The 72,089-nt window shown below is 35.6% G+C and overlaps 5 protein-coding genes and 2 long non-coding RNA genes across 10 annotated transcripts; 2 read left to right on the top strand and 5 right to left on the bottom strand.

Moving 5' to 3' along the window:
* Positions 1–3,271: 3,271 nt before the first annotated feature.
* LOC130054656 (uncharacterized) lies at positions 3,272–5,469 on the top strand. Its single transcript, XM_056165081.1, has 3 exons — positions 3,272–3,604; positions 4,742–4,829; positions 5,056–5,469. Exons 1-3 carry the CDS (start codon positions 3,506–3,508, stop codon positions 5,223–5,225), a joined length of 357 nt encoding a protein of 118 aa, XP_056021056.1. The 5' UTR covers positions 3,272–3,505; the 3' UTR covers positions 5,226–5,469.
* LOC130054657 (uncharacterized) lies at positions 4,811–5,456 on the bottom strand. The gene is made up of 2 exons (XR_008802984.1): positions 5,322–5,456; positions 4,811–5,202 (listed from the first exon to the last, which is right to left on the bottom strand). It is a non-coding gene; the product is annotated as an uncharacterized LOC130054657 (long non-coding RNA).
* Positions 5,470–18,394: 12,925 nt separating the features above from the next.
* On the bottom strand, positions 18,395–21,998 carry LOC130054652 (uncharacterized). 2 transcript variants are annotated; one of them, XM_056165058.1, is made up of 2 exons: positions 21,716–21,998; positions 18,395–18,653 (listed from the first exon to the last, which is right to left on the bottom strand). In XM_056165058.1, the coding sequence occupies exons 1-2, from the start codon at positions 21,945–21,947 to the stop codon at positions 18,412–18,414; spliced, it is 474 nt and encodes a 157-aa protein (XP_056021033.1). In that variant the 5' UTR covers positions 21,948–21,998; the 3' UTR covers positions 18,395–18,411. The 2 variants fall into 2 exon arrangements, with proteins under 2 accessions (XP_056021033.1, XP_056021036.1); XM_056165061.1 differs by having other exon boundaries at positions 18,395–18,566.
* Positions 21,999–28,381: 6,383 nt separating this feature from the next.
* LOC130054654 (uncharacterized) lies at positions 28,382–33,471 on the bottom strand. 2 transcript variants are annotated; one of them, XR_008802979.1, is made up of 4 exons: positions 33,061–33,462; positions 29,736–29,828; positions 28,927–29,029; positions 28,382–28,643 (listed from the first exon to the last, which is right to left on the bottom strand). XR_008802979.1 is itself a non-coding variant. In XM_056165073.1 (3 exons), exons 1-3 carry the CDS (start codon positions 33,293–33,295, stop codon positions 29,022–29,024), a joined length of 336 nt encoding a protein of 111 aa, XP_056021048.1. In that variant the 5' UTR covers positions 33,296–33,471; the 3' UTR covers positions 28,687–29,021. The 2 variants fall into 2 exon arrangements, 1 of the variants encoding a protein (XP_056021048.1); XM_056165073.1 differs by lacking the exon at positions 28,382–28,643 and having other exon boundaries at positions 28,687–29,029; positions 33,061–33,471.
* A 4,822-nt stretch (positions 33,472–38,293) lies between these two features.
* LOC130054648 (uncharacterized) lies at positions 38,294–44,374 on the top strand. Its single transcript, XR_008802975.1, has 3 exons — positions 38,294–38,717; positions 42,911–43,208; positions 44,033–44,374. It is a non-coding gene; the product is annotated as an uncharacterized LOC130054648 (long non-coding RNA).
* Positions 44,375–52,356: 7,982 nt separating this feature from the next.
* On the bottom strand, positions 52,357–54,531 carry LOC130054635 (uncharacterized). Of its 2 annotated transcripts, none has more exons than XR_008802974.1 (3): positions 53,988–54,531; positions 53,518–53,752; positions 52,357–53,319 (listed from the first exon to the last, which is right to left on the bottom strand). XR_008802974.1 is itself a non-coding variant. In XM_056165052.1 (3 exons), the coding sequence occupies exons 2-3, from the start codon at positions 53,682–53,684 to the stop codon at positions 52,797–52,799; spliced, it is 600 nt and encodes a 199-aa protein (XP_056021027.1). In that variant the 5' UTR covers positions 53,685–53,752; positions 53,988–54,497; the 3' UTR covers positions 52,357–52,796. The 2 variants fall into 2 exon arrangements, 1 of the variants encoding a protein (XP_056021027.1); XM_056165052.1 differs by having other exon boundaries at positions 52,357–53,229; positions 53,988–54,497.
* A 5,583-nt stretch (positions 54,532–60,114) lies between these two features.
* LOC130054628 (uncharacterized) lies at positions 60,115–63,454 on the bottom strand. Its single transcript, XM_056165044.1, has 6 exons — positions 63,106–63,454; positions 61,922–62,937; positions 61,640–61,713; positions 61,323–61,514; positions 60,939–61,145; positions 60,115–60,838 (listed from the first exon to the last, which is right to left on the bottom strand). Exons 4-6 carry the CDS (start codon positions 61,422–61,424, stop codon positions 60,128–60,130), a joined length of 1,020 nt encoding a protein of 339 aa, XP_056021019.1. The 5' UTR covers positions 61,425–61,514; positions 61,640–61,713; positions 61,922–62,937; positions 63,106–63,454; the 3' UTR covers positions 60,115–60,127.
* Positions 63,455–72,089: the final 8,635 nt, after the last annotated feature.

Raw genomic sequence — 72,089 nt, 5'->3', positions numbered from 1 at the left:
CACCAGGTACATGTATTCTGTTGGGAAACTTTTAAAGTTTAACAAGTCTGAAATATAATTGATTAATTGTATTCGTTGAATGGGATACAAGTAAAAATAACATATCATTTCCATATTACTATCAATTACTCTTGATCATTTTGCACTCTAAATCTTCAGAAACAACCAACTGGTGTGATGAAAATATTTTGTCTCATATTTATCAATGTGGACATTATAACCTCCTTTTGCCATTATTACTTAAATTCGCTCTTTACTATGTTATTTTGTTTTCAATGAAACCCAGGCGGTTTTATGTTCATGTCTTTTCCACACATACGCATTTAATGATTTTAGGAATGGGTTGTAGTATGATGGATTTTAATCGTAAAACCCAATGAAAAGAATGATGGATTAGATGCCTCAGGCGATTTAATTGTATATGGTAAAGGAGTCAGCAAGATTCCATTTCCACGAGAGCAAGCCTATTTCCCGAGGTGAAGTAGAAGAAAATGGGCTGCTCTATGGGAACTATATAAGACTGCAAACGACCATTGATGATTCTTCATCTGACGTATATTTTCCAGATGAGTCACAACGTTTTAGTTTTTTATCAGCAGGTCAATTCCAAGTGTTTCAGACGTACATTGATGGTTCTCCAAAACAAATTAATCTAAAGTGTATGATTCTAATCCCTAGTCAATCACATCTACCTAATCCTCAATTTTGATGTACATTAATTTTATCAATTCAATCTGACCATATTTAATCCTCCAGGCGACCCATGCTGTGTTTTGAAAACTCTTGATCATGATATCAACTTTTAGGCGAAATGCAGACACCGACTTCTATTTCAAAGCCTTAGTTCTCAATCTAAAAGAACTTGGAAAAGCTTTTATACTCATATCTTATCTCTACGAAATTGTATATTCTCTAGAAACTAGGAAACCTGTTCATATTAACAATCTGACATCAAATCGTCAATATAATTAAAGTTAATTTTCTAAAAATGAAAAAAGGACACAAAATGAAAGAACTATATTCTAAACGTTGCCACTACCATCGCCATTAAAGTGGAATGTGATGTTTCCTTTACAGCATGGTGAAAAGAAAACGACCAGTGATCAATCTCATGATTCCTACAAAGAATACAAAATTAAGAGAAGGGCAAACACGGACACCTGGACATACCAAAATTGTACAAAAATTAGGATTAATCTTCCCCTGCCGACCGCCGTGAGCCCTATATCTTGATTAGGGAAACGGAATAATCCGTAGTTAATTTCAGTATGTAAAGAACGGCCTAACAATTGGTGTGAAACGCGTCAGACAGCATTTGACCCAATGGCAGGTTGTATTGGTAAATTAAACTTGTTATAACAACCATAGAATTTGCAAAATGCAGACTTTAAACAAGACTGTTGATACCCCTGTAACATCAACGTATTTGTCAATAGCCTGCCTCGATTTTAAAACTGATCATACACAGAACAAGCTTTTGCGTATTGAATTAGTTGAAAGACATAATCACCATGTGCAGGTAACAATAGAATATTGCTACATAGAAATGGGAAATTGACGATGAAGAAGCTGAAGTCATCCTGTTTTATCCTATAGTTGAGTTGTTAGTTTGTTAGTTTGCCGGTAACATCTATGTAGTATCTGTGACACAATGCTTTGATACAGCACACTGCTGGCGGCCTCGGTGAGGATTGTACTTCTCTGTAGTACAAGTCATAAAGATACATATTGCAGTACTTTCGCATATCTAAATGGTTTCTGGAAAGGGGTGTAAAGTGTGTCATACCCCTTTATTATTATGTTGGTGTGTGTTGACATGAATATCTGTGGCACTTGCTACATGTACATGTACCTGGTATATTGATATGTGTATTTTTTGGTTCAGTTGTTTGTTTAATTATTCTCTTCTTTTTTGCTTGACAAATGGATCGAACTATAGATTAGTTTCATTTTAGTTGTATTCTAAAAATGTGTCATGCACTATCAAACTAGATCACAGTAGTAAGTTAATTATTAGATATGTAGTTGTTGTGAATGATAGGCTTGAAAGTTTCCATTCACTTCTATTGCATTTGGTCAGCGTAAATCACGTGTTAACAATTGAACACTTTTCACTCTCGATAACTTCATCAATTGTCTTCTCTTATAATCTGTAAGAAAAATTAATTGCATAGCTGTGTAGAACAGGAAGGCCTTTTCCAAAATTGTAAATTTGATCTTTGGGATAGAGGTTCTGACTCTAGAATGGGACCAAACTAATATATAATGTTTATGTGTAATGCATTTCGATAGCATCCTCTTTAATACTATTGACACTAAATATTCAGACTAATTAGATATTTACAAGGAACAGGTAGTCCTTTACAAAAATTGTAAATTCCTTGATCCCAGGGGTAGGGTTTTCGTTCCCGGGTGGGGCCAAAATTATTATAATGACATATACATGATTAACAGTTTCAGGACATTATTTCCCATTCATAGCTGCATTCCTTACAGAAAATGTATTAATAGTTATTAATCTAGCTGCGATATAATGAACAGTGATCAATCTCATAACTCCTATAAGCAATACAAAATACATAGTTGGGCAAGCACGGACCCCTGGACACATCAGAGGTGGGATCAGGTGCCTAGGAGGGGTAAGCATCCCCTGTTGACCGGTCCCACCCGCCGTGAGCCCTATATCCTGATCAGGTAAACAGAGTTATCCATAATCAAAATCAGTGTGTCAAGAACGGCCTAACAATCGGTATGAAACACGTCAGACAGCATTTGACCCAATGATAGGTTGTATTGACGAACTTGATCGTTATAACGACCATAAAATTTGCGAAATGCTGACTTCAATCGAGACTGTTGAAACCCCTGTATCATCGACTTGTTTGTCAGTAGCTTGTCTCGATTTAAAAACTGGCTATACACAGAACAAGCTCTTGTGTATCGAATCAGTTGAGACATATAAACACCATATGCAGATGATAATGGAATATTGCTGCATAAATATGGAAAGTTGACGATGGAGAAGCTGAAATCATCCCGTTTGTCATACATTTGAGTTGTCAGTTTGCCGTTAATGTCTACTTTCAATAGAATATCTAAGTATGAAGCAGAAGTGGACGAACTTATCCTGTTGTTCCTCATTAACATTTCAAACAGAATTTATGAAGCCAGCTTAGTCGTTTTCAGTACTTTGATTTTCATCAATAGCCGTGTTTCGAGTTCCTCCGGAACACAGTGTTTATTCTGTGTTTAGCCAGGCCACTTCAAAAATGTTCCACAGGGTTACTTCCGGTTTATTGTTGTTTACCTTTGTCTACCAACAGTCGACACTTCGTGTATTAGACCTAATAGGGTACATATAGCCTTAATTTTATCGATCATCATGAAATTGAAATACGCATGTAATAGTTTGGGGTGTATGCAGTACATAAATGTTTATGAGCGTTTGATAAGCTACTATTGATCTACGAAATACAACGAAAGACTTCGTCAAGAACAGAAGACGATGCAATGTTGTCGTGTAACTCGCACAAGGCCCAGCTATCTAGTAACCGAAGGGGGAAAGGAAAAGAACGTATTAGACTCAGTGAAACCTGTCAAACAGGTAAAATGAAAATTATGACGACATTTTATATATGATTAAACAAAACACAATGTGCACTGCTTCATAAAGCAGACATTACTCATTAGGTCCAGTACAGTACTCATGTAATTGGAAGATTTTTTAGTATGACTATTGATTATTGTAGTCATTTTATTGACTTTTCACAATCCAGTAGGTATTTGTGATTACTGCTCATATTTATACAAAATATATATCTGATCATGATTAAGGTAATATTATTCCTTTCAGCAACATCATTTCAATTATGTGCTCATAGACTGGACCAGCACAATCTCTAGTATAATTAGCCATGTATATATGCTTAATCAAGCTATAGGGTTTTTTTTTTAAATCTAATTGAATTAGCTATATAAAGCTAATTGAAATAGTTTGATACATGTATAACTATTTCAAATCTTCTATCAAATATATTTCTAAAGCATAAGAATTGAATTTCTAAGTGAAAATATTTCATCCTTGTACTCAAAACAACACACTGTAAACAATAAATGCTTATTAAACTATGTACCTTAGGAAGAATTTTGATTCAAAATTGTCAAATGTTTAGGATTATTAAGTTGTTAAGCAACATTTAACCAATCTTCACCGTTGAGGATCAATAGAATGATATATTGGCAATTAGATTCCATATTGTAAAGTCATCATATACTTATCTAAGCTTCGACACACACAAGGTAGTGGACAGTTATCAATACAAAATACATTCTCTTTTCATGAAAATTCTTAAAATGGCATATGATCTATAACTAGAATAGTGTTGTTGTTAGTTCAAAGTACATGTATATTGTCATGTGCCATTCCACTTAAGATATTTAATCGAAAATATCTTAATGAAGCTATTTGAAATAGCTTTATAAAATATATAGCTAAATATAGAGATTGTGCTGGCCCTGATAGATATAGCAATACAGAGGAAATCCATCATATGCATCAAAATTTGGAAAAGGTGAATTGACTTTAATATCTATGAACTAAATTGAAACAAGGAAAAAAAAAGAACCTTTTGTGTTCGTTTAAAACATGTTGGGTAGATTTTAAAGTTGTTTAACTATGTTTATACATGATATATGTTAAGTGCTCAAATGACTCTTGTGATGAAATATGCATATTTTTTAGATTGATGTCAGAACTCTAAATGCAAGCAAGCTCCCATATGACTACAATGAATGTATAAGGGAAATTAGATATATGTACAATAAATATGGTAAGCTTTATTGATAAAAGTCATGATAACTCATACATTCACAGTTTTAATATGAATTACTTCATATATTTCTAGATAAGTTTAAAAAAATATACATGTATGTGCAGTTAACAGTATTTTTAACAAATACATAAATTATAATTTCTGCATTTTTTTAAAAACATCTTTGCTTCTCAAATTGACAAAAATCTATTATAAATATTGTGGCATCCCTCCTCTTTTTCAGGTATATGGGAACTGGATAATTTTCCATGCCTTTCACTTGAGGTCTTTAGTTTCATCATTAATCATGTGAATGTCTGTATGCCACACTCTCATGATGTCATGCCATTACTGGACATTCCTGAACACTGGTTTATTTCAGCCATACTACCTATAACATTGCCAAAATATTAGACTGAAAATTTTCACATACACAAGATTTGAAGCAGCAAAAGAAAAGAATTAGATACAGTATGTATAACACACAAAAAAGAAGAAATGAATTCCCACCTGGCTGAAATTAACTTTTTACTCCTTTTTAGCTCCCTTTCACTGCATACCAGCCAATAACTAGCAGTCATTATATGCAGATCAGCCATTGTTATTAACATGTATATATACATGTATATATGTTGAATAAAATATGAATGAAAATTGTTGTTCTTTGTTATTTCCTTTTTTAAATATATACTCAATAGCATATTTCCTTAAACAGTACTCAATCAAAGGGGTAGGAGAGCAAATACATAATATATAACCTGGCCCATGTTCAGCTGGTTCCATTCTTGTACACAAGTGGTTTGAGTGGAAATGTACATTTCTGATGTACATGCTAAGTACTTTGATTGCACAGGCAATAAGCATCACTTGTGTTCGAATTTACTATTAAGGAGTAATCTTTAGTAGTAAATTCGACCCCAAGCGATGCAATTGCCTGTGCTTGATTGGTATTAAAAGTTGGAGCAAAGATAAATAAAAGTTCGTTGATATAATTTAAAATTTTGCAGTGAATGAACCATCGGTATGGAGGTTGGATAAATGATTATGCAAATTCTAGTATAGATCCGTTGGGATAGATTATCTGGTGTTCTCGTATTCTATTTAATTGGCAGATATTATATATTTCATAATTTTTATGAGCCTGAACCATGAGTTCATAATTGAAATTCTCTAATATATGATGCTTTATCATGTATTTAATGTCGCATGAACACCGTTGTAAAATACACTGCTCAGATGTGGATGAGGGTACAGGTATACCTATTCTTAAGATTGACAAGATGTTGCAGAGTCTATATTATATTTTCAAGAGTCAGTACAAACCTCTTGGTTTTCCTAAAAGTTGATATAAGCAAACTGGCTAATACAATGTTGTTTTTTTGTTGGTTCAACTTTCACGGAATGTAATAATCGCACTGGATTTCGGCTGCTCGTAGTTTTCTACACAAATGACGCCAACGTTTCCTCTGCGTGAACGCTTTTCCCGGGTTTGGGAAAAGGTAAACTTTGACATCTTCCCAAGTAAATATGTATCCCTTGCTTTCCTTTATCTGATTTGCGACAATTTGTGCCGCAAAATCTATATTTGGTCAAAGACAAATTTTGTTACCAGTGTAAACAAAATTAACCGGAAGTACCCCTGAGGAACAATTTGTTCAAATCACGAGACCGGCGTGGCTAAATACGAAAATTACCGGGTGTTCCGGAGGAACTCGAAACACGGCCCTTGGAAGCTTTGGACCAAATTAGAGATTCTTACCCATACACACACTGCAATTGAAACGTAAATTAAGAGCAATCCATGTTTTCTTCTGCAGTTTGATGAACAGGTTGACCATACTGACGCATAACTTCAATCGCATGACGTGTAATTAAATTTTTAAATGGTTTAGTAGATGAAAATTTCATAAACCCTTTCATTTAGTTTTATGATACTGAATTCACATAACATCATCAACATATGAACTAGTATATAGAGTGATCAGCATTGTCGCTCTGATATCGCCCTTACTGGATTCTGTTTAAGAGGATAGAATGAATGTACCATCTAGCTACGGTACCTATGGAGAGCCAAAGAGTTCAATATTCTATCTTTGTAATTATGTATTTGTTGTTCCTAAATGCGCCATTGGTTCAATGTAAAATAGAAAAATGTTAATCGTTATCTTGACATTTGTAGTACATAACGGTATATTCGTTATTTGAATGGCGTAAGATGTAAAGGAATGTAATGTCTGTGTAGATGCGTAACAAGTGAATGCATTATTTATTCAATGTAAATTTGAAATTAGATCTTCGCCATCCGTATTTGAGCATTTGCACATTGCAGTTGCGAGTTACAGTAAAAAATGTTGGTAATCCGTCCGATGATAGTTCGACATTCGAATTTGCTCATTCGTTTACTGCATTTCAACATTTGTTCGTTGTTTTACCATTATGACGACAGAGGGCGCGCACTACATCGAATCTTTTGGGAAACAGACTATAGAATCATATTGGAGGACCAGTTTATGTGACATTCCCTCGGAGCTATTATTTTCCCGGCCTTTCGAAGTCCGAGGTAAATTATTATATTTTGTGCAAGGAAGATATTTTGATTTATTTTCTGTGAATGTAACTAATTCATAAGTATTAATTTGATAAATGAATCCAATGATAAAAAATACATCAAAAATGCATTTCAGAAATCACCCCAAATTCTTTACCAATTCATTCTTCATTCAATAACAAATTTAATACTTGAAATTAATCGATTATTAATCAATTATAGTGCGTCCGATTATACTGATAATCAATCATGAAAAAATATTCCGATGGTTGATCACTACGACTGTTTAAAAGGTTGGACACAATCCCTAACAGGGCAATTGTTACACTAAAAATGGAATTGTTACTCTTTTTTAGTGTAATTAACTGTATCATGGGATTTTCAGTTGTTTCCCCTCTATTTGAGAAAAAAATGAAGTGCAAGAATACTTCTACAGCCTCTAAAAATTTAGAGTCTAGGAAGCGTATATTTACATATATGTACAAGGAATCTATATGTGACCAACAAGGTTTATAAATAACCTCTAACAGCTAGACTATGAAATAAAAAGATAGTGTTTCTTTCTCTGCTTTAAACAGACAAAATGAGTGGTTATATTGTAATAAAGAGGCTCGACAGAGGACAACTGGAACAAATTTTTTGACAAAAGAAAAGTATCTCAAATTAAACTATATCAAAATATCCCCGGTAATGTTGATTAATGATACATTTTTAACAAAAATATAGGAGTTTTGAAATTGAGTTAGCTATCTTGTGGAGAGAAAAAGAAGGGGGTGATCAGATACGAAACAAGTGCTTGTGGAAATAATGTAAAATTCAAATCTAGCCCATGGCTCAGGCTACTGGTTTTATGGTCTGGCCTATTAAAAATTATGGAAAAATAGCCCGATTGGTCTATTACATAAAAAATTTAAATATGTTACATTCAAGGTTGTCTGTCATTTAATGAAAACAACTGATAAATGATTCACTTTGTTTACAAATATAAAACCTATAGGCGTCGGAACCGGGGGGGAGGGACTAGGGAGGGGCTTATACCATGGATACTGACCGTTGACACTTGAAGTTCACACTTATGGGTACATTCCTCAAGTCGATGTGTTGTATTCCTAGTTTGTGGCCTTGAAGTTCCACAGATACCGAGTTAAGCATAATGCTTATGTATGCATATTCTGTTCCTTTAAAGACTAAGAATTAAAGTTCATAAGATGATGCTGTATATAACCTTGTTGGAAATTGTGGACGAGTCGACTCTGAGGGCCCTTGAAACCTTTGATTCATTTGTTTCTTTTTTGATCGGATGATGATGCAAGAATGTATGTTAACGGGTCTGGATGACTGAATTATGTCTGACACCGTAGCGTCTTATAATTCCCAGAATCATCGGATTTGCACCAGGTGCCCGATTTAAAAGGTTCATATTAGATGTGATTCACAGTGTTTTCATAATGGCTGTCACTCTCTGACACTTCATTACATACAAATGTTAACATGAAATAACACTTACACTGTAGTTCTTCCTGTTATCAGGGAAATGTTTTACATCAATTAAGGTTTATCCATATCCTGCTTTTATGGTCATTCAATATTTATAGAAACAAGAAAAGTTTGACAGACATATATGCCTCCCAGTGTCAGAATATTGAAAAGAATCTACTTTTCATTCATACATGTAATTTGTGCAGTGATAGTGAACATTATGGGTTATCTGCTAGTCAGGGGCAACCATAATGAATTTGATCTCTCACAACACTGAGCAGACATTTCCAAAGAACCATTCATTAGAATCATTACCTTTAACCTTGCGATCTCAAAACCAATGGAGGCCACCTACTCTTTAGGAGGCACCCGTGTATCAAGTGTGATGTATGCCAAGGAAATGGTTCTCAAGATATTGAGCAGACAATACTTATCATGTCCAATGTGACCCTTGACTTTTGACATTGTTATCTCAAAATGGATATAGGGCATCTACTCCTTGGGACCTTAGGTAAAACCAGTGTTCTGAATATGATATCTGCAAAGCAAAGTGTTCTCAAGATATTGAACAGAAAATAACATCTTACTATGTCCAGTTTTCTCCTTGACCTTGTGACCTTAAAAACAATAGGGTCATATACTTTAGAGGGACAAACAGTGCACCAAATTTGGTAACTTTCAATCAAATTATTCTTTAGGTATTGAGTGGACAAGATTTGGTCTACAGACCAACATACTGTGTATGTGTTTGTGATCGATTGACTGAATATTGTTCAACGTTCCTCTCGAAAATATTTCACTCATATGCCGGTGAAGGGCTGCAAAATTTAGGTTTATGCTCGGCGCTTATGACCATTGAGCAGGGAGGGATCTTTATCGTGCCACACCTGCTGTGACAAGGGGCCTCGGTTTTTGCGGTCTCATCCGAAGGACCGTCCCATTTAGCCGCCTCTCACGACAAGCAAGGGGTGCTGAGGGCCAATTCTAACTCGGATCCCCACGGTATTGTATGTGTGTGTGTGTTAATCTTTAATATTTTAAAATGAAGCAAACTCTGTTTACAATATATATAGTAGGTATACTGCTTTCCTTTATCAAGTGAAAACACGAAAGACAAGCAAAAAAATCAAATATCATATTTTGAAATTCTGGTATTGAAATTAAATATTTTTGTTTAAAAATTCGTTGTTGACTTTTCTTATCTTTCTGCTGTAACTGGATTTAAATGTTTTGCATTTTCACAGTAAAATATACTAGGTATTCAATTGATGCATATGTACAAACTTTTAACTTTGTTTTACTTTTGTAAGACTTTACAAAAACCCTTACAGGGATACAGTGTTGGATCCAGTAAATGCTCTATCAAGCTATCTATGCTCCTCAGCAACATATTAACTGGGGTGAAGAAGAAACATGAAACGTATTGTTTCATAACATATGCGAGAAGTGGTGTACATCAAATGTGGATTCTAAAATATTCCAAAGAACTTTTATTAAATTTGAAATCACAAAACTTTTCCAACGTCAAAACTTATGACTTTTCCACACTTTTGGGTACATCATAGCTATAGCTTCAATATAAATGGAACGTAAAAATACTTGTGTTTTGTGATCAGTCGTCCCAAAATATAATTTCTTAAACAGCACTTTGATTCCACGCTCAAGTACTCTGAAGTTGATATTAAAAAGATGCTGGAGTTCCTCATTGCCTATATTTACGTAGTCTTGGTAATAAGCAGGTGTGTTCATGAAGCTATAGCACGAAACGTGTCGTATATACAGTATGTCTTAGGATATCCCTTACTTACATGTAGTCTTCAGGATGTTTCTCGAAGCTTTCCTAAATTTAGGCCTTGTCGTAAGTTCGTCCTATCGTTACGACAGCATAACCCTTGTCCTAAGATCATTCGAAGTGTGTATAAACATAGCGACATCCATTGAATTTGAAGCGAAGAGCTCCCAGAAACTGTGAAACGATATTTAGAGACATTGACAACTCGATAGATTACATAAACGACGATGCTATCATGAGTACGCACAGACTGTCACGATTTTCATAGCCTCCCTGCGCTTTTGGGATGACTTCTTAATGAGTGAAAAATTCTCGAGCAAGACGTTAAGCAAGATACAATCAATCACTCTTCTTAATGTCACTAGGATAGGAAGACGATTTCTTTCTAATCTCATTCAAAGTCTGTGAGTGAATGGATAAATTACATTCCACTTTTGGTAATCATACTTCTACTCCAACTGCCCTTTCAAAAGATGAAATTCTTAAGACCATGCTTCAGTTTTAGACACATTTAATATTCCAGTCAATGGGTCGAATGAATATGAGTTACCGTACCTATACTGGATTTCTAAACTATATAAAAACCCTTACAAACAAAGATACATTGCTGGATCCAGTAAGTGCTCTACCAAGCCCCTATCTTTGCTCCTCACGAAAATTTGAACAGCTGTGAAGGAGAAACTTCAAACTTACTGTGCGACTACATATGCCAGAAGTGGTGTTAATCAAATGTGGATTCTAAAAAATTCTAAAGAACTTTTAGTAAACTTGAAATCGCAGATTTTTTCCCAAATCAATAACACTAAAACCTACGACTTTTCAACACTATACACGACCATTCCTCACGATAAATTAAAGACTAGACTTTTTGACATTATAGACAGTTGCTTCTTCAACAAAAACGGAAATATTCATATCTAGTGATCAGTCATTCAAAAACTTACTTGTTAAACACCACTCTGATTCCACGCAGAAGTACTCTGAAGTTGAAATAAAAAATATGCTAGAGTTCCTCATTGACAATATCTTCGTGGTCTTTGGTGATCAGGTCTTCCAACAGTCTGTTGGAATTCCCATGGGCACGAATTGTGCTCCTTTGTTAGCTGACCTGTTTTCATATTCATATGAAGCAGAATTTATTCAAAAACTTCTACGTGAGAAGAAACAAATCTCTCGCTGTGGCCTTCAATTCAACTTTTAGATATATCGATGACATTTTGTCTATTAACAATGATAGCTTTCATTCATATGTCGATTTGATATATCCCTGTGAGCTCGAAATAAAGGACACCACAGAGTCGTCCACTTCTATTTCATATTTAGATATTTTATTGAAAGCAGCCATTAACGGCAAACTGACAACTCAACTGTATGACAAACGGGATGATGTCAGCTTCTCCATCGTCAACTTCCCATATTTATGTAGCAATATTCCATTATCACCTGCATATGGTGTTTATACATCTCAACTGATTCGATATGCAAGAGCTTGTTCTGCGTATAGTCAGTTTTTAAATCGAGGTAAGCTACTGACTAACAAGTTGATAGTACAGGGGTTTCAACAGTCTCGATTAAAGTCAGCATTTCGCAAATTCTATGGTCGTTATAACGATCTACTTCGTCAGTACAACCTCGCATTGGGCAAATGCTGTCTGACGTGTTTCATACCGATTGTTAAGCCGTTCTTGGCACACTGATTTTGACTGCGGATAACTCCGTTTACCTGATCTGGATATAGGGCTCACGGCGGGTGTGACCGGTCAACAGTAGATGCTTACTCCTCCTAGGCACCTGATCCTACCTCTGGTGTGTCCAGGGGTCCGTGTTTGCCCAACTATCTATTTTGTATTGCTTATAGGAGTTATGAATTTGATCACTGTTCGTTATCTTCACCTTGCATCTATCTACCCAAAAATACTCCCCACGCCCTCTTTTTCGTTGCATTTGCAACGGCTTGAATAACCAGTAGAACTTGAATTTGTCCCAATGGAAAACTTTGTGTTCTTCTTACCCAAGATGATACACTAATCCGCACAATCCACAAATCAAATTCAGACCAATTTGACTTGTGTTTGAAAAAGGACTGTTCAATTATTTTTATCTATGACCTTGACAGGAGTACATGAAAGTCAAGGTATATTGGTTCGAATTTTAAACTAATGGTACTGTAACGTGCCGGGTGTTTACAGAGTGTCTAGGCTCATACCCGGTTCACCCGAGTTTTAATGAACAATGATCAATGTAGTACAAATATTCTTTACACCTGACTGGTGTTTAATGTTTAACCCCTATGCACAACTGGCACTTGCCACTTGTCAGAGCTATGCCTGTTTGTAGTCACTGGCCTTCACCATTTGTATCTGCCAGTTACATATGCCACCTGCCTGCAACAACATGTGCTTGCCACTTGCTTATGCCACCTGTTTATGGTCACTTTCCTTTGCCAGTTGCATATACCACTTGCCTGCAACAACTTGTGCTTGCCACTTGCATACACAATTTATCAGTAAGACACTTGCCCAAGATGCCTCTGTTAATTGCTCGGAATTTATCCAATCACCATGCCAAACATATCCTCACACTTAAACATTTTGTTATAGTATTTACCTTACATGGGACTACCATAAATTTCCATTAACAACAATTAGAAGTGGCTGCTCCCTATATATATGTCTCTGCATATCCGTATCAACAGGCTATAAGATCTTCCATATCATAATGTAATTAGGACGAAAACAAAAGCCTTCCTGACTATTCACAACATGTTTTTCTATTTTAGTTTGTCTTTCTGTTTTATAATATCAATTCTTGTTAACTCTATTTAATCAATACACATATCAATTACAATATTTACACTGATTTAATTACATATTCAAAGGGAGATACATCATTTAACAAAGGGGCGTAACTCTCAACCGTTTCAGTACATAGGTATTGCATGGCTAAGTGGTTTTGCATTGCATGCATTCATTTAAGAAAAAAAAAGATATACTAATAATATGATATACTAGTATATTAAACACACGCGATGTATAGAAAGTATCACAAGATCCATTTGTTTTTACTACTTTATTTAAAAAGTAATAATATTTAAAAAATTTAAGTTTATAACATAATTATATTGAATTTACGGTATCTATATCAAAATTATTCATATAAATAATATCTGTCTTTTCTCTGGCTGTATACGTCTAGATTTTAATAATCATTTACTAGGAAATAAGTCACGAATATAATGTGTATAAATATGTTCCTCAGTAGTTAGGACGTTCTAAACTTAAGATCGTCGAGATATACCCTAAGACATGTCCCAAGTTGATCTTAGGATCTTCCTAACTTTTCCCCTAAGTTATATCTTAAGACGTATCCTAGGAAAGTTTCGTGAACATGCCTGCACATCTTCCAGCAATCTTTTAGAAACCCTATGGGCATTAACTGTGCTCCTTTAGTAGCTGATCTGTTTTAGCGTCACTTGATAACATGGTTTGATCAAAGCTACATGTACAATTGAATTTGGATTCATTTATAGCTTCGATCAAAACATGTTATCAAGTAACGCTCCGCTTACATCAATGAAACAGGACATGTGATACATCACACAATCTCATTGGTCAATTTTATCAGTAATGATACATCACACAATCTCATTGGTCAATTTTATCAGTAAGTTGGGCCCCCCAGATGGGATTCATTTACATTAAGGTACCACACAAGATAAGACATAAACATGATTTTGTGTCTAAATAATGGCTTCTTATATTCAAGTGAATAACACCCAAAACATTTTTAAATGTCGACACGGGGCTGATTTTAATATCCCCGAATAGTAGTGAAAAAAGAAATAAAATTAAAGACAACAAAAAAATTCAGCAAAACATTACTGCTATAGGACATGCAATTAAAATGAACCTGTTTGAAACTCTAAATGGAGACTTCAAAAATCATAATTCATTTCAAAATCATAATTTGTTTTACTTTAATGTCTACCATCAAAATGAAAATTTCCTATTCCAGCGCGGTTTTGAGTAAGAGTATTGCCCATTTTCCAATATTTCAGTATTGGATGAAGAAAATAGAAATGAACATATGCTACATATAGAATGCATCCAAGTAGGAAGACATAAATTGTGGTTGTTTAAACTTGTCGTAACGAAACAAGAGGCCTATGGGCCACATCGCTTACCTGAGTCACCTTGGCCCGTATTTAAAGATTTTCACTATATATTTGCATGTAAAACTTTGCTCCCCATTGTGGCACCAACCTAATCCCGGGTACCATCATTTTTACAAACTTCAATCTGCATTATGTCCGGAAGATTTTTAATGATTTCCACGATATAATTAATGTAAAACTTTGATCCCCAATTGTCGCCACATTTTACCCCTGGGGCCATGATTTCAACAAAATTGAATCTGCACTATGTCAGGAAGCTTTTCAAGTATTTTTTTTTACCTTCCTGGTTCAGTGGTTATTGAGAAGAAGATCTTAAGATATTTTCCTATGTAATTGCATGTAAAACTTTGATCCCCTATTGTAGCCCCATCCTAGCCCCCAGGGACCATATTTTTACAAACTTGAATGTGCACTATATGTATGTCAGGAAGCTTTCATGTACATGTAATTGTAAACTTTCTTGGTCGAATGGTTCCTTAGATTTTTAAATATTTTTTTCTCTATGTATTATTATGTAAAATTTTGATCCTCTATTGTGGCCCCATCCTACCCCTAGGGGCATAATTTTAACAATCTTGAATCTGCCATCATGTCAGGAAGCTTTCAGCCTTTCATGTTAATTTGTAATTTCTTAGCCCAGTGGATCTTAAGAAGAAGATTTTTAAAAAGAGTTTCCTTATCATTTATTTATAAGTAAAACTTTGATCCCCTGTGTCCCCATCCTACCCCCGGGGGTTATGATTATTACAAACTTTAATTTGCACAATATCAGGAAGCTTTCATGTAAATTTCTTCTTTCCTGGCCCAGTTGTTCTTGTGAAGAAGGTTTGTAAAGATTTTTCCTATGTATTTGCATGTAAAACTTTCATCCCCAATTGTGGTCCCAAACTACCCCGGGGGTTATAATTTTAACAAACTTGAATTCGCACTATGTCAGGAAGCTTTCATGATTATAAATCTCAGCTTTTCTGGCCCAATGGTTCTTGCGAAGATTTTTAAATGATCCACCCTATTTTTGCATTTTTGTGATTGTCTTCCCTTTGGAGAGCGTATGTCCATACATTTTAACAAACTTGCAAGTCCTTCACTCAAGGATGCTTTATGGCAGGTTTGGTTGAAATTGGCCCAGTGGTTCTGGAGAAGAAGTCGAAAATGTACAAAGTTTACAGACAGACGGACAACAGGCGATCAGAAAAGCTCACTTGAGCTTTCAGCTCAGGTGAGCTAAAAAGATTTTTAAAAAAAACAACAACATTACAACACAGGACGATTGCACATTAATGTGATCAAAGAAAAATGAACACATAAAAGTATATTAAAGAAATACAACTTGATGTTTCGGCACGACACGAATGCCCCCGCCTGCAGTAAAGTCAAATGTAGGAAATTCATCGAAGTATAGCACTGAATGTGGTATTCCGGTTGTATGTTACCTAGGTTTAATGCAATGAAGAACTCAATAAAAATCCTTTACATGTTTTAACAGCCATGAAAATAAAGTTTTCTGCGTTAAAGGGGCACAACTCCATCAAAAATCAACGAACAGGGCTCGATCTGTAACTCATCAATATACAACTGCACACAAAAAATCAATTCAATATATCAAGGTATTTAGTCCGTTTATTGAGCTACAGTGTTCTATACATGACCTTTTTGCACTTAAAATTTATTAATTTCAACTTGATTTTTCTGTTGGTGTCAACACAATATAAACAACACAAATCAATCATTACATAAAATAGATACATAATCATGTCTTCCAACACAAATAAAAACAAGTTTAATAGTAGTAATGGAAATAAGTAATGACCTTTTTGCACTTGAGATACGAAAATAATTCATGATAAATGAATTTAGACTTTTCTAAAAACCGGTGTTATGTTTGGATATCAACCAAATTAATAAATTACAACATTTGAACTAGTTCCAAATCTCAACAACTTGTATCATAAATTATAAAACTGAAATACACGTAAAAATAGAAAATATGTTGGATGAAACTGTAACATCGCTTAGATTTAGAAATTTTGATCAATCAATCCTTCCGGCACAAAATATAGTCCCTGCAAAACCCATTCAAAATTTGAATTGACACATTTTTTGTCAACTGTATAGGGTTCAGTAATAGATGTGTAATATTTTTGCACCAATTAGATCAGTATTGAACCTGTAAATACTCAGTAGTAGCATCTTGCGCAGTTGTGCTCTAAAGCTAAGGAGTTGACTTCTTTAAAGAGGCAGAACACCATCAAAAATCAACGAACCGGAACCAAACTCAAACTCAGTCTGTAAACTCATCAATATACATCTGAATACAAAAGATCAGTTCATTATCTCCAGGCGTTAAGAAAAGTCTGGAAAACTGGTCGTAACAGTATTTTTTTTTTTATGTTAAATGAGCACAACTTCATCAAAAATTAATGAACCGGAACGAAACTCTAACTCGCCAATATACACCTGCATACAAAAAAAAAAATCAATTCAATATCTTAAGGCGTTTAGAAAAAGTCCGGGGAAATGGGTTTTGCGGAAGGACGGACAAGGGTAAAAATATATGCTCCGACCATTTTGTGGCGAGGGAATAAAAACAATTGGATGAATAAACTCTGATTGGATCGTACTACATGTACATGTATAAATACATAAAATATGGATAAAAATAATTAAGGAAATATGTTGAGATATTGCATTGGTATCGATCCAGCATGCACAAAAAATGTTAAAATTGTAAACAGTTTGTGGAATGATATAATCGATTTCAAACATTTCGGTTGAGCATCATTGAAGGACATTATTTGTCGAAATGCGCATCTGGTGCATCAAAATTGGTACCGTATAAGTTTTACATTATGACCCCTCGGTCGAGGCCTCTGCTGGTGGACTGTTAGTTTCCGAGGGTCTCTACAGCCCAGTAGCTAAGTACTTCGTTACTAGCTTGAAAATACGGATGTATATTTAATTGCTGTTATAAAATTTAGAAATTCATTTCAAAATTAAGGATTATCTCCCTCATGCATAGCTCTTATCCTTGGACGAATTGGCTCCACTTGTTTGGCACGCTGTTTTTGGCTATATGTAGCTCTAAAACTTGTAGTTATTTCGGATTTCAAACATTTCGGTTGAGCATCACTGAAGAGACATTATTTGTCGAAATGCGCATCTGGTGCATCAAAATTGGTACCGTATAAGTTTTACATACTTTACATTAAACAAACTGATGATTCCACAGATAATTGCTAACAAGTGTAGTTTAAACTGATATTAATTTAATACTATACACACAGAACATTACACTACATAACTTCTCTTTTCATCAGAATCACCAACATTTTCAAAGCCCAGAACAGAGATACACCACCGCCATTTCAAGTCACGTGAGCCAAATAGCCACCACCAGTTAATCTCGTTTTTTGTACTTACGATCTTTTGGATTTTTGAGAGGATACAGTTGTATAAAGAAACATGGAATGTTCACAATGGTTTAAATAATGACGTTGGGGTTTGTATACATGAAAATACTACTTTCAATCAAGACTGGTTTGTCTGGTGTCGTTGTTTTCTCTAACTGATTTTAACATATATCAAAAGACTAACATCACATATTACTTTATTCGTTCTGACATTTTTTCGTGACACAAGACAAAATGAGGAAAGCCACAATGATGATCACTGCAACAGACGAGACGATTATGACAGCAATACCAATGGGATTGATGGCAGCGGTTTTCGATGAGGTTGTCTCTTCAGCAGCCATCTTGGAGCCTGTGACGAAAAAGCTGGTGGTTATACTTGTAGTATACGTCATAACACTGGTTTCCAGCCCCGTCAAATCATATCTGGTTGTTTCTTCTAAATAACGTTAGGAATAGAAAAAAAAATGGTTATCTGCAGTGGTAAATTTGGTCGTGTAACGCGATAGAAATTTCGGTAAAGTATTGTGATATATCATATTTATGAAGTTTTTGTATTGACTAGCTTCTCTTTTTATCTTTTGTTTTGATTTTGAGAAAGAAAAACAAAGTTGTATTGTTTCCTTTTCAAAGAAAATTGAGATTAATATTTTCTATTTAATTTTAAAACAACATTTGTTGAACGTTTTGATTTTTAACGATCTCCAAACGTTCCACCATATCGTTCTTTACTAAACATAATACTCTAATGTAAACAACCAAAACGGGCACTTTGGGAAAAACATCGAAAAGCAAGAGGCCATGGGCCACATCGCTCACCTGAATTATCTTGGTCCTGTCATCGTTCAGCTATTTTGATTTTAAAAAAAGATTGTTTTATTAGTGATTTAAAAAAAAAAGATTGTTTTATTAATCTTTATTACCATGAACATTTTTTATCCAAACCTAAAGGATCACAACATCACTGACGATAAATTCACGAAACACAGAAATGCATACCAATATGACTAACATGATCTTGCTGTTCTGGATAAGACAAAGGTCACAAGGTCATAGATCATGGTATGATACGAAAGACATAACCATAAGAAATCTATATATATACAAAACATGAAAGCTCTATCTTAAAGGGACTGATTCACGATTTTCCTCCAAATTTTGTTTTTCACATTAAATGATCAAAATTTACAGTCTAATATATTTAGAAGGTTTCACAAAAAATTGAGGTTATTCATCATGACAGAAGTTCATTATATAAAGTTAATTATTTGTTTTGGAAACTAAAATTGAGGTGTGTTATTCACGGGGTTTTCAAAAATAAATGGATATTGATCCAAGTTTATTATTATATCACATCTCAAGTATTCTTTAGGTAAAATGTGTCATTAAAAAGTTATAATTTGTAATTGTATTATATAAAGATGCTTTGAATTACAAAACTAACGTTTCACGGGGGGGGGGGGGGGGGGGGGGCGTAGCCAAGTGGTTAGAGCATTGCGCTCAAAATCACACGGCCTCTTACCTCTGCCGGCGCGGGTTCGAATCCCGCTCGCACTGGTAAGTGAGAAAGTTTCCCAGTTTACTTTCGGAAGGTCGGTGGTCTCTTCCCAGGTTCATTGTATCTGGGTTCTCTCTTCTACCAATAAAAACTGGGCGCCATCATATAACTGAAAAATTGTTGAGTGTGGCAGAAAACATCAAAACAAACAAAAAACGTTTCACTGGTTTGTTTACATAAAAAGACTAGAGGCATTGTTTACATAACACAAAATCAAAGCTAAAATATTGCTCTAATCCTTGCATTCAGACGGTCCAAATTTTGGTTGTCAACATTAAATGAGCTACATTATTAATTTTTAACTTTGAAAATGAAAAAAAAAAAAAAACGTGAACTAGTCCCTTAAATAGTTAAGGAGATATTTTTATGAAAAGTAGGTCAAACTTCCAGGTCAAAATCACACACACCATTGCATCACATGAAAGGTCTTTTCGTACAAAATGTATTTACAAAATATGAAAGCCCTAGCTTAAATAGTTCTAGAGATATTTCTGAAGGTTTTTTCTCTATATATCAGCATCTAACACTTTGATCCCTTATTGTGGCCCCACCCTATCCCCGGGGACTGAATTGCACCTGATACCACATTGGGTGTCATTTGGGGTCCGTGTTTGCCCAACTCTAAATTTTTCACTTTTTCATTTTAAAGATTTTTATACACAATTTAAAGAATATTATAACAAGAAAAGATATTTTAAAATTGTGTGTTGATATCAAATAATAGATTGGTATAAGGATTGTAAAAGATGAATATGGATATAAAATGAAAAGATTTTACTATCTGATTGAATAATTCCAAGCTTTCTGATTGGCTGAGATCTATCAACTAGACTGAAACAACAGAATGTTATTTTACCCAAACGTGCCTTCAAGGTCAATTCAATATTTGACTTTCAACATCTGATCAAAATTAAATTGCGAATTTTCAAATCAAAACAATTTGTAAAGAGACTTGAATGATCACATCGGAAACTATTGTATGTTTTAATGATATTCATGTAGTACAAGAAACATCAACACCGATATGATGGCTGAAAGTGCTTATGTCCGGATCCATAATGAAAAGATAATGTACATATACATGAAAGGCCGCTAGTATCACTGATGAAATATGTAAATGAAAGCATATTGTCACACGTGCACTGTTGGTTATCATAATTTGGTCGTGTAGCGAAAATTCCCGTCTCCTGTACTCTCTACTCATGTTCGACTCAGTTTTACATTCTCGCTGTAAGAAAGTGTGACTTCGCGTGAACTGGAAAAATAATTGTTGAACTGTCGTAATATTACAACCGATCTAAAGATGGCCTGTTATCTATTGTTTGATATGTTTCTACTCGCCGGTTTCAATGTTTTGAATTATTCAATCATATAATAAACAAAATAAATCGCGTCTCTAATCACTTTCAACTATGTTTTCGTCCCGTGGGGATCTATGTTAGAATAAGTCCTCAGTACCCCCCTTGCTTGTCGTAAGAGGCGATTAAATGGGGCGATCCTTCGGATGAGACTGCAAAATCCGAGGCCCCGTGCCGTGGCACGATAAAGCTCCCTCCCTGCTCAAAGGTCGTAAGCGGCGGACATAGGCCTCAATTTTGCAGCCCTTCACCGGCAATGGTGACATCTCCATATGAGTGAGAAATTCTCGATCGGGACGTTAAACAATATACAATCAATCAACTACGTTTCGCATTGATTCTGTATACAAAGATGGCCAACCAGGTATCGTCGGCTCTGGCAACCAGTTTCAATTTTATCAATATTCAATCATAATAAAACATTCATCGACGTTTCTCTGTCAATACGATGTTCACGCTATCCTCTAAGTACCATATCAATATCGCCCTTCGGGCTCGATGAATATAGTGCTTCTCTGGTGGCTGAAACATCATATTCCCTTAACAATGTCACTAATGATATAGTATTCTAAACATTGACCTTACCATCGACATCAAAGTAGATTGTGATGTTTCCTTTACAGCACGATGTACTGTTTTGATAGAGCACATTGTTGGCGGAGTTCTTTACGATCATGTTGTACTCTCTTGTATCGACACACTGTGTCCAGTCCACGCCTGTTACTATAATAGAGGCGTTGTCAAGGGTGATTTTTGAACACACACTGCATCCGTTAGGATATGTGCATAAAAGGACTTTAAATAAAAGTGCTTCCATCTTTTTTTTGTCACAAGGAAAGAAACTCTATGGGAATATTCTACTTGTAAGGACACAAACACACACACAAACGGAAATGCGACCAAACAATCTGCGACAGGAAATCCTAAATGGAAGTTCCGTGGAAGAGAATGATTGTTTTCAGCCTGCAAATGTGCAATAAGGTTTCAAATACAGCAATTGACCTTTACTTCCTTTACTTCCTGTTATGATTAGCCAGTATAAACTTCGAGGTATTTTCAGCATGCTGAGCCACAAAGGAATGGTTGTAAGATTCCATATACATGTAGTAACTTCTTGACTTATCAAAATATGAAACCACCCACATACAGTGTAGATTCGAGATCAAAGATGTCGGGGTTTAAAGAGGGGTAGAGAGTGGAATTGTTTTACGTTAATGGGGAAAATACAACTGTTGAGTTGAGCGCATTTTGGCGTCTTGTATGTACTTTGATTTGATACACTGTTGAGTTGAACGCTTTATGGCGTCTTGTATTTACTTTAATTTGATACACTGATGAGTTGAGCGATTTGGACGTCTTGTATGTACTTTGATTTGGGCGTCTTGTATGTACTTTGATTTGATACATGGATAGGGACACTTCTTTTGAAAGGTTGTATTGCTGATGTCAACATGAAGACTAATTTCAACACATGGCTAGTCAATGCTGTAGTTTAGGTGCATATATAAAAATCATACAGCGAATTTAACAAGAGGTACTGTGAGCAATGCTCACTAAGAATACCCACGGCTTACCCCAAACTCCCAAAGGGTGTTGTTAATAAGTATAAATTACCATTTTCCTGAGTGTAAAAATATGGTATGCCTTTGTTGAAGAAAATGGAAGATATAGTCCGAACACAAATCCATGGTATAAACCTATAATTTTGACCATGAGATCAAAGGTCAAGGTTATTAAGAGGTCATGAATGTACATGACACATAGTCTCATGGTGATACACCCATGTCTTATGGTATGACTATGTCAAAATTCTATAATGAATTTTGACCTTGATATCAAAGTTCAAGGTCATATAGAGGTCATGAAGGTACCCGACACATCGTCTCATGGTGATACTTTCATGTGTCAAATATGGTGTGCCTATGTCAAAGAACAGACAAGTTATGGCCCTGACACGAATTCATTTTAAAAAAAACCTTTAATTTTCACCTTCAGATCATGGGTCAAGGTCATATAGAGGTCATGACACATCATCTCATGGTGATACACCCACGCGTCAAGTATTGTGTGCCGATGTCAACGAACAAAGAAGTTATGGTCCGGAAACAGATAAATTGTTTAAAAAAACTTAAATGTTGACCTTGAGGTCAAGGTTCAAGGTTATACAGAGGTCATGAGGGTACTTGACACATGGACTCATGGTGATCCACCTGTGTGCCAAATATGGTATGCCTATGTCAAAGAACAAAGAAGTTATGGCCCGGACACGAATCTGCATAGACAGACTGATGGACGGACGGACAGAGGGATTCCTATATACCCCCCTTGAACTTCGTTCGGGTGGTATAAAAAGAAAAAAATGTAGACTGCATATTATTCAGTATCACTTATTAGTTTTCAAGAAATCTTCGCTACTCGTCTTTTTTCATATTGGACAGAGAGAAGTATCTAATCACCTGATCCCACCTCTGGTGTGTCCAGGGGTCCGTGTTTACACAACTATCTATTTTGTATTGCTTATGACCCCTGGGTCGAGGCCTTTGCTGGTGGACTGTTAGTTCCCGAGGGTCTCTACAGCCCAGTAGCTAAGTACTTCGTTACTAGCTTGAAAATACGGATGTATATTTAATTGCTGTTATAAAATTTAGAAATTCATTTCAAAATTAAGGATTATCTCCCTCATGCATAGCTCTTATCCTTGGACGAATTTGGCTCCACTTTTTTGGCACGCTGTTTTTGGCTATATTTAGATCTAAAACTTCATAGTTATTTCGGATTTCAAACATTTCGGTTGAGCATCACTGAAGAGACATTATTTGTCGAAATGCGCATCTGGTGCATCAAAATTGGTACCGTATAAGTTTTACATTATAGGAGTTATGAGATTGATCACTGTTCGTTATCTTCACCTTGCATCTAATCATTAAAATTCATATAGACTTCTATGAAAGGTGGAATTCTGACATGAAGAACCAATAGCATATACTTATATCGATACTACAGGAATGATTAAAAATATCATGACATAAATTCACATTTTTATCCTTCACAGTCGATACGTATTATTGCGTGGACCCTGAAGTCGATACCATCATCTCCTTTGGTAGAACCAGTATGCCAAGATTGATGTCTGTCCAACAAATAATTTTCAAGCCATGGACAATCCCTTGACTTCTATAAGAAATACGCGTTGGGCATACCAGAGGTGGGATCGGGTGCCTAGGAGGAGTAAGCTTCGCTTGACGCCCGGTCACACCCACCGTGTGTCTACCATGAATGGTGAAGATAGTGAACAGTGATCAATCTCATAACTCCTATAAGTAATACAAATTAGAGAGTTGGGCTAACACGACCCCTGAATATACCAGGAATGGGATCAGGCGCTTAGTAGGAGTAAGCATACCCTGCCAAACGGTCACACCCGCCGTGAGCCTTATTTCTTCAATAGGTAAACGGAGTTATCCGTAGTTAAAATTAGTGTGCCAAGAACGTACTAACAATCGGCATAAAACACGTCAGACATCATTTGACCCAATGATAGGTTGTATTGGCAAACTAGATCGTTATAGAGACCATTATAGAATAGTTGAATTGCCATCTAGATATCCATATGCATCGTAGTGTTGAGTAACAGCATTACTCATTGTCCAATATCTCAATACCAGAGGAGCAACACAATAGAACGGAGCATAGCGGAGTATGTTACATATATAAAACATGTAATTAGGAAGACAAATTGTGTTTAAACATATCGTAAGCCTGAACATATTCATAAAATCATTTAACGAAAACAAAAGAAAAACATCTAGATTGCACATTAAAAGATAGGAAGCGAAAATAAGAACAAAAATGAGCGAAAAATAATATGTAATTAAAGCAAAATTACAAAAACAATTAATGCATAGAAACTATGTTGGGATACGTGTTGTAGTACTACATGTAAAACTTATACGGTACCAATTTTGATGCACCAGATGCGCATTTCGACAAATAATGTCTCTTCAGTGATGCTCAACCGAAATGTTTGAAATCCGAAATGACTATGAAGTTTTAGATCTAAATATAGCCAAAAACAGCGTACCAAAAAAAGTGGAGCCAAATTCGTCCAAGGATAAGAGCTATGCATGAGGAAGATAATCCTTAATTTTGAAATGAATTTCTTAATTTTATAACAGCAATTAAATATACATCCGTATTTTCAAGCTAGTAACGAAGTACTTAGCTACTGGGCTGTAGAGACCCTCGGGGACTAACAGTCCACCAGCAGAGGCCTCGACCCAGGGGTCATAATGTAAAACTTGTACGGTACCAATGTATATCTAAAATATATGTGGTATGACCAAAATAATTTGGATAAAACAAATACGGAAATATTTTGAGATATTGCATTAGTATCAAGTTTCAAATTAAATCCCCGCATACACAAGAAAAATGAATAAATACTTTATCTATATGCACATCAAACAAACGGATGGTTCTTAGATAATTGCTAATAGATAAGTGTAGTTGAAAATAATTTTGATTTTAAAATACTTTTTACTCATGAAAGGTGAAGATAGCGAAAAGTAATCAATCTCATAAATCCCATAAGCAATACGAAATGGATAGTTGGGCAAACACGGATTCCTGGATATCCCAGAGGTGGAATTAGGTGCTTAGGAGAAGTAAGAATCCCCTGTTTTGATTGAAGAACCAACTGTCTATGATGTCAAAAAGTCTAGTCTTAAATTTATCGCGAGGAATGGTCATGTAAAATGTTGAAAAGTCATAGGTTTTGATGTTGTTGGTAGAGCACTTACTGGATCCAGCGATTTATTTTTCTTTGTAAGGGTTTTTGTGCTGTTTGGGGATCCAGTATAGATAGGGTGACTCATATTCATTCGACCCACCGACTGGGATACCAAATGTGCCTAAAATTGAAGCATGCTTTTGAAGAATTTTATCTTTCGAAAGGGCAGTTGGAGTATAAGTGCAATTACCAGAAGTGGGGTTAATGCCAAGTTCGTTGAAAATACAGTTGTAATAATGAGCCTTATAAACAAAGACAATGTTGTTACAAGTTGTCAGTTGGTTCCAAAACATATTCTTCGTGTAACCTATCTAATTCTTGTATCCCTTCTGGTTTACTAAGCGCAGAAGGGTAGATGGTACGTACTTTTGAGAACTTCATCTCTATTATGAATTCTGTCGAAGATTATGCCAGACGATGGGCTGAATATGAAAAAGAAGAACTTGATACCTTGTCAGAATGGGTTAAAAGCATAAGAGGGATATTAAAATCCCGCATTCGACATACGAAAACAAAAGTACGTACCATCTATCCTTCTGTGTTTAGTAAACCAGAAGTGATAAAAGAATTAGATAGGTTACATGGGGAATAGGTTTTGGTTCCAGCTGACAAAGCTAGTGACAACATTGGCTTTGTTTGTAAGGCTCATTATTACAACTGTATTTTCAACGAACTTGGCATCAATTGCACTTTTGGTGATCCTACTTATACTCCAACTGCCCTTTCCAAAGATGAAGTTCTTCAAAACCATGCTTCAGTTTTAGACACATTTAATATCCCAGTCAATTGGTCGAATGAATATGAGTTACTGTACCTATACTGGATTACTAATCTACATAAAAACCCTTACAAACAAAGATACATTGCTGGATCCAGTAAGTGCTCTACCAAGCTCCTATCTTTGCTCCTCACAAAAATATTAACAGCTGTGAAGGAAAAACTTCAAACTTACTGTGCGACTACATATGCCAGAAGTGGTGTTAATCAAATGTGGATTCTAAAAAATTCTAAAGAACTTTTAGTAAACTTGAAATCGCAGTATTTTTCCCAAATCAATAACATTAAAACCTATGACTTTTCAACACTATACACGACAATTCCTGACGATAAATTAAAGACTAGACTTTTTGACATCATAGACAATTGCTTCTTCAACAAAAATGGAGAACGGAAATATTCATATCTAGTGATCAGTCATTCAAAAACTTACTTTGTTAAACACCACTCTGATTCCACACACAAGTACTCTGAAGTTGAAATAAAAAATATGCTAGAGTTCCTCATTGACAATATCTTCGTGGTCTTTGGTGATCAGGTCTTCCAACAGTCTGTTGGAATTCCCATGGACACGAATTGTGCTTCTTTGTTAGCCGACCTGTTTCTATATTCATATGAAGCAGAATTTATTCAAAAACTTCTACGTGAGAAGAAAAAAATCTTTCACTGGGGCCTTCAATTCGACATTTCGATATATTGATGACGGTTTGCCTATACGGATGTATATTTAATTGCTGTTATAAAACTTAGAAATTCAGTTCAAAATTAATGATTATCTCCCTCACGCATAGCTCTTATCCTTAGACGAATTTGAATCCACTTTTTGGCACCCTCTTTTCCCCTAAACCTTCATTGTTATTTCAGATTCCAAACATTTCGGTTGAGCATCACTGAAGAGACATTATTTGTCGAAATGCGCATCTGGTGCATCAAAATTGGTACCGTATAAGTTTTACACTATTAACAATAATAACTTTCATTCATATGTCGATTTGATATATCCCTGTGAGCTCGAAATAAAGGACACCACAGAGTCGTCCACTTCTGCTTTATACTTAGATATTTTATTGAAAGTAGACATTAATGGCAAACTGACAACTCAACTGTATGACAAACGGGATGATTTCAGCTTCTCCTCCGTCAACTTCCCATATTTATGTAGCGATATTCCACTATCACCTGCAGATGGTGTTTATATATCTCAACTCATTCGGTATGCAAGAGCTTGTTCTGCGTATAGTCAGTTTGTAAATCGAGGTAAGCTACTGACAAGCAATTTGATGGTAAAGGGGTTTTCACAGTCTCGATTGAAGTCAGCATTTCGCAAATTCTATGGTCGTTATAACGATCTAGTTTGTGAATACAGCCTATCATTGGGTCAAATGCTGTCTGACGTGTTTCATACCGATTGTTAAGCCGTTCTTGGCACACTGATTTTGACTGCGATAACTCCGTTTACCTGAACAGGATATAGGGTTCACGGCGGGTGTGACCGGTCGACAGGGGATGCTTACTCCTCTTAGGCACCTGATCCCACCTCCGATGTGTCCAGGGGTCCGTGTTTGCCCAACTATCTATTTTGTATTGCTTGTAGGTTATGAAATTGATCACTGTTCGTTATTTTCACCTTCCATATCAAAGACTCTTTATATTTATCAATGTATTTCCTTATATGACAATACTAATGAAATTGATATTCAATTTCGCATAACATGAAATTGGTCACGTGATCAGTATTTTCTTGCGTATGAGTACAATCAACGCTTCAAAAGTTCTCTTGCTTATGTAATTCAGTGGGGGATTCCGATGCCCTCCCCATTTTCACCACAAATTTAAAAATACAAATAATGACAGTAAAAGTCCAGATTGGCACCCAAAATGGCTGAGTACTTTGATTAATACTCTACTTTCACAATCCCCCTCCTTTCGGAAATCCTGGATCCGCCACTGTAATGACATCATAAGAAAAACAATATTTTAAAAAACCGCATCAAAATATTCATACTGAATTTATTTTGTAAACAGACAAGAATTTCATCAATTAACAAAACAGAAACTGAAACAAACCGTTCAGTTGTTTCATTTTTTAAAATACTGTCGGCAAATACTAGAACTAGGCCTAAAACTGCACCTTCTGCAACATGACGAATTCATACGACGACTGTGTTATTGGAAGCGAAGAAATAGAGACAGAGCTGGATCTATAGGATTTTATGATGATGATGATAACCTGTTGTTTCGAGGCAACAGCCATCACGGCCATGACACGATGTGAGCGAGGCTGGTTTTGAGGCTCGAAAATCAAGGCACCGCTGCTAGTCTTCATTAAAATCCTACAACAGAAATTCCTCAAATGAACAAAAACTCTGTCAGTTCGTATATATTTTTTTCCTACAAGGTAGGAAAAAAGTGCAACTACCTCAGTACCTCCTACCTCGTTTAAATCTGTCCTACATGACTACGACCACGAGTTCTTCCCTTCCATAACGTTAACTTCATCCATATATCCTCCGTCAATTCTCCCAGAACATTTGAATTTCGGTCGAAATCTGTGTTCAACTATTGCGTTTTCAACTTCAAGTTAGGCCAACGCCACAGTTCCTCGATCGCTGATCGTGTTTACTCCGCTCTTCTTGTATTCAACTTAGTTGACTTTACGCTCTAAATTACCTTTATTTAACACCTGTTTCGTCTTTTTTATCCTTCTACATTAAATATTTTTATCTTATGTTCTCTAAGATATTGTTCCTAATTATTTGATAAAAAGCTAATGATTTATATACGTACGATCCTTATTTCGGTCATCTGCTACATAATCATGGAAGCTCGTTAAGAACACAAATCAAAATAGAAAATATAAAGATATTTAAGATAAGAAGTAAAATATCATTAATAATTCTGAGTGTTATTAGGATATGTCATGTAGTCGGTACGTGATCAAATCTACTATAACGCCCGTCCGGTGTTATAGGATTTGATCACGTGACCAAGCTACAATGATGATCACTGCAAAAGAGGAGACGATTAAGACAGCAATACCAAAGGGATTGATGGGAGTGGTTTTCGACGATGTTGTCTCTTCAGCAGTAATCCACTTCAAATCATATGATGTAGTTGTTCCCTCTAAATAACCTTAGGAATAGAAAACAGATATTGTTATCTTCACTAATAAAAAGGGCTGTGTATCGCGAGAGAAAGTATATCAAGTGTTTCATATGTATATTGACTGGCTTCTACAACGTTATTGTTTGATTTTAAGAAAGGAAAACAAAATTTGTATTGTTTCCCTTATAGGTTAGGGTTTTTTAAATAGTTATGCTCAGATAATTCAATGAATGCAAATAATAGTGCATTATTCGGATGTTACACCTGACTCATATATATATATATATATATATATATATATATATATATATATATATATATATAGGTCAGGTATAACATCGGAATAAGCACTATTATTTGCATTAATTGAATTACGGATCGTCCCAAATCTTTCACAATCTGGTTGTTCGTGTCGTCGGTCATTTTAGTGCTTTGTATATATATATATATATATATATATATATATATATATATGTGTGTGTGTGTGTGTGTGTGTGTGTGTGTGTGTGTGTGTGTGTACATGTATATATATATATATATGACAACATAAATGTTCATCAACATCTTTGAATGAATTTTTTGTTTCACGTGACTTGCTAGGAAAGGGTAAGGTATATGTCAATGAATACATCATTTTTTTATTCACATCTTGCAGGTTTATATATACATTCCGCATGAATGGGCAGATATTAGTTTCTGCAGCAAGTTCTTTCCATTATTGCGAGCATTATGTGCTTCAAACGTGCATGAATACAAATGGTTATACTGGACCTGACCTATATTTTCGGTAGGGGTGAGTGTTTTAGTTTTTGCAGTAGCTCTATCCCTTATAGTAATAATAGCTTCCAAGTAATTCAAACTCCATGAAGTCTTTATTCATTAAATATCGTGTATGTTTTTAATCCGTAGTCATTTCTGTGAACCCCCTATATAATATTCATTTTCCCCAGATTTTTAATAAGGTAGAAAAACTACATTTATGTTGTGTTTTGACAACTCTTGTATAAAATACCGAGTGATTGGTGAAAAACAGTCATCAACTTCTTGTACCACAAAACATGAATTTTCTACCCTTGTTTGTTTTTTTTTTATTATGATTTGGAAAATTTTCGAAAACGATTCATCGGTAAGGAACTAGGAATATTAAAAGTCTAACTTAAGACACCTGATCCCACCTCTGGTGTTTTCAGGGGGGGGGGATCCGTGTTTGCGCAACTTTTAAATTTGTACTCCGTGTGGAATTTTCGAGAGTGATCACTGTTCGTTATCTTCACTTTTTCGTTATGAAGATTTTTATACAGATTTTAAAGATTAACCCCAAACAAGATGTTTTTGTGAAACACAATAGCCCCCGATAATGGCCAATTCCAAAGATGGCCAAGGTCACAAGGACAAATATCTTGGTACCAGTAGAAAGATTCTGTCACAAGAAATGCTCATATATAATATGAAAGCTCTAATATTTACCATTTAGAAGTTATGATCAATGTCAATTTTTTAAAAAGTAGGTCAAATGTCAAGGTCAAAAGGTTTAGTACCAACAGAAAGGTATTGTCACAAGGAATACTCATGTGAAATATCAAAGCTTTATCACTTACTGTTCAAAAGTTATTAACAAGGTTAAAGTTTCAGACAGAATGACAGACAGGACAAAAACAATATGCCCTCGGTCTTCGATCTCGGGGTCATAAAAATGATATTTTGAAATTGTATGTTGATATCAAATTATAGATTCGTATAAGGAGTGAAAAGAAAAAACATGAATGTGAATATAAAACGAAACTATTTTATTATCTGATTGAATAATTCCAAGCTTCTGATTAACTGAGATCCAACAACTAGAATGAAACACTAGAACGTTTTATTATACCTCAGAATGTTATTGCTATATAAATGTTAGGTGAATAAATTTGCTATTTCTTCTGGATAACGCTAGCCGTGAAATAGTTTTTGAACTATCTTGCCCTAGGGAAATAGTCTCGAAACTATTTACCGGATGTTATATTTTCCCGCGCTTTCTTTTCTCTGATATCAAAGTCTGATAACTCTAATTAGTTTACCACTCGGATCACCTCGGTCGATTCCATCTAAGCTGATGCCGAATGTTAGTTTACTTCACTTTGGTATGTCTGATACAAGTAAAGTATACCTCGGTATATTAAATCACCTATTTACTGACTATTCCGACAATAAAGTTTATTGTCCTCATAGCCAGTAAATAGGTGTATAATATTTACCTACACGTGCCTTCAAGGGGAATTTCACTTTGATATTTTCAACAGCTGACCAAAATTAAAATGCGAATTTTGAAATTAATACAATTTGTAAAGAGACTTGGATGATCACATCGGAAAGTATTGTAATGTTTTAATGGTACTCATGTAGTGCGAGAAACATCAACACCGATATCTTTCTTATGTCACCATCCATAATGACAAAATAATGTACATGAAAGGTCGCTAGTATCACTGATGAAATACCGTTTACCTGGTCAGGATATCAGGCACACGACGAGTGTGATCGGTCAACAGGGGATGCTTACTCCTCCTAGGCACCTGATTCCACCTCTGCTGTGTCCAGGGGTCCGTGTTTGCCCAACTATCTATATTGTATTGCTTATAGGAGTTATGAGATTGATCATTGTTCGTTATCTTCACCTTTCATATGTAAATTAAATCATTGTCACACGTGCGTTTTTGGTTATAATTTGGTCGTGTAATTTAAATCCCCACCTCTTGTACTCTCTACTCATTTTCGACCCTGTTTCACATTCTCGCTATAAGAAAGTGTGACTTCTAGTTAACTGGAAAAACAATTGTTGAACTGTAGTAATATTACAACCGATCTAAGGATGACCATTTTTGTGTTGTTAGATATGTGTCTACTCGTCGGTTTCTATGTTTTGAATTATTCAATTACATAATAAACAAAACAAATCGCGTCTATAATCACTGTCGACTACGTTTCCCATTTTATCTGTATACAAAGATGGCCAACCAGGTATCGTCGGCTCTGGCAACCAGTTTCAATTTTATCAATATTCAGTCATATAATAAAACATGCATCAACGTTTCTCTGTCAATATAATGTTTAAGCTATCCTCCAAGTACCATATCAATATGATGTTCACGCTATCCTCCAAGTACCATATCAATATCGCCCTTCGGGCTCGGTGAATATAGTACTTCTCTGGTGGCTGAAACATCATATTGCCTTAACAATGTCACTAATGATATAGTATTCTAAACATGGACCTTACCATCGACATCAAAGTAGATTGTGATGTTTCCTTTACAGCACGATGTACTGTTTTGATAGAGCACACTGTTGGCGGGGTTCTTTACGGTCATGTTGTACTCTCTTGTATCGACACACTGTGTCCAGTCCACGCGTGTTACTATAATAGAGGCGTTGTCAATGGTGATTTTTGAACACGCACTGCATCCGTTAGGATATGTGCATAAAAGGACTTTAATCAAAAGTGCTTCCATCATTTCTTTTGTCACAAGAAAAGAAAATCTAGTGTCTATGGGTATATCCTACTGGTAAGGACACAAACACACACACAAATGGAAATGCGACCAAAAATCTGCGAGAGGAAATCCGAATTGCAAGTTCCGTGGAAGAGAATGATTGTTTTCAGCCTGCAAATGTGCAATAAGGTTTCAAATACAGGCAATTGACCTTTACTTCCTTTACTTCCTGTTATGTTTAGTCAGTATAAACTTCGGGGTATTTTCAGCATGCTGAGCCACAAAGAAATGGTTGTAAGATTTCATATACATGTAGTAACTTGTTCTTGACTTATCAAAATATGAAACCACCCGCATACAGTGTAGATTCGAGATCAAAGATGTCGGGGTTTAAAGAGGGGTAGAGAGTGGGATTGTTTTACGGGGCGTGCTGTGTGTACTTTGATTTGATACACTGTTGAGTTGAGCGATGTAGACGTCTTGTGTGTACTTTGATTTGATACACTGTTGAGTTGAGCGATGTGGACGTCTTGTGTGTACTTTGATTTGATACACTTGAGTTGAGCGATTTGGGCGTCTTTTGTGTACTTTGATTCGGGCGTCTTGTATGTACTTTGATTTGGACGTCTTGTATGTACTTTGATTTGATACATGGATAGGGACACTTCTTTTGAAAGATTGTATTGCTGATATCAACATGAAGACTAATTTCAACGCATGGATAATCAATGCTGTAGTTTAGGTGCATACATGAAAATCATACAGTTAATTTAAAAACAAAGAAACGTAGACTGTGCGCATCTGGTGCATCGGTATCATATACGTTTTGCTTTATGACTCCTGGGTCGAGACCTCTGCTGGTGGACTGTTAGTCCCCGAGGGTCTCTACAGCCCAGTAGCTAAGTACTTCGTTACTAGCTTGAAAATATTGATGTATATTTAATTGCTGGTATGATAAGGATTATATCTCCCTCATGCATAGCTCTGATCCTTGGACGAATTTGGCTCCAGTTTTTTTTTGGGGGGGGGAGTTGCAGTCTAGTTTTTCTTTTAGCTCTTACAAGTTTATTGTTATTTCGAATTTCCAAAATTTCGGCTTGAGCATCACTGAAGAGACATTATTTGTCGAAATGCGCATCTGGTGCATCAAAAGTTTTACATTATGACCCCTGCGTCGAGGCCTCTGCTGGTGGACTATAAGTCCCCGAGGGTCTCTACAGCCCAGTAGCCAACTACTTCGTTACTTGCTTGTAAATACGGATGTATATTTAATTGCTGGAATAAATTTAGAAATTCATTTCAAAATTAAGGATTATATCTCTCTCATGTATAGCTCTGATACTTGGACGAATTTGGCTCCAGTTTTTGGCACTCTAGTTTCCCTTTTAGCTCTTACAAGTTTATTGTTATTTCGAATTTCCAACATTTCGGCTTCAGCATCACTGAAGAGACATTATTTGTCGAAATGCGCATCTGGTGCATCAAAATTGGTACTGTACAAGTTTTAAACTATGCAAATTATTCAGTATCACTTATCATTTTTCAAGAAATCTTCGCTACTCGTCTTTTTTCATATTGGACAGAGAGAAATATCTAATCACCTGATCCCACCTCTGGTGTATCCAGGGGTCCGTGTTTGCCCAACTATCTATTTTGTATTGCTTATAGGAGTTATGAGATTGATCACTGTTCGTTATCTTCACTTTGCATCTAATCATTAAAATTGATACAGACTTCTATGAAGAGGTGGAATTCTGATATGAAGAACCAATAGCATATACTTATATCGATACTACAGGAAAGATTAAAAAGATCATGACATATTTTCACATTTTTATCCTTCACAGTCGATGCCAATTCCGTACGTATCTCTTTTACAAGAAATGGATTATCGCTTGGACCCTGAAGTCGATACGATAATCTACTGTTTTGGTTTTGGTTGAACCAGTATACCAAGTTTAATGTCTATCAAGCAAATCATTATGAAAGTAGTGAGCGGACAATATGTTAAGTCCAGTTTGAAATCAATAGGGGTCCTGTAAGTTTTAAGGGCAACCAGTGTACCAAGTTTGGTAATTGTTAAGTAAATGGTTCTTAAGATATTGAGCGGACAAGATTTGGTCAACAGACCATCAGACTCTGAAAGTCCTCTCTCTCTCTCTCTCTCTCTCTCTCTCTCTCTCTCTCTGTGTGTGTGTGTGTGGGGGGGGTGATTAAAAAACATTTAATTATTTTATTAAATTTCAAATCATAACAAGATTGCTACAGGTAGCCATGTCCCCCGCTGCCGCAAAAAAAAAAGTTGAAGCACGAAAGTCCCACAACTCCTGTAAAGTTTGTCGAATCAAAATGACGGCGCAATATGATCAACTACATATGGTGACTAACAATCCTACAAAATTGGAACAAAATCCGTTGAGCGATTTCGGAGGAGTTACGTCCACAAAGTGTTTCTATAGTGTAGCATGTACAAATTCGACAAAGTTTCATAACTCCTGTAAAATAGTCGAATCAAAATGACAGCGCAATATAATCAACTACATATGGTCACTAACAATCCTACAAAATTTGATTGAAATCCGTTGAGCGGTTTCTGAGGAGTTCCGTCCACAAAGTGTTCCTATAGTGTACTATGTACAAAGTCAACAAAGTCTCATAACTACTATAAAATTTTTCGAATCAAAATGGTGGCACAATATCATCAACTACACATGGTGACTAACAATCCCACAAAATATGAACACAATCCAATGAGCGGTTTTTGAGGAGTTGCGTCCACAAATTATTCCTATAGTGTAGGATGTAGAAATCCAACAAAGTGCAATAACTCCTGTAACAATTGTCGAATCAAAATAACGACATTATATGATCAACTACACATGGTGACTACCAATCCTACAAATTATGAACAAAATCCGTTGAGCGGTTTGGAGGAGTTGCGTCCACAAAGTGTTCGCTTTGGTGTAGCATGTACAAATTCAACAACGTCCCAAAACTCCTGTGAAAATTCTCGAATCAAAATGACGGCATAATTTGATCAACTACACATGGTGACTAACAATCCCACAAAAAATGAACAAATTCAACAAAGTCCCATAACTCCTGTAACAATCTTCAAATCAAAATAACGGCATAATATGATCAACTACACATGGTGACTAACAATCCTACATAATATGAACAACATCCGTTGAACGGTTTCTGAGGAGTTGCGTCCACAAAGTGAAGTGGAACGGACGGACGGACACCGGTATTTCTATGTCCCCTTCCGCGTTGCGGTGGGGTACCAAAACTTTTCCACCGTCAAAACGTATGACTTTTCCACACTTTACAAGACCATTCCTTACGATGATTAAAGGACACAACGCATGTTTCTAAACTTTTTAATTTTTTCAGCAAAATTTACTCTTTTTATGCCTAAAACTACTTTAAATCTGTTTTAAATGAAATATTTTGCATAGTTTTCGAGTTTCAAAGCGATGAAATTCAAATCTTGCGATATGCATATTTTCTTTCGCTAGTTTACGCGCCATTATGTGTGACGTCATATGCGCCCTCGGGTTTGAAAACATCTATTAGCCATTTCAGAAACAGATCAGATTTAATCGACAAAAAACCAATTATCACGTTAACGGCTTGTAAATAATAATGCCTCAAGATGTTTTGTGCCGTGCTCGGGTGTACTAGTTGTCGGTAGAAAGGATTTAGACTGAGTATTTTACAATTTTTCAAAGGAAGGTACGAGAAAAAAGACATGGATAATTTTTTTCTTGGAGCAAGAATTTTACCTTAAAATACACACCCAGTCACCTTTTCAAAAACCGCTTGGACAGAGACCCTGATAAACTGCGAGAAAATGGATATATCGAAGCTATAAGCACTGGTAGGCCTATAGCATACATTCTGTTTTGCTCTTCAAATTCAATACCTTGTAACAACATATATATCGACGATACGATGTAACTTCTACCAACTGGTAGATTTACACACACACAAAAAATTAAAGATACAAAATAATTGAACTTTTAATTATACAAATAATAGAATATTGTATTTCCTAAGTTTAAATTGAATTATAAAATTATTTCCTTATTGAACTCGTAGCATCTTGAGTGCGTCGATAGGCTATAACGACGTGCTCCCACTTCGTACTTCCTAAAGACATGCAGAGCACAATTCAAAAATAGTAATAAGATTGCTTTATCAAAATAAAATAATGTGATTACCACTTTAAATTTGAATATTTTTATTGATTTGTGTGCGTGTTGTCTTTTTCTTTCTTTCCGAAATGACTCGTGACAATAGCTTGGCATAGGGCCTAGTTGTCAACAATTTAAGGTAGATCTATACTCGGCCTTAAATTGACTCAATCATGAAAAAAATGCCTTTACAAGATAAATATACATTCCAGTAATAGATAGACATTGAAAAATATATGTGTTGACATGCTATTTTCGTTGTTATTGCTTCTCAAAAGTAAGCACCCCATCAACATTAATGAAAATGCACTCCTCCTTCTTTATTTTTCTTATTAATTATTATTTTCCCAAACAAATGGGCTGTAATAAGCAACATAGACTATATGCCCTTTATTTAATGGTATGTAATCATTTATTCTAATAAATTGGAATAAATATTTTCACAATGTATACTTTATGAGCCCAAACTTGTGAAAGGAAATACTGTAGGAGATACTATTTGACGTCAATATTGGTCTTTTCCCTAATTTTGATGGACTAAACCTTGAATAAATTGATTTTGATTTACAGATTATTATCTTAGAATAGGGATTTGAGCAAGAGAATCATATGTTGACATATTATTTTAGAAGCTATCAGCTCTACAACAAGTACACCCCCCCCTTAAAATCTTGAAAAAATATACATTATCATATTTTCGTAAGACATGTGAGCATATTTACAACCTTGAATAATAATTTGAACTACATATGTATGCTAAACTATAACTATTATAAGATACATGTGGCTTACAATTAAATTTTACATTTTATCTGAAAAAAATTCTAGAGAGGCTTTGCACAATGTAAATGTAAAACGAAAGTAACAAACTGAATTTTGATGATTTTGCTTATATGATTAATGTATACGTGTAATGTGTGATATATCTTATATCCTGAGACAAAGTTTTATATGAATCTCTACAGGTCATGAAATCATTTACATGTACATAAATTGGATGTATGCACATGTACACGTACACCACTTACGCCGGTCTAAGTAGATGCAATCTCAATAAGGAACTAATAGATGCCGCTCCAATAATTTTGAAAAAGGAGAGAGGATGAGGAAAAAATGACAAATTCATGACGGTCGGTGAAATAAAACAAATTATTTGCAGCTGATCTTTGAAGCTTGTGTCAATATCAGTAACATTGTAGCAGCGAACACAACTACGATATCTGTGGTCACTGGAGCAGCAAAATGTGAACTTTTCTTTTTTACACAGCGTACCATGTATTTGTTGATGATAATTTGGAACCTATTCTAACCCGGATCCTCATAAATGAAATATTATCATGATGCTCATGGAAATCTGAATTGGTCTGACCTCCCCCCTTTCCCATCTGTCTCCCCCCCCCCCCCCCCCCCCCCACCACCACCACCACTTTCTGATGTCCCGCAATTCCATATGTTGAACATTTGGATCATAGTAAAACTTTTACATACATAAATAGTCAGTGTACACTGAATGCCTCACGGACATGTACAATGTAATTGACACACTTTCATCCACCAAAATGTTGTTTGTTCTTCAAACGATTTTTTTCTAAAGCTATAATCATCTCTATCCCTCCCCCCCTTTAAAAAAAAAGACTAGGCTTTTTTTTAGACATCAGAATAACTACACCTTCAATAACAAGAGGCCTTATCGGTCACCTAAGTACTAGTGAAAAGTATCACTACTCCCAAGGGCTACGAAATCTAGAGAAAAAAATTCCTGTTCTGAATATCTACGCTAAATTCTAATGTTCAGCAACAGTATAAAACAAGATGTGTTCTTAAAACTTCAATGCCCTCAAAAGTGTATATAATGATGATTGATTGAATATTGGATAACGTCCCTCTCGAGAATATTTCACTCATACACTGATGAAAGGCTTTACGTAACATAATATGTGTATTAACATTAAAAGATATAACTAATTTGGACCCATCCTAGAGTCCAAATATTGGGTTGTGAAATTCACCATTTTTGTACATCCTTTTCCGCTTTTTCTAAATATGCATTTAGATTTTACACAGTATGCAAATAGGGATGTACCAATATTGTTAATTTAGTAACACGTGGGGTAGAGGTTACAAGTTAAGGTCGGGATCAATATGGTAAAGACTGACACAGATTTCAATTAGTCATTAAAGCAATATTAGCTGTCATTTTGTAAGTCACTGTTATCAAAAATTTTGTTGTAAAATTGTGATTTAATATCATTTCAATGGCAGAAATTATCAAGGTTCCGGAATATAAACTTTGGTTTTTGATATTTGTAATTATATTCAGGGGCTCTGGATGAAGCAAAATTACATTATTGTCTTCCCATACAAGAATTGATGTATATATAATGCTATATATTCAACAGAACAAAATCTTCAATTTGTCTAAAATCTTAAACCTATTAGTTTTAATTCCATCAATAGTTACTTACAAAACTAGGACAGTAGCACATTTTTACAGCAAAATGTAAAACTTATACGGTATCAATTTTGATGCACCAGATGCGCATTTCGACAAATAATGTCTCTTCAGTGATGCTCAACCGAAATCTTTGAAATCCGAAATAACTATGAAGTTTTAGAGCTAAATATAGCCAAAAACAGCGTGCCAAAAAAGTGGAGCCAAATTCGTCCAAGGATAAGAGCTATGCATGAGGGAGATAATCCTTAATTTTGAAATGAATTTCTAAATTTTATAACAGCAATTAAATATACATCCGTATTTTCAAGCTAGTAACGAAGTACTTAGCTACTGGGCTGTAGAGACCCTCGGGGACTAACAGTCCACCAGCAGAGGCCTCGACCCAGGGGTCATAATGTAAAACTTATACGGTACCAATTTTGATGCACCAGATGCGCATTTCGACAAATAATGTCTCTTCAGTGATTCTCAACCGAAATCTTTGAAATCCGAAATAACTATGAAGTTTTAGAGCTAAATATAGCCAAAAACAGCGTGCCAAAAAAGTGGAGCCAAATTCGTCCAAGGATAAGAGCTATGCATGAGGGAGATAATCCTTAATTTTGAAATGAATTTCTAAATTTTGTAACAGCAATTAAATATACATCCGTATTTTCAAGCTAATAACGAAGTACTATAAAATGTTCAGCTAATATTGCTTTCATTTAATTTGATCAAGATATTGGGCTAACGGCGCGGGTATGACCATCGAGATGGGGATGATTACTCCTCCTAGGTAACTGATCAGGGGCCGTATATGCCCAACTATCTATTTTGTATTGCTTATAGAAGTTATGAGTTTAATCACTGTTCGTTATCTTCACGTTTTACTCAGGTGACTGATAAGGTCCATCAACCTGTTGTTTCCTAATGGAAATAATTTAAACTGTATCATTATAAAGTCAATATTTCTTGAAAATTAAATTCTTACCCACATACAACCTGTAAATCAAGAATTGAAGTCTTATATGCTAATGCAAACTATAAGATAACTAAAAGATACCTGGTGAAAAGATAACGTAAAATTCTTATGCATTTTATCGCCTTCGGCCGATTTTGCGATAGATTCAGTGCTCTTTTTATGGAGGTTGTGAAGTATTCATCAGTGTTCTCAGAGTTAAGACTTCTTTGACACTGAAGACTGTCCAAGAAGGATGGTTGTGTTGGCAGGTCCATACTGTGAAAAAGTAGGATTGGAATTCATGCCATTTCGTATGCCTCTCTGTTGATTGATTGAATATTGTTTAACGTCCCGCTCAAGAATATTTCACTCATATGGAAAGTCACCACTGCTGGTGAAGGGCAGCAAAATTTAGGCCTATCCTCGGCGCTTATGGCCATTAAGCAGGGAGGGATCTTTATCGTGCCACACCTACTGTGACACGGGACCACGGTTTTTGCGTTCTCGTCCGAAGGACCGCCCCATTTAGTCGCCTCTTACGACAAGCAAGGGGGTACTGAGGATCTATTCTAACCCGGATCCCCACGGGATCTCTCTGTTGACAAAAGAAGTTTTCCACAATATCGGAGTCATATAGCCAGGGTCGATGTTGTTTTTAGAAATCAAGAGTTGCTGACACTCTCTGATGTCTGCTCTAAAAGGGCTATGGAGATGCTAGGATTGCTGGAGTCTCCAATGTCTGTTGACAAGCTTCCTTAAGATATAACATGCCTTTGCTAAGGACATCTTTTGACAATTCCTCATCTTGGAATCTGGGATCATTTCAACATGTTCCTGAGTTAGGTGCCTGTGTATCCTGAAACCACTCTGTGAGTTAAATCTAAAACAGGTTTTCCAATGGGTCTCTCATCTAGTAACAGGTACCTACCTAGTGCTGCTTTATTGTCACTTCGGCTGGTTTCTCAGCTTCTTCAAGCAGTGCATGGTACCCTGAATTGCATACATTACATGATGCCTGTCAAAGACATCTTGGGTGTTTATCCAGCGTCTTTGGCGTGCATCGGTCTTACCAGAGTCTCTTAACTGGTTTTCCAGCAGGGTTTGTAGATGTTCTTGGACTTGATAATTTCCATATCACTTTCATCCTGCTTATCTAGAAATATTGAATTACTTGAATTTTCTTTGAAGGATTGGGAAGTATCATTGGAAGGTTGATAAACATCAGTGAAAGGTTTAGTTTAGAATGCTTGTTGTTTGAGTGTGGGAGATCTTGTGTTTCTGTTCCCTGTTCATTGAGGAGTCTTTTCTATGATTTTCTGTAAGCATTGTGTACAGCAGCTGGAAGGTGCCAAAAAGCTGAGCAAAACCTGACATTTTTGCTACGGAATCTTGTATCTGCAGAATTTTCATCGTGAATAAGACTATATATACATCTTCAACACAAACCAGTCAGAGTAGGGTATTTCTTTATCATTCCTTTACAAAATCTTAGGTATTGTACAAATGAAAGGACAGTCAAGAGTATGTTGGGTAATGGGAATGGCAAAACTACTTCTTAGTGTAACTCCCATAATGATAGAATGGCTCTGGAGAAACTGAAGCACACAGGAGATCTGTTTCTTATTGATACATGTTACAAGTGGGTACTCCATTTGGAACTCTTCTTGAATCACTGTGTAAATTGAAACAGTATGAAAAGATGTTGATAGATGTGTTTTCTGATGACTTAGGAACTTCTTACAGAGAATGGAATAATGGAATAATGTATAGCGTACACCATGTTCAAACACACAACACTTATTTATTTGAAATAGCAAGTCTACAGATTTAGAATTTCCACTGGTAACAAGTACAGGGATTTGACAATCATTGAAGAACTTTCTTATTTTAGAACATATACTTTCAAGTCCTATATGACCTGTGTGATACTTTCTAAAGTTGAGAGAATCTACAAAAACAGATTAATCATAAGATTTATTTGTAAACAATGTTTATGAAGTTGTTATTTAATAGGTTTCAACATGTAATTTTATATTTTTCAGAGAACTCATAAAGCTAGCATCAGCAAACAAGAAAATTTCTGTGACAGCAACAACTGGGATGGCAAGTATACAGTTAGGAATGGGTGCCACCACATGACATTACTGGAGTGGACCTTGCATTGCCGCCACAGCAATGAAAAACTACGTGAAGTTATGATGAGTGATGAAATTTGCATCTGCTGAACAGAGGATGTTGTTTAAGAAAGTGATATGAGATTGATCACTGTTCGTTATCTTCATCTTGCATACAGTAGAATCCTTGTGAAGATTTGTCAGAGGATATAATGGAGGATTACAGGTTTGTTTTGTATTTGTTGCTATTTTATTCTATTTGAGCAGTTTATATACTTTTTGAAGACTGACATATTTCCTCATGTTTGAGGATTATAACAAGCAGGTGCCTCCAGTACCAAATTATAGGTACGGTGATTATAGATCTTACCGTTTCCAAAGTCTTGCATTTAAGTGGGCATTTCCACACCACATAAACTTAAAGCAGGTAAAATTGATTTGCAACGTGTTAAAAAATTAATAGTAGACAAGAAAATGAAGCAGAATTTTGTGTACAATCTTTAAGAAATTGCAGAAGAAAATCATGCCATGTCATGAATATGGCCGGGGCATATAGTGTTTGTCATATCCGTCCTTCTGTCACACTTAGCATTTTGATAAGTTTCAAAGAATCTATTCAAGGTATTTTTTATCAAACAGTATATGCCGATACATATTGGTGACATCTATTCAACTCAATCAATATTTTTGACCTTCAAGGGTATTAGAAAATTCAGACACTTTGTTTTCCAAAGCCAGGTAGTATACGCTAAAAAAAACCGTCGGATTTTTTTTTTCACATAAGAAATGGATTGTAAAGTCTTGTTCATCATATTACCACATATCTAATTTTTTTTTTGGCTGTTAAAACAAATCCTGAAAGGGTATGTGTGTGTGTGGGGGGGGGGGGGGGGGGGTGTTGTGGCGACTATAATTCGCTGACTTGCCATCTCACCAAACAAATCCTACTTTAATCATCCAAACAAGGTACATATGTAATTTCCTCTTTATGAATCAAACTCTTACCAACGATTTACATTTCTCCAATATATTGTGCACATTTTTCTACAGGTATTGTAGCTAAAGAAGTGCCAGACTCACCCGGAACAGAACTAAAACTGCTGAAAGCAGGCGTGGATATAGATGCCATCCAACCTCCAAGAGTCATTCCGGCAGCTGGTTTAACCAGAGAGAGAATGCAATACTTGTTTAAATTTATTAGACCTTTTGTTAGGGCCCCGTATAAGGACGCAGTCGCCCCCTCACCCGACGTCCAGGAAGTACAAAAGACTCTAAAAACTACCCTATTTTGAATATATCATAATCTAGGTAATTGTTCGAATGTTGATATATGTCTACCTATAGACGAATTTGACTACACTTTTTTGGGACACTGTTTTTCCCTAAAATACCTCTAAAACTTCATTGTTATTTCGGATTTCAAACATTTCGGTTGAGCATCACTGAAGAGACATTATTTATCTGGTGCATCAAAATTAGTACCGTATAAGTTTTACATGATAAAAAAAATAGACTCGTGTATTTTGATTACGTTTAAAATAGTCATAAAACGTAACGAAATACAACGTAAATTTCCAAAAATTCATGACGTCAAACGACTCGATGCAAGTTTTTAACAAGTTTGATTATAAATTTCCTTTGAGTTAATTTTCTCCGAGTATCATACTTACCTGTTAGAGTTTACAATAGCTACTCATTCCCGGAATTCGTTACCACCGCTGAGTCAAAGTTTATACACTCCCCAGCCCCAAATAGCGCCACCTACTTAGCGCGGCGCATGCTTATCTTCACTCGAGTTACCTCTCTATATAACAGTGTGGAGGTTGGGAGCAGTCTAATAGGTAAGCATGATGCTCGGAGATAATTATCTCAAAGAAAATTTATAATCTCCTTCACATTATACTTACCTGTTAAGAGTTTACAATAGCTACAGATTTTGAAGCTAAAAAGGAGGTGGTTGTACCTCATTAATACATACAATTGTATTTAAAAATAGATTATGTGAAAAGGTAAGAAATCTAACTTACCTTGCAATAATTTAGTGTACATGGGCAGCCGTCATCACAGCTCTCCCAAATACAGCTTTTTTTTTTACACATGACTCTCATGTAGAAGGATGTAAAAGTGTTCTCAGATTTCCAAGATGCAACTTCCATGATGTCTTGAATGGAAGTTCCTTGAAACAGAGCCCAAGATGATGAAAGGCTTCTGACATTATGTGCACTGATTCCCTCCAAATTATGATTAGAATATGCCAACTTGATAGTTTTGACAATCCATTTAGAAATAGAATCTTTTGAAGCTTGATTATCCTGGTTTTTCTTAAAACAGATAAATATTTTTTTGACCCGGCTCTTAAGTGCTTTGTCATTTTAATGTACGTCCTTAAGGCACGTACTGGACAAAGCAAATCATCCTTTAATAGAGGAAATTTTGGCAGTGTGATTTTGTTTGTCATGTAATTTAAAGAATCGTTTTTGCTAAAAATTCAGATGAAGGTATAATAGAGAAGGCCATATAAGATGGGACAGAGATGGTCTCTGTCCCATCTTATATGGCCTTCTTCAACTGTAAGTGCATGTAAGCAACTAACTCTTCTACCTGAAGCTACAGACACTAAAAATAATGTTTTAAAGCAAAAAAAAATAATAAAAAAAAAAATTCAGATCTCCCTGACCTAAAGGTTCAAATGGATGTATACATAATGCCTGTAAAACAAAATCTATATCCCATGTTGGGACAAGTCTCCTTTTTGGAGGACGAGCAATAAAATATGATTTTAAAAGTTTCTGCTTGACCAACACCTAATCCATCTCAACCAGGATGAACAGCAGCAATTGCAGATTTGTATCCTTCAGATGCTTCAAGGGATCAATATCTTTTCCCTGGATCCACTCAAAATAAAGTCTGAGTCTGTTATTGTATATTTTGTTTGTACTGTTTCGTCTACAAGAAGCTGCTCTTTTAGACACTGATCTAGAAAACCCCTTCTTAATGTACTGTTTGCGGATAATTTCCATGCTGTCAGCTTAACATTTCTGTTTGGATGTAGCAACCTTCCTCCTCGCTGGCTTATCAAGTTGTGCAGGATTGGAAGCCTTACTGGGTAATCTATCAGTAGTTGAGCTAGCTCTGGAAACCATGGTTGTCTTGTCCAAAAAGGGGCTATCAGTATTATAATGCAATTTGATGACTGGATTTTCTGCAGTACTTTGGGGATTAGGACTACAGGAGGATGAGCATATCCTATTATTCCCTGCCAACTGACTTGGGGCATCCACTGACAGAGCTAATTCGTCTGGGAACGGAGACACAAAGGTCTGAATTTGACAATTCCATCGAGTTGCAAACAGGTCTACTTGTGGTCTGTCCCACATATAGAATATTGTCTGTGTAACTGCCTTGTGTAGCATCCACTCTGCTGGAAGTATTTTTGATCTTCGAGACAGGAGATTTGCCAGAATATTGGCTTTTCCTGCTATATGTTGATGACATTGTTGTCTATCGCCCACTGAAACATGTTCCAGGCCAGAATGTAAGGGATGGAGAGTGTATCCCCCTTGCTTGTTGATATAAGTCATAACAGTGGTGTTGTCTGTCTTGACCAACACTTTGTGGTGCTTCAGCACTTCTTGGAAATGCTTTACTGCCAGCAAAACTGCCATCATTTCTAAGAAATTTCTATGCTGATGAGTTAGATCCCTTGACGAAACACCCGACACTTGCCTCTGACCTACATGTGCTCCCCAACCTGTCATGGAGGCATCCGTTACCAAGGTTTGAGAGATTGGTTTGTCTTTTAGAGGTAACCCTTTGAAAAAAATTGTCCTGGTTTTTCCACCAGTTTAAATGCGACTTCACATGATTTGTTAGGGGTATCTCTAGAAAAAATATTCTTCTCCATCATTTTCCAGTGAAACAGGAGATGCAGTTGAATGGGCCTCATGTGTAATCTTGCCCAAGGTACCAGATCTATGCAGGAATTCATTATTCCCAACAATATTAGAAGTGTGGCAACGTTCTGAACTTGGAAAAATCAATCCTTTTTCTTAATCTATAAAGGCTCCTAGAAAAACTAATTTTTGAGTTAACTGTAAGTTTGACTTTTCCCGATTTACGATAAAACCCAAAGTCAGAGTTTGTTCCAAAATGAAATATTTTTCTGCCCTTAATTGAAGATAATTTTGATTTTTGATAAGCCAGTCGTCTAAATAGGCATGAGGATGTAAACCTCTTTGGCGAAAGTGGCCTAACAGAATTGACACTATTTTTGTGAACAAGCGAGGGGCAACAGAAATTCCGAAAGGTAGTGCTCGATACTGATACACTTTTCTCTCTACGGCAAACAGGAGATATTTTCTGCTTTCTAAATGAATAGGAACGTGCAAATAAGCATCTGAAAGATCTATAGAAAAGGTCCAGTCCCCTATATTTAGTGACTGAATCACCGACCTTAAAGTTTCCATTTTGAAATGCTGATTTCTGATAAATTTGTTTAATTTCCTCAGATTTAGGATTGCTCGGAATCCCCCACATTGTTTTGGAACAATGAAAACTGTTGAATAGAACCCCCACATTTGAGTCCCTGGGATCTACAATTTATATGGCATTTTTGCCTAGGAGGGATTTTATTTCCTCCAAAATCACTTTCCGTTTTTCTGGATCCTTCGGAATTTCTGTGTGCCTTGTGCCTGTAAAAGAAGGTGGCTTCTTCAAAAACTCTATTTTGTAATCTGATATGAGAATGAATTTGTCGTTTGATATTTGTTTCCAATTTTGAACAAAATGTTTGAGTCTTCTTCCAACTTTGATACTTGGTTTTGGAAGCATCCATGACTGGCTGGGGGCATTTAATATTTTCCTTTTCTTGGAACTTGGATGGTTGAAAGGTAGATTTTGATTGGTTACTCCAACCAGATTGCCTATAAACATCTGATTTCTTTGTATCTGAGCTTCTGTAAGAGTTGCTTAAAGTACTAGTTCTACCACTTGAACTGTAACTACACGATTTGTCCAAACGTTTAAATTTTTTATCTGAAGGCTTGCCACCATTAGATTTCTCAGAAAATGGTCGTTTCTGCCCCCCTCCCCGTTGTATGCCATAAGCCTTAGATGTTTCTCGCACATCACGTATCATCTCTGGTGATTTGTGAGTTATTTCCTGGACTTGACCAGCAAACAACTTATCCCCTTCCAAGGACACTTTTAACAACTCACTTTTGGCTGCAGAATCTGGAATATTCATAGTATCGATATGAATATTGCGTCTGGCAAGAACACAGCGTGCTGAAGCTCTGACTGACAAGTCACCAATATCTACAATAGCGTTAGCTAATCCTCCCAACAGACAAAACTTCATCTGAAATTTCACATTCTCCTTTTAATCATTTAGAGTAGTCTGATAGAATCAGAGATGCATGAGACACAGCTCTCTGTTGAAACCTTAAGCTTTGGTCGATGGTTGCCAAGGCTGCATTTGCCTTGCGTTCAGACGAGAAAAGCTCTCTGGGACCATGATAACTTTTAGCCCTTTATTTGTACTAATGTAAGAACTAACTGATGTGTCTATATCTGGACTTTTTCCTATCTTATCAAAGTCTTCATCTGGTCACCTATACTGATATATGTGACGAGTTTTGAAGGAAACAATTTTTGGCAATGGTTTTTCTGTTTCTTTCTAAGCATTAACTATAATGCCATCTGCTGGTAAACTAGGTCCATTACTGTGTTTCTTACTTGATGGCAGACCAGAGAAAGACTGAGATAAAAAGGATTCCCTTGCTGTCTCTTGGGGCTCTTTAACTTCAATGCCAAGAATATTTTGTACATTGTGAATCATATTGTCCCAAGATTTTGGAATTGATTCCAATTCCTCATCTTCTTCCGCAACATTACCATGTAGAGGTGCATCAACTGTTACGTTAACATTGTCAGGTACGTGGGGTACCCTCATAGAACTTGTGCAAATATGCTCACTCTGACAAGAGCGGCGTTTGTCTGGAGACGGAGTGTCCAAGTAACTGCAAGTATCGTCGTCATCAGCCAATACATTTAGTGGGGGCTCGTTAAATTCGGCGTTACTATTTGCCGAAGTATTTTTGTTATTGACAGACAGAAGATTGATCATTTTATTTTCAAAGGCTGAAAATCTCGTTTCAAACATCGCATCGACTTCACGTCGAGATAAAAACGCTGAAGAATTTACCTCAGGAATAATGTCGGAGTTAACCGGCTCCGAAAAATCTGGTACAAGAGGTTTAACTGTCTGTTAGACGACGAGGCCTTTTCGTTACGTGAATCCTTACCAGGATTCTTTGTAGTGTGGTTCTTACCAGAACCACGAGGTAGTGTTCCTTACCAGGAACTCTGATTATATTTGCCTCTTTCTGGTGCGAAATTGCCTCTCCCGACTTTTAGACACATGTTTTTCTTTATCCATGAATAAAAAACATGAAAAAGACATAATTTTCATGTTTACATATATATATATATTTTTTAGAAATCTTTCCTGAAATTAATGTCACAGGATGAAATAATTCATATTTAACATAATAAAATTTCATTACGTTATTCGTTTCATCGTAAGTCGTTTCATTTCATTCATATTCATCGGGATGAACGCTTATTGGTAGAGAGAGGAGTGTGAAAGGTCAGTATGGTTTGTGTGTGGTTGTGAGTATCTTGTGAGTTGTTTTACTGGTTTTGGTGCTATATAAGCAAGATTCGCGCCAATAAAAAAAACTAAGCCAGCAACGCTCCTACCCGGACTGAATGACCATCATCTTCACAAGTTAAGGGTTATTGATTCGTTACCTCGCACTCAATAACCCTTGACTTGTGAAGATGAATGACCATATTATTTATATATATCGTCAGATCAAAGAAACTAAGTTTTACAACAGTTTTTATTCTTCAGAGTTTACGATAAGAGTTTGAATTTACTCTTTTGGTAAATATTTATTTATTACATTAATTTATAAATATTTTGAAATTATTATTTTAATATAACTAAAAGTGTGAATGATAGGAGTGAGAGAGTACTTAATTATTTTACATATTTTTAGATCATCCTCCAGGATTAGGATATAATAATAAAGATCTTTAAGAACCCGGACCACCAGCTTGTGTTTTAATTAAAATACATGATGGTTACATTAAAAATAGAAAAAAGTACAATTGTATTTAAAAAATAACTGAAGTTAGATCATGTTTTTGACTCATGTTTATTTATGAAGTGTCCCTTCCTGATGAAGATACGTATTCAGTTAGTTGGCAAGGTGTCGACGACAAAATTAGGACCACTCGCTGCAGTCATTGGGATTATTTTGTTCCAGCAAAATCACATGGCCTCAGCTTTCCAAAGACTTGTATGCCTTGTTTTCTTGAGGGGTCAGATGGAAGACAGTGTTTGTTTACAATTATTTTCTGTATATTGATCTTGCAATTCATAATTGATTGATTATTAATAAGTATATAATTAGTGAAATTACAGTATTGAAATGCATAATCATTCTGTGTTTGATATAACATATATAAATATAAGTCCATTTACTTATTACTTTTTCAAGCAATCCTTCAAATTAATATAAAGTATACCAAAAGTATCACTATGTTATTTTATTAATTGACGTATATTGGATCCACTTTTTTTGGCACGCTGTTTTTGGCTATATTTAGCTCTAAAACTTCATAGTTATTTCGGATTTCAAACATTTCGGTTGAGCATCACTGAAGAGACATTATTTGTCGAAATGCGCATCTGGTGCATCAAAATCGGTACCGTATAAGTTTTACATACGTTTTAACAGTTACAAACTTTTGGCAAACCTACATTAACGATGGTCACCGAAATGAATAGGTGACGTCACTGTTTTAGGAGCACAAAGTGATATGTTTTTTGTTACGAAAATATATTCAACTAACGTACCAATGGATTTCAAATTTTTGGATGAAAATAAAGGAATTTAATTACTTTAAAGATAGGTGTATTATTTATTTATTTAATCCAAGTGATCCCGTGGGGATCCGGGTTAGAATAGGTCCTCAGTACCCCTTGCTTGTAAGAGGCGACTAAATGGGGCGGTCCTTCGGATGAGACCGCAAAAACCGAGGTCCCGTGTCACAGCAGGTGTGGTACGATAAAGATCCCTCCCTGCTCAATGGCCCTAAGCGCCGAGCATAGGCCTAAATTTTGCAGTCCTTCACCGGCAGTGGTGACGTCTGCATGTCAGCGAAATATTCTCGAGAGGGACTTTAAACAATAATCCATCAATCCTGCCAATCTAGGATTATCCAAGAGTTCAGGAAGGTTATCGTTTATGATGATTTTGATTAGGTCATTCAAGGTTGGGTAGTAAGTGGTGACCAGAGGTGGTCTACAGCCTTTGTTTTTCTCCCTATACTGCAACAGTGAAGACCTGTCAATTTTTTAAACCTCTTTAATGGCATGTGTAACAGATAGCGGCTTGTAAACCCTTTTGCATAAATGAGACTTCAATTGTTGGCTTCGTTGTTCAAACAATTGCCTTTCGAAAATGTTATGTGGGTTGCAGGTGGATGGCATTAAATATAAATGGGCGTCGGTGGGTTTATATGGACATGGAATTCAATGCTACTGGCAAATAAGTTGTTGGTGCAGGGATTTCATGTAAAGTCAGCACTTCGCAAACATATGGTCGGTATAATGATCTAATTTGCTATTACAAGTTGGCACTGCGTCAAATACTGTCTGATGTGTTTCATATTAGTACGCCGTTCTGTAGATACCGATTTTGACTATGGATTATCCCGTTTACCTGATCAAGATAAGGTCTCACGGCGGTTGTAATCGGTCAACAGGGAGTGCTTACTCCATTTATGCACCTGACCCCATCTTTGGTGTTTCCAGGGTCAGTATTTGCCGTACTATTAATTTTGTATTCTTTATAGGTATTTTTGTTGTGAATTTTTCACTCATATGAGACGTCACTATTGCCGGTGAAATGCTGCAAAATTTAGGCTTACGACCTTTTGAACAGGGAGGGAGGGCCTCGGTATTGAGGTCTCATCCGAAGGACCACTCAATTCAATCGCCTTTTACGACAAGCAAGGGCGTCTGAAGACTTACTTTAACCTGGATTGTTCACTGTTCCTTATCTTCAGCTTTCAGGAGACCAGTGTGCGTTATCTTCACTTGTTCATATAAGAGTATCGAGAAAACTCTACAGATATCTAATCAATGTATATTATTTACCAAGTCTAATTTTCAAGGGCAAACATGGACCAAAAATACGATTTTATAAAAACTAGGTGATCCGTAGTCCATCAAGAAGTACATGTACCAGTTACACAGGATGACGTATCCAAGTGCAAACAACGTTACAAACACGTAAAACTTTTAATAATAGGATCGTTTTATTTGTATCAGTTTGAAGCTTTAGGTGAAATCACAGATTGTTTCTTGTACAAATGAATAAAATTCAAAGCAAAATCCATGTTTTCCTTCTGCAGTTTGATGAAGATTTTGATGATCTTAACATAAAACCAGGCACGTAGCATCAGAAGGGGCTGGGTTTTCCCGGTCCCTAATTTTCACAACGTTCCTTTTTTGTTAATTTTACATGCAATGTAAAAATATTGGGTGAATAATAAGGTTAAATTCAAAGATTCTTTGAGCAAATATGAAGTCAATTTCTCCAGCTACCCCTTGAAAAACATTGCTAATTGCATGATTGCAACAATCGCTGAACGTTTAATTGCATTTTAAATGGTTAGTAGATTAGAAATTTTAAGAAAACCCACGAACTTTAATATAGTTTTTTTTATGAAACTGAATTCACTTAATAACCTCAACATATAAATGAGGTATGGCGTTATCAACAATGTCACTTTGATATCGTCTTTGTAGGACCTTGTGTAAGAATGTTGATGGATCATGGCATCTAGCTGTGACGCCCTTGCAAGGTGGAGATTGAAGGTTGTTTAAATTAAGATATCCTTCTGTATTAACGTAATCTGGTTCGTCTGTTGAAATATCTTGATCGGATGATGATGCAAGAGCGTGTGCTTTAGGGGCTGTATTATTGAATTCTGTCGGACGTTGTAGAGTACCTTGTAATTCCAAAATCACGGGGTTTGCGACAGGTGCCCGATTCGAATGGTTCCTATTGGTAATGTCGTGATTCACAGTGTTCTCATAATGGCTGTCAACAGGGTTGTAATCGTTTTGAATCGTGTCGAATGGATCACTCTTAGGAACTTTGTATTTACTACATTAAAATATTAAATTAACATGAAATAGCACTTAATTGTCGAGAAAGTATTGAGGATTCTGTGTTCTTCGAATTGTTTTTGATTGCCTGAACAAAGAAAAATGTTTCGTGCATTATATTTTCTGTTTATACAAAACTATGAATAGATTTCAAAATATCTATTTTGTCAAAACATCAGAGTGTTTTGTACAGAGCTTAGATTCACATTTTATGCAACTCACAATTGTGGTGATGACCACTGCACGGGAAAACTGATATTAGATAGGTCTATAACTGTATACTAACCTCTTACATTTAACAATTATACAACACAAAAGTGCCACCACAAAGAGAAATGCAATTCCAGTAATGGCCGCCGACAGAAGCAAAGTTATGTTAACGGGCGCTGGTGTCGTTGTTATCTCTGTCGCGGAAGGATTACTTCCAATGGCGGAAGAATTTGCCTCAAGCATTTGCGTCACCGTTATGGGGAATAATGTAGAGTGGCTGCTGGTCTTTGCTTCGTCTGTTATGCTTTCCTCTGATTGTAAGAAGTTACTAGGTAGTTTAAAACTTACAAGCCCATATCAGTTTTACATTCATTTATTGCGTCATTGAACATACTTTTTAACTTATGGAAGGTTTGTGTTTATGTCAAATGAGTTGAAAAATAAAAATTTAATTGTATCTGTAAAGGTCTAGTACATGATATCTTTGTATTGACTCCATCATTAATAAAGTTGTTCAAAATACAAAAACATTAATCAAAAGTATACCTATCGTATATACAAGTATCCGGGAACCTTCACAACATCGGGTTTGATTCCGTCTCTCTATCTCATTTCCATTGAATATGATACGAGTCACAGGACGAAATGCATATAAATAATTCTCACTGCAATGGTTCTCCAAGTCAACAACAGATTTGAAATATGGCTCACTGATATTAAAAACACTACAAGCACGACAAGAATAAGAAAAGGAGCAAGTGATATTGTGTGTCACTTCACATCAGTACGCGATTCAAACGTCCATAGGTGTTCAGCTTTAGGGTGAGTACTTACACATGTGGTGTTTTCCTTTGTATTCTACAAGTCATATATTGATTGCATTCTGTGTTAAGGGGTCTCATCCTGTTGACTATGGTATGCCAGAGCACACTGAGAAATCAAGCACGACTGAGAAACTGCATAATATCAATTGCAGATCACTACAAACCAAGGTGCTTTTTATTTAAAAACTTTCTGGTCTAAAGTTAGTTGTACGATGATGATTTTTAAGAGACATTAGAAGGGTGAATTGGAGGATATTCAATGTTTTGTTGTTGGATATAGTATTTATTTCACGAGTAAGACAGAGTATGAGTGAAAATATATATTTAAAAAATGTAAATAAATTCTGCATCCAACAACAAAAGCATTGAGTTTTGTTTATGAAATTTTCTTCAGTTTAAGGAGGTACTCTACATCGTCAAAATTGCTGACTTCCTTTAAAAACATGGAGGAAAAAATCAATATCAGCAATTTTTGACTTCCTTTTCTGTTTACATCAGATCACAATATTATCGTAAGCAATATACCTAGTAAGTCTTACATAATTTAATATATAGACATACATGTAGTTTTGTGAACAATATTTCTTTATTGGGAGTAAGCTCTGTATATATGCACAGTTACTTTTAAGTTATTTTACTTATTTTGATTATGTACAAGAATATATAGGCCCTATGTATATCCATATAGGCATAAACGTACACTGTTTTATGGGGACAGTGTAACAAAATTTAAATCTTAAACTACATGTCATTGAAAAATTAATGCGTTACCTGTAGATCCATGGGATGTCAGTAGTTGTGGTATTATCTCACAGGTGCTTGTGGACAGGACTTCCGGTACCCCCCTTCTTGTATTTTTAAATGTTCAATTCCTTGGGTATTTCGGACGTATTTTTGATAAAATATGTAACTTCAGAGTTTATATATTTCACATGGAATACACAAATCTCGCATAGAAACCGTTTTTAAAAATGTCATATCACCGATCATAATATATGAACAAGGTGTGCAACTCAGCCAGCAACATGTTGAAAAAATCTACACCTCGCTGAGAAATCCTATCGAAAAAACAATAATGCACATACCAACTGAAAAGAACGGTCATTCTAAATCTACTGATGATTCGTGGATTAAATGCATCGCTATTTGGTGCGCAATAATTACTTCACATCGCTCAATTTCATCGTTTTAACCTCGTCACTTTTCATTTCTGACTATAACGAACGGAATTTGTGATGCTGGAGTATTTCTGTCGCAGCCAATTATTTTTAGAACGAGAAAACCCGAGACGAGGTCTTCCGAATACTATTAGATAATTATGGTGTCATTCTTATCTACATGAAAAATCATAATGTGTCAAATGGAAAGGGACTATCTCAAAGGAAAAAGATGCTACCATCGGACTCCCTCAGGGTTCTATATTGGGTCCTTCGTTTTTTATTCTGTGTGCAAATGACTACCCAACATGAAACACTCTGTGGGCAATATCTATGTAGAGGACACCATGCGGAAAAACACCAGAATTGCCTAGCTACAGGGCGCCGCCATTGTGGACACCCAAAGTTGTACGGAGAAGAAAAGTTGACAGGAGATCTGATTGGTCATTAACAGAAAATCTTTGTGATGGAATTTAATAGTGAAATATAAGTGATAAAAATGACAGGTGACATAACAGAATATGTAGAAAGATACAGAAGTTATAAGGGAAGATCTGAGTGGAGAGGTGATATTTGGATGGACAATTTCATTCAGTGCGGATCTACACTAGTTATAAACAGGCCAAAATTTGAAGGAAAAACGCAACGGCAAGCCATATATTTTTTGGTGGAATTTTGAAGGGGAGATGATGAATTTTGCTGAATGGTGACTGATTTTTTGAAAATTGGCTTAATAAATAATTGACAGTGATTGGAATTTGTATGGAAGTCTATGGGAAAACATTTGGTGGTGTTTGTCCATGCTAGATGTTTCTGATAAATATTTAGATGTGATAGAAAGAGAGTTAAAGTATGATCTTTTAAATTCTATGGAATGGATGCATAAGAACAAAGTGACAATAAATTTAAAGAAAACATGTATTCTAATAGGAGCGTCGCAGGAATTATCGAAATGTAGAAAACTTGGTATAAATGTGAGTGAAATTCTTATAGAAAATGTTAAATGTGCCAAACTTTTAAGTATTTTAAACTTTTAAGTGTTTACATCGATGAATGTCTTACGTGGTCTTATCACACATATGCCTTAAGTATATAAAAAAAAAAAAACTTAGTCAGAAACTGTGTTTTAAGGAGATTGAAAACTTTTATGTCACAGGAAGCACTACTCAAAATTTGTAATACCATAGGTTTTCCTCATTTTTATCATTGTTGTACAATATGGCATGACGCCAAAAAAAAAAATGATAGGATTTTTTTTTATTAGAAAGGCTAATAATTTTATTTATGTTAAAAGAACCATAATATTTTTGATCATTTATCATTTCAACAGCAATTCTATGGAACTCATTATTAGATTTTATTAGAAAATGCACAACTACATATTTCAAATCAACCTATCTCAAACATGATTTTGATTCTCAATAAAACCCATGTGTTAATGGTCTCGTTTTAGGTAGTTCATACCTATATGTAAATTAACTGTGATATTTTCATGTTTTATGATATATGTCCTCGGTGTATATATATATATATATATATATATATATATATATATATATATCCAATAATAAAATTCAAGAAACACAAAACTCGAATAACATTTCACTGTTAGCGCTTTCGGCAATAATGCCTCTTCAGACAATTATAAAAATTAAATAATATTGCTGAAGAGGCATTAAAACCGAAAGCGCTAACAGTGATTTGTTATTCGAGTTTTGTGTTTCTTGAATTTTATTATTGGATGTATTTACTGTATAAAATACCGAATTCTTTTTTTTTTTTACAAACTATATATATATATATATACACAAAGCCCTAAAATGACCAACGACACGAACAACGAGATTGTCAAATTTTCGGGACGACCCGTCCCTTCTTCAGGACAAACGAAAACAATTACATAATGTGGTCAATATCAACAGAGCATAATAACAAAAACTACATATAAATACATCTAGCACTACAACTACACTAATCTACAAACGTATTTACAACGCAGACTACATGTTTTTGGTCTTTAGGCTTGCCAATCAATGTTAAAAGTGGAGCGAATTAAGACATGCCTTATTCGTCCAAAGAGCTGATCCAAAATGTCCGAAAAGAAAAACAATAAACTTAATTAATCTCAAGTGGAACGAGTTAACCCAATTACGTTGACAAATAGTAAAGCTAACTCGTACCCAGAGAGATTCTATTTTAACCATGCATAATTTATAAAAGATAATAATAAGTAACAAATACAAAAAAATAAATAAATAAATGAAAATAAGCTATGTAAACGAAGTAAGAAATGAACAAAGTTAGAGAGGAAGATCATGTAAACAACAAGTTTGAATAAGTTAACAAAATGGACCAACTCCAAACAAAAACAAAGAATAGGCAGCCCAGGAAATACGCCAGTTTCGAGATACGAACTCTTCTGTATAAGAGATGCATTTAGTGGAACTTTGAATGCCTAAGTGGGACAGAGTGGATATGCAGCCAACGAGGAAGACGATGAAATGTATTAAAAGCGGCTTCTCTTTAAATATGTAAATGTGGGAAATATTAAATACTATCGAAAGAAATGTTTTACCGAAGAAGAAACATACAAACAATGTCATATTTGCAAGAAATATCTTGGATATGGTACTTATGACCAGCGAAATAACGTGATAGGATAAGAATTCTATGTATTTAATTACTCCCTAAATACTTATCACTTACTTAGTTTGTGTATCAGTCGAATTCGGGTTATCAAACAGCGTATGAGAAACTTACTGAGTACATTCACTTACACTGTGATGAATATCTGTCCCACTCCCGCGAGTAAACAAATTCTTTCGCGCCTTACTATGTACGAGAGTTCTCCAAAGGGAAATAACTCGGACGTATCTCGAAAACCGGCGTATTGAATCAACATATATATATATATATATATATATCCCAGGAAATTGAATCAACATATATATATATAATACCAGGAACACAATCAATGTGAACTAGTTCGTATAACTAAATGTGTGTAATCCTGTATAAATAAGAGCATCTATTTTTCATACAAAATAGATGCATTTATTTTACGAGAAATACTCGCATTTAATTCGGGTGCGGGATATTGGGGCCCCAATGAATAAGTACAAATGTGCATCACATCGGGATCGTCCTCCTTTCTGATGCTGACTTCAACCAGAGCAGTCGAAGAAATAATTTGAGAAGTATTTTTTTGTGATAGCCATTGTATTATGGCATCTGTTGAAAAAATTTAGTGCCATCGATATTATATAACTAATTATCTATTAATCGCATTACGATTTTTAGAATATTAGGCAATCAATATTTACGGATGGTTGTAGATTTGTCTAATTACATGTCATATGTCGGTATGATTGTACCGCATGCACAGTAACGTGGTTTCATGAAATCAACTGACTTTTTATTGTTCAGGTATATTCATCTGTTCAAAAAATACCTAGTTGGGTGGAACTGGTAATTCATAGATCCGCAGCCATGCATTATTAAGATCATCATATTTCTACCTTCCAAAACATTTATAATTTCGCTTGCTTATTTCTTTTGAAATATTTGGAGGTGAGTGATTTTTATTAAAATAATTTCATGTGTCGGCTGCTTTGATATAGTAGATAACTCCCATGGATCATGTTATCCCACATCCGCCTGTTGAGTCATACTTTGATAATAAAAACAGACTCTCACAGGCAAGACATGCAGAATCTCGGCTTTTCACCATAACAGGCGCCTAGATCGCCTTTCATATTGGGGATAGAAAAGGAAGTTTAATAATCTTTATTACTAAACTTTCAACCCCCCCCTCCAAAGTTTCCATTGATATAGGGGGGGGGGGGACCTCCACTACATGAATTCAAGTCTTAAATTCCAAGAGTTACATATTTCTTGGTTCTTGTTCACCACTCTATATAAATAATGTTTTTTTTTAAATGAGGGGGGGGGGGGGGGGGCTGTATCCAATAAAAAAAAATTCATTAATTGCCAATACCCCCCTTCCCAATCTATTTTACGTGCCTGATATATTTGATCTATTAAAAAGAATTGAAATATTGCAGATTAACTGAATGCTGTTTTTATTTCGAGTGATTGAGATCCCTCCATCTCTAAACACAGCTGGGTTTAAGCATAGAGGATAAGATGAGCGTTGCATCAGAGCTGTGGCTAGACCAAGTACAGGATCAAAATATGACATGCCTGATTGTGCCATTTGGTCATCACTCTTGGGACAAGCAACAGTTTCCCATGCCAAGGGTGCAGTCTGGTGTTTCTGGATGGTCAACAGGTACAAGTTGCATATACAATTGCATATTCATATAAAGTAGTTTCCATCCTGATGATACTAGTGTATTCTTAACTTTATCATTGTCTAGCAAATTCCAATGTGTCTCGAATTCAAGTACATTGTGCATTGCTCTTGTTGAGATTCTTTGCGGCTCAGACATGATTCCTAAGAAAAGAAAAAAAGCTGAAGGGGGGTCTGGGGGTCCTCCCCCAGCGGGGTTTCAAGGGGCAGCGCCCCTGATCTGAGGGTGCAGGGGGCCGAAGGCCCCCGACCGAAAATGGATATTTTAACATTTGAAAGCCCCTCAGGAATGCCCTCCAGAGACCCATATTAAAGTTGTGAAGGTTTAAAACCAACATCAAAATGTTTACTGAAAACTACATAAAAAATTACAATGAGATTCACTGAAGTTGTTTATTTTTTAAGATTTTGACAATGGCCCAGTCTAGCTTTCTTAGCTGCATTTGCTATTAATTCTTTTGCCTTTCTCTTTGAATTTGTGTTTTTAGCACGAATGTCTAATTCTCTCTTTTTTAAGAGCTTTTCATCCCTTTTCTTCTCTAGATCAGCTTTGTATTCTCTGTTTGAACTGTTCATATTTTTGAAGAGTATTTTGTCCACACTTTCATGCATGTAATCCTTCTTCTGAAAAAATTGAATGGCTGTTTTTTCATCTGCACTCAGTCTGTATTTAATAGTTTGTATGACACTGTAGGTCTCAAGATTCAATCTCCCTGACTTGTTGTCTATGACATCATTCATGATGTTGAAAGATGATTCCACTTGAGGACCATGAAAACAGCTAAGTATAGCTTGTACCAATTTGGACAGATTTGGATAGCTCTTGGTAACTTCATCTTTTCCCCACCAGTGATCTATCCTGGTTCCTTTCATCTCTGGAAGTGAGTTGTCAATATGAAACTTTCTGATTTCTTGGTCATATTCCTGTGTCTCAGCTTCATCAAGTACAGTAGTTGCATATGTAGGTAGCTTCTGCATGTATGACAAAGTCTGGGCATGGCCTCTAGCTTCTGGATGGATTGCCCCCAATGATTTAAGGAGTGGGTTGCTTAGTGGTAACTTATCCTGCAACACTTTACCACAGAGGGTGTAGGCTTCACTAACCTAAAGAAGCAATGTGTAATACATTAATAATTTAATAAAATTAGTTGGAAAACTAAAACTAACATGACAAAATAGTACACAGAATGCCAAATATATTTACTTGTTTCAGAAAGCCCTTCACAACAAAATCCTTTTTGGCTGATTTTCTGACCACTGTCTGTGCCTTCACTCCAAGAAACATACTTTCTGGATTTATTTGACTGCTTTGACTTGAAATATCCAGTTTTTTCAACTTTGTTGATGTTGTGGCCCCCAAAACAACATCAGGCTTAATGTAACAAACCAAGAATTCCTTGAAAAGTTTGACCTGTAATAAAGGTTTTGAAATTTTAATTTATACATGTGTGGCACTTACATGTAGTTAAATTCACAAAGAGTGTCACTCAGTGATATGTAGGATTACTATTACAGACATTCAGAGTGCAAAACAGTGATTCATTGTTAAAACATTTATCAGATTTTCATATGTGATCCCCAGGATTACCTGCTCCTCATGTAACAAGTGAATTAGTGGTTCTTTCATCTCGAAAAGTATCACAAAACTCTTCAGTAGGGGGAAAACTGATGAATAGAGTCCCATTATCATTTTTGCAAGCTTCCTTTCATGAAATAGTTTGTCGACTATTCTCAACTTCCTGTCTCTTCCATCTTTAGTAAGTTTTTTCTTCAACAGTTCCTGTAGAATACAAAGTTAACAAATAAAGACATAATAAAAGATAAAATCTTCGATAGAGATTAGATATGAAGATAACAATTCTTTAAAATAAAATACATCAAAATACTTTTAAATTTGTTACTTACTTGTATTTGCAATGGATTTAATCTAAATACCTATTTCATTAGTCAGTTGAATTGAGTCATGTTGAAACAAGAAACTGTAAGTGAAAACAATTTTAGAAAGAAGTTATTATAACAGTCATGCAATAAAGTTAACAATTTCAGAAAGAAGTTATTATAACAGTCATGCAATAAAACTAACAAATCATAATTGTTAGATAATCAAATTAACAATTCAAGTGCATGTTAATAATAAGTCAATAACAGGAACAAGAATAACAAAGAAGGGTGTAATCATGTAGTTACCCTTCTGATTTCATGCAGTCTGTTTCTTGAGGACTCTGATACATTAAGTCGTTGAATTATCTCTGCAGTTACTGGTAGATACTTGGCCCTCTCTGATAATGAATCAGAAATCCACGGGAAATAAAACAGAGTAAGACAGTCCAAAAGTCTCAAAGCATCCAACGTTACATCATAAACAGAAAGCCATCTATGACTGATATATCTTTGTGGCATGCTGTACTTCACATTACATATCACACATATTTCCTGCAACAGTTCTCTTAAATCAGCTGACCATTTAAACTCATTGAAAAGGTCAATGTACAACTACTCGATAAAATTGTTGAATGGTTTACAAAATGCCTTCGCAGCATTATGCACATGATGACATACATCGCCATCTATATCAAGAAGATGTGGTGCTTTTTCCCTATGTATTCGAGTTTCTAGTCCTGACTTTGAACCTCTCATCACGTTGCATGAATCCATCAAAATTGACATCATATTGTTCCATGGAATTTCATTTCTCTCCATCAGATGAACAACTTCTCCAAACAGAGTTGCACTGTCAAATTTTACACAAGAGAGAGATCCAAAATGACAGACTTTGACTTGCTTCATAACAGGACAGTAAAAGCTAACAAGAATTGTCAATACTCTCTGAAAGTTGTTGCTTGTACTTTCATCCATGTTCAAAGAAAATTTTGTATGCTTCATCATCTCTACAACATAATGTTCGAATGTTTTTCCCACTCCGTATCTTGTTAAGTAGGAGGCTGTTGTGCGAGTCATTGATAATGAATCCAAAGTTATCCCATCGTTAGCCAGTGCTTTGGCGAGTTCAATTATATTTGGTACTAGAGAGAATGACAAGGAATGTTCTGCTGCAAATCCTATCACCATTGCTTTAGCATTAGCAATTCGATCATTTATGGGTGTTATTGGAGCAGTAACCTTATCCTCAGCAACCACAGTTTTGTACATTGGGTTCAACCCATATGGAAGTTGAGGTGAAGATTTTGGACCACCAAATGCACCTAAAATAATTTGAATATTTTGAGTACGCAAGAAATACTATGATAAATAAAAATAAACGTTATTTCTGCATTTATGATAATCAAAATATCGTATTTTTGAGATTAAAAAAAGTATTTAACACGGTACACCATTTCAAAATTAAACGATATTCTATTGAAAAAACATACTTGACAATCTGTAGTTGGACTCTTGAATTCTGGCGTTATCACGATGTAGCTTCTTAACTAGATGCTGCTCCAAACTCTTCCAACCCCTCCCCGCATAGTTTATTTGTTTGTTGCAGAGTTGACACAACGCAACGCCTTTCACATTTAGTTTGCGTATATGCTTTGAAATCTGCTCGCTATTGACTACCTTCTCCAGCCATTCCCATTTCCATACATTACGTAGGCCCTTATCGATAGTTTTTACATCGCCACCTCGCTGCACAACGTGTGCAGACATTGTTTTAAAACGAGATCAGTTACTTAAACAAACTGTTGATTGGAGAAACCGAATAGCGAGACGACGATTCAACCAATGAACAATCAGAAGACATATATAACTTGAGGAAGCATTTTACCAGAAGTGAAACCCGCATCAATGACGGAAAATTCCGGAATACTAACAAAAGCGGATTTTAAAATTTAGAGCGGAAATGAGAAATCCGGAAAGCGGAATTCCGCTTTAAAGCGGAGAAAAACCATGTCTGTGATATTGATATAGTTGAAGTGAGAAAGGGGAGTTGAAAATTGTTTTATTTACTGTACATAGCTTTCCGTGAAATCTTATCCTGAGTTAGTTTTGGTGGTTGTTTATAAACATGTATGATGTTCGAGTGGGTGCTGCTGGGGTAACATGGTGCTATGGGTTGGAAGATGCATCATGAGCAGTTCAGTCTCGGATGTTTATATTGTCACATTGTCAATGAATCCACAATCTGTTATTGTTTATGTACTCTTCAACAACCCACTGACACAATGTTGGTCATGGGTTTTAATTACAGTTACCATATCATGCAGGTGATCTATCTGATTTGGCATTATATAGACACAAGTGCAGTGGGGAGCTTCCACATATTTTGGTCTCCAAAATTATTTTTTTTAAAAATTGACAATGTATTTGGGGCCCATCGTAGCTGTCTTGCTATTTTGAACACCCAAACATCGATTCAGCTCATTTCCTTCAAGATTTGTAATGGGCGTTCTCTTGAATTTATGTTTACTGGTCCCAGTCTAGTTTATATACCGTTATCTACATTTTACAAGTTGGAATGGTTGATATATTACCAAATTAGGACAGGGGACTCTAAGGCAAGCTGGCTGTCGAAGCGTTTTTCAATTGATTTGGATTAGTTTAGGAGTCTGGTTATTAATTTTTTCAATATATGTTTTTGCTATGTTGTTAAATGCATCCCAATGGGTTGCATAAGTAGTCCTAAATCTGGCAACTTTTTTTACACCAATGTTGAACAAAGTATAAGGCTAGCTTGGACACTTTTGATCATTACCTGGATTATCTAATTTTTGTCGATAGGTGGAATTCAGGTAGTGCCACTCTGATGAGTTGGATTGAATTGCAAGTTTGAGTGAATTAAGCATAAGATCGCGGGTTTTTAATTGATGCAGTGAGATTACCATTTGCGTCCATATAACCCCAGATATTATAGTTGATATAGTTTAATTTCAATGGATAGGAGAAAAGTCCTATTTAAGAAGCCCTTAGTTGGGACCAATCTCCCTTGCAAATCATTTAGATCAAGCAGATTGGTTGATTGTGTCTTGTTTGGCGTCCCTCTCGAGAGTTTTGCAGGGGGAGGGGGGTTGAATTTGGGCCTGTGCTCGGCTCTTGCGGCCATTGAGCAATGGGGGTTCTTTGGCGTGCCACGCCTGCTGTGACTCGGGACATCAGGTTTTTTGTTTAGATTGTATCCGGGGACCTATCCTATGGCGTTCGCGCCTAATGCCGAACGTTCGGTGATGTAGCTGTTACTTCCTATTTTTGGTGACTAGGGTCTATCGCGGCCGGGGTTCGGGCCTCTGACCTCCCGCATGTGGGACGAGCGCTCTACCTTTAGACCACCATGGCGGTCAGATCAAGCATACATTCCTTAGGAGAGGGTATGACCCTATGTGTGGGGTCCGTGAACCACATTATCATAGTAGAAGTCTAGTATCAAAGGATCAGATCATGTGGTTAGTGTTTTTACAGTCTTGAATTTGTCAGGGACACTGCTGGATCAAATGTCTGATCTAGGATGTGGGGCCTTTTTTCTGGGATGCGTGTTTCTTCCATTGCCTAAATATTGGATAATCATGATGTTATGTGAAGTTGAACATTACCTTTTTCAAGATATTATCCATAGTGGTGACAGCAGTTATGGTATCTTGTTAATATCTTTCATTGGTTAGTGTTTTGTAATAGAGCTAGAATTCTAAGAGGGTATTAGAATTGGGAACACATTTTGTGTTGAAATTTCTATTAAATATTGTCATCTCCGGTGTTCGACACTAAATACAGAGTACGATTCTCAATTTGCAGGAGTCAGTCAACTTCATTCATAGACTACCTGGTGTTCGACACCAAATACAGAGTACGATTCTCAATTTGCAGGAGTCAGTCAACTTCATTCATAGACTATGAAATAAAAATATCTCAGTTGCTAGAAATTGAATAAAACAGGTTTCAGTTCAATTTAAAAACATAATACATAGTCTGGTTATCTCGCATCTGCTGATCTGGGCGACGTACTAAACCATGTTGTACAGTTGGTAGCTTACTGGTAGAGTTAAAGCTGCTCTTATTGGGCAGCCAGAGTTCATGACTAGATGCAAAATTAGGATGGTGCGCTTATTTTATCTTGACAAGATCCTTAAAGGTTCATGAAGCCCATATTTTATATGTTTAGTGTCCTACAGGAGTGTGCTTCAATGCCTATGAAACCCCATGATGAAACGGGGCGATGAAAGTCTAAAATCATGCCTTGTATGGAGTATATTGAAGGTCCATTAACTGTCCAAATATATAGGGAAAACTAAGAGAGGATTGTATATTGTGTGGCTTGCCTTGTGTTTAAATTGGACCCAATTTTTGGGGTATTGTGGTTTATTGATTGCTACCGCATCAATTTCCATATTGTTTAGTTACTTGTTTCAATCATGCCCTAAATATTGCAGAAACAGGTAATGCTAGTGGATGGTGTATTGATTCAACCGTCTTTGAGCTAGCTTTCCCAGCTTTTTGGTTGAGTAAAGGGCGTTTTGTATGTGGATCTGGTGGCTGAGATACCCTGGTTTGAAATGCTTCAACTACAAGAAAAATGTTTATATCTTGAGGAATAGGAAATTTAATTTTCAATGTGGGTATGATCTTGGAGAGTGGGGCATTCCTCTACATACATTTTGGTTAATTATTCCAAATGCCAGCAATTGATTAAACCATCAATTCCCCACAAATATGTATGTTTCCTAATACTTCCACTTTCAAAGTAGATGTATTCCAATATGACAAGGCACTGGAGAGATACTGTTCCCAAGTCAACAGTGTAGTAGGTAAGCCCATGCTGCAGGTAAGGAGTACGGTGGATGGCGTTTTTTATGACGTGTCCCTCTGCAATATACTGAGAACTGGGTTTTTATGTGTTGAATCCTGGAAAGTGCAGTGTTTCCTTATATTTAAGAAAATTAGGCGAGGTTGGTCGTGGGTCAGTTGATTGGTGGCTCCTCCCCCCTTTGGTGGGATGACTGCAAACAAGGCTAACCTGTTTGCAGCCATGTGGCGTTTGCGCACACCAAGTCAACTGATTCTATAGGTATTGGTGTATTTCCAGTGAATTTGAAACTGTTCTGTGCATTTGAACTGTGACTGAATTTGTGAAACTGTGACTGTTGTCAAATGATTGCTATTATCACAACTCCCAACTGATTCCAGAACTGTAAATCAACTCCCAATTGATCCATATCTATTGTGTTGCCAGTAAATTTGAAACTGTTCTGTGATTTCTGACTGTGATTTGGTGAAACTTGCTGTTGAAAAAATGAGTGCTTTTATCATAATGCATTGCATAATTGAGCTAAATATTGGGTTAATTTAACATACTCTAATTAATTAAGTAACCATCCGCGGTTGACCCGGGGTGGTCTTTTCTGAACTTGTTGATTGATGTTGCATTTTGTGTTGATGTTGCTTTTGTGTGGGTTTGCCCATATGAGTTGTTATTGAATGGCATCCCACAAATTCTTTCTTTATGCCACGGCCAATACTCGCCAAAATAAAGTTTAAACTGGTTTTGCTTGTCTTTTTCTCTGTATAAATAAAGGACATTATCATGAAATCCCTTTACCCAAGAAAGATTTGTTCCAAAGTTGGTTGAATTTGATCGAATGGTTCTGGTGAAAAAGTCAAAAATGTGAAATGTTTACAGAGAGAAAAACAGACCATAGACAAACATCAGAGCAGTGGAGATCTACAGTGTACATTTTAGTTTAGTATTAGTCATTTTATTGTTCATTCTCATCCACAATAGCAATTCAAAATACATTATCCAAGTATGTTATTCATAGAATTAAATCTGCTGATTTCTTGTTTTGTCTTCATGGACTCAAAAATATAGGATCATAATCATTACGGCATGCTGTTTCCACGGATCGTTTTGTACAGTAGGTGTTTTCCAAAATTGAAATTCCAAAAACATAAAATACATTTACTCTCTAGGTATTACTGAAAATGTAGAATTAACTACTTCACAATTCTTGTTTTAAATACATTATAAACTTATAAACTAATTGTATGATGGAAAGCAGATTCAAATTTATTCATTCTTTATAGTTAACCCTTACGGAAAAGGTGAAGATAACGAAGGTGATCCATCTCACAACTCCTATAAAGGTGAAGATAACGATCAGGGTTCAATCTCATAACTCCTATAAAGGTGAAGATAACAAACAGTGATCAATCTCACAACTCCTATAAAGGTGAAGATAACGAACAGTGATCAATCTCACAACTCCTATAAAGGTGAAGATAACGAACAGTGATCAATCTCACAACTCCTATAAAGGTGAAGATAACGAACAGTGATCAATCTCACAACTCCTATAAAGGTGAAGATAACAAACAGTGATCAATCTCACAACTCCTATAAAGGTGAAGAAAACGAACAAGTGATCAATCTCATAAGGAATACAAAATTAAGATTTGGGCAAACACGGACCCCTGGATATACCAAAGCTGAAATCAGGTGCCTAGGAAGAGTAAGCATTCCCTGCCGACTGGCCATATCGCCGTGAGCCCTATATCTTGATCGGGTAAACGGAATAATCCATAGTCAAAATCACTATGCAAAGAACGGCCTCAATTGTTATGAAACAATTCAGATAGCATTTTACCCAATGACGGAATAAAATGAACTTCCTTCCAACAATACTGCTACAATCATGTAGTATAGATTACCACAATTTCCATGCAGTTATTTACAATAATTTAGAAAAGGGTTTTCTTCAGTGTCTGCAGTGTACACGAATACTCAGCATTTTCTATTTGTCTATCCCCTCGCTCTGTGTTGTTTATATGATTGTAAACATAGTCGGATTCTTCCAGATGATTATACAAATCCACGTCACTTCCTGTTGGCTTTGGTTTCTCAAATAAAACATTATAAATGTATTCGTGGGAATTATACACGTTAATCTGTGTTGTGTTCCGTTCAATATTTGTTTCATTATGACCAATCTGTTCCAGCACGAAATAATTGTCCTTGTTTTTACTGGTTTGCACATGAATCAAGGCTTTCTTAAGTTCTTCTGTTTCTTCTATGGTGGAATATTCTGTTGAGCTTTCCTATAACGAGTACAGAACACTATACAGGAATCGAATACATTCACCAACAGAAACTACGAATGTGAATTTATAAGTGATAAACAAATTAATTATGTTAATTTCAATGTATTCTTCGATAGTGATGAAAGGAAAGGCGAAGATGAATGATTTAGTCCTATAAAAAATGTGGGGTTTATTCAGAATTAAACAGCAATTATTACCTGAGGGACAACGATGTCGCCACTGTAAGTCTTATTCTCACTTGCGTTTTTCTTTGGTTTCCTATAGTGAAAAGAATTAATTTCTTAAATGGGTGCGTGGGTGGTCAATCTAGCTTTACACAGTTAAGAAATGTCTCGCATAGATCACCTGTAATGTTTGACAATAAATAGTGAAAACTTGGGATATTTTAGATGAGATGAAATGTATATGCACGCTGACCGGAACCTTTGGACTCGGTGTAATATTTGAGTTCGTTACATACAACTACACATACATTGTGTGACTTGTGCCATTGCTACGGGGAAGTCCTTTATATTTACATGTACATATTCTAAGCGAAAGGATTATAAAATATCAGTACTTGCTATACCTACATGTGTGCTTTGAAATGTCAGTTTTCTTGATACAGTTTATAAATACATTTTCCAAGTAATATATTCAATGTACAAAATCTGAATGAGAACAGCTTACGTTTGTTGACAAAGATATTGTATAATGTACTATTTGTGTAAAAAGAGACCACACCGTGGAAGTGAGTAACCATGAATTCCGCAACAACAAAAAAAAAAAAAACCCCACATAAAACAGTATCTTAGTGTTCTCACCGTTCGTTATCATCTTTGTAGTAAACCAGGGACAAATTGCACACGAGTGACCTATACTGAGTAAGGCCGAACTGGTATACGCTTAGTTTCTAAGTATATAACTTTGTGTTCGTTAAATTAATACATTCAATCGGTGTATTCTCAAAGTGAAGAAAACCTATTATATTTGTAAAACGCCATAAAACTCTCGTTAATGAGATAAAATTCTGGTAGATCCATATCAGTCCTGTATTGTTTTGAATTTTGCAATTCAGTTGTGCACTATTAACCTTTATTGGGTCTTTCCATCTTCCTGTGGAAAGACGTTTTGATATTGTTCTGTTTATTATTATTTGTTGTCTATTTTTCTTTCCACCGCGAGAAGCTTTTGACGTTTTTTAAAATACTTGAAAAACAATGCTGTCCATCATATTCGACATCTTGAAAGATGCTCAAATTTGACCCTGCGTAATTGAACGTTGACCTTTAACGAACGCAAAAAACAATTGTTAACAATTTATCTTAAAAACCATGAATGGTACGAGCACGATCAAGTTTAAAATATCATTTCTTAATTTTAAGGGTTCGGTAATTCCTAATTGGAGTGTCCCAAAATGTTTGCGATTTAGAATTAAAATAAATTTACAACTCCTAAAGTTTTAGTCATAGGCAGATGGAACCAACTGGAATACGATCCTTGACCTTGAAAATTAGGTCAAGGTCATCCAGAAACTTTGAAAATGAGCATTTTCATACCATTTTCAGCGTAATAGATACCTTTGATGATACATGTATATGATATACTCAAGTTATAATATCTTAGTAAGTGGCTTTTCCGTCTTGTAGAAAAGTTACAAGGACTGCAAATTAGTAGATCATCTGCTCGCCTCTTCATTTCGATTCGCTTATTAGAGATACATATTTATCGTGACAGATCGTCTGTCATTCTATAATTAGAGGTCGGTCATCAAGATGTGAGTAGCACGTTACCTGTGTGTACACAATGATCGTCTGTAAGTTGAAGTATCGCGGGAAATATTGTCTATAATGCTAAAACGCGGACTTTCGGTAGATCAGAAGATATGCGACCGTGTTCAGGTTTCTGGTTCAGTACCTTCTTTAAGAAATTCCTCAAAAAAGTTATATGATTCTTGTTTAATATGTCACAAACAGTTATCAAAAAAAGTTTGATGCCACTCTATCTACTATTAAGAGAGAAATCATGCAAAAATCGTTATCCGGGACTTTCGGCTTTCGGGTTTCGGCCGTACTAAATTTACCGCTTGCCGGGAATAGTCCGAACGGGATTTGCGGAAATTGGTTCTTTTATGAAATCATGAGACTCTTTAAAGACCTCACACATATTTTTTTAACCGTATATTATCTGTGCATTTAAAAAAGTCTTCCACATATAACTGGTAGTTGTGTATTTCTAAAACTGTTTTTTTTTTAATTGTAAAAAATCATATTGTAACAGGAATATGTGCTATTAACGTCCCCGTGTTTACATTATCCCTTCGGGTTTCAATGTTGACGTATGACGTCACATATACCGTCACATAGCATCTACTTCGAGGCGAGAAACGTCAAAACAGTGGTCAGACAAGAAATTCTTTGTAATGGAAGGTGAAATGGATAGTCAACAATCAATTGATCTTTTCCGAGTAAGTATATGCCTACATTTCCTGTACCATGTATTATTTGTAAACTCAAGGGTCAAAAGTATTTCCTCACTTTTATTTTTAATTACTAGATATAATCCTTTACAAACCTTCTATTTTAAAATTTTTATAGAACTGTTCTCATTATCAATTTATCTGTTATTTCAGGTATTTTTATAGTTAATGCTGCAGTAGAAATGTTTTAACATTAATGTTTTTAAAATCTTAAGTTTGTAATGAATTATATAGTTAAAATTAACAGTGAAGAAATACTTTTTGACCTTTGAGTGTATATATATATATATATATATATATATATATATATATATATATCTTAGTAGTATTTAATATTTAATGTTTCCTTTAACAAATAATTTTCTTCGAAATTTGTCCAGTTTCCACAGTTGTCTGTGTTTTGACACATTGAACGTTCAAAATTTACGATGTAAAACTTCTATTTTCATTAATGTATTGTTTTCTTGATAGATTGATTAAATATCGCTTATTTGATGTAAATTATACCCACCACACTTATATTGATAAATCAAGGGAACAGCTGTTATTGTTCAACTTGAGCATGCCTGTTTTGAATGCCAAAGTATTCAACAGAGTTTATAAGAAAAAATGCAGATGGAATGTAAAGATAAGCTAGCCTAATGTAACATCCTACATTTCATTTCTCGAGTCTAAATAATATGAAACATTGTGGCGATATTTTCCTGTTGTTCATGTATACATTAAATTTCAGCTAGTGACTGAAGATAAGCGGGTCGAGATGATGCCCATCAACAATCTTCAAAGGTACCTTTTCTCTGCCTTATGGGTGTCGCCATCTGAATCGGATGTGAAGATTAATTTCAGGGTGACCCTTGCACTGGTAAGGATTGA

The sequence above is a fragment of the Ostrea edulis genome, chromosome 1 (genome assembly GCF_947568905.1).
Source record: "Ostrea edulis chromosome 1, xbOstEdul1.1, whole genome shotgun sequence".
NCBI lineage: Eukaryota > Metazoa > Mollusca > Bivalvia > Ostreida > Ostreidae > Ostrea > Ostrea edulis.
The sequence above is the reverse complement of the archived record's forward strand: the minus strand, read 5'-3'. Positions and strand labels throughout refer to the sequence as shown.

Excerpts from the sequence above, each read along its gene's own strand:
- LOC130054628 (XM_056165044.1), bottom strand. The coding sequence starts at position 61,424 with ATGATAATGGGACTCTATTCATCAGTTTTCCCCCTACTGAAGAGTTTT. Across the intron at positions 61,146-61,322 it reads ACTTGTTACATGAGGAGCAG|GTCAAACTTTTCAAGGAATT; the intron begins GTAATCCTGGGG and ends CCTTTATTACAG. Across the intron at positions 60,839-60,938 it reads TGAAGGGCTTTCTGAAACAA|GTTAGTGAAGCCTACACCCT; the intron begins GTAAATATATTT and ends TTGCTTCTTTAG.
- LOC130054652 (XM_056165058.1), bottom strand. The coding sequence starts at position 21,947 with ATGGAAGCACTTTTATTTAAAGTCCTTTTATGCACATATCCTAACGGA. Across the intron at positions 18,654-21,715 it reads AATCTACTTTGATGTCGATG|AAGAAACAACCAGATATGAT; the intron begins GTAAGGTCAATG and ends AACGTTATTTAG.
- LOC130054656 (XM_056165081.1), top strand. The coding sequence starts at position 3,506 with ATGCAATGTTGTCGTGTAACTCGCACAAGGCCCAGCTATCTAGTAACC. Across the intron at positions 3,605-4,741 it reads CAGTGAAACCTGTCAAACAG|ATTGATGTCAGAACTCTAAA; the intron begins GTAAAATGAAAA and ends CATATTTTTTAG. Across the intron at positions 4,830-5,055 it reads ATATATGTACAATAAATATG|GTATATGGGAACTGGATAAT; the intron begins GTAAGCTTTATT and ends CCTCTTTTTCAG.
- LOC130054654 (XM_056165073.1), bottom strand. The coding sequence starts at position 33,295 with ATGATGGAAGCACTTTTGATTAAAGTCCTTTTATGCACATATCCTAAC. Across the intron at positions 29,829-33,060 it reads AATCTACTTTGATGTCGATG|GTTATTTAGAGGGAACAACT; the intron begins GTAAGGTCCATG and ends TCTATTCCTAAG.
- LOC130054635 (XM_056165052.1), bottom strand. The coding sequence starts at position 53,684 with ATGCTTGAGGCAAATTCTTCCGCCATTGGAAGTAATCCTTCCGCGACA. Across the intron at positions 53,230-53,517 it reads ATAATTGTTAAATGTAAGAG|TAAATACAAAGTTCCTAAGA; the intron begins GTTAGTATACAG and ends ATTTTAATGTAG.